Genomic DNA, 72089 nt, shown 5'->3' on the forward strand with positions numbered 1-72089 from the left:
ATTTTTAAAACTGAGCAAAAGATTTGAATGAACACTTCACCATAGAAGCTATACAGATGGAAAACAAGTGCGTTGAAATGTGCTCAACATGATTAGCTATTAAGGAAAAGCAAATTAAAACCACACTGAGATGCCATTACCCACCTATTGAGATAGCTAAACTTAAGAAGACGTGTTGGTGAGGAGGTGGAGGAACTTGACCTCTCCTACTCTACTGGTGGAAATGAAAATGGTGCGACCACTACAGAAAACAGTTTGCCAGTTTCTTAAAAAGTTAAACAGATACTTACCATGTGTCCCAGCCATTCCATTCCTAGGTATCTAGGAGAAAAAAGCAAGCGTATGCTCTTACCAACAATGTGCACCAGTCATCATAGCAGCTTTGCTTGTGATAGATTTAAACAGGAAACAGCCCAAACGTCCGTCGGTAGGTGAACGGATAAAGAAATGCTGGAATGCTCACTTCATGGAATATTCTTTAGCAATAAAAAGCAATGAGCCCAGTTGGTGTGGCCCAGGGGTTGAGCATCGACCTATGAACCAGGAGGTCATGGTTTGAGTCCCAGTCAGGGCACATGCCGGGTTGCGGGCTCCACCCCCAGTAGGGGGCGTGCTGATCAATGACTCTCTCATCATTGATGCTTCTATCTCTCTCTCTCCCTTCCTCTCTCAGAAATCAATAAAAAAAAGAAGCAATGAATTATTGATATAAGTGGAAGTAACCTCAAAATAATTATACCAAGTGAAAAAAGCCAGACAAAAAAGAATACACCTTGTATGATTCCATTTAAGTAAATTCTAGGAAATGCAAACTCATATTTAGTGGTGAAGGCGTGTCAGGGTTTGCTGAGGAGAGGTGGAGTGGGTGTGGGGCAAGAGGGGGGCTCGAGAGCGCGCAGGGAAACGGCAGGGAGGGTGGCTGTGCCCTTATCGTGACCGTGGTCATGGATTTACGGGTGTATAAAAAGGTCAAAATGTATATAATCATGGATTTTAAATATGTACTGGTTATAACAGGTCAATCAGTCCTCAATAAAGTTGCTAAAAATCTATTATGTAGATTATTGGAGTGTGTGTGTGTGTGCATGCGTGAACGTGTTTCAAAAAACCGAACTGAAAGAACTCACGTCAAACTGCGTGTCCTCTGGGGACACAGTGCGTCAGAGGGGAGGCATCTGAAGGAAGTCTCACCTTATATACAGACCAGGATCATTTAAATCCTTTACAAGAAGAATGTACTCATGAATTACTTGCAAAGTTTTTATCATTAATTTAAAAACGTGGCAAAAGGCGGCAGCACACTGCCCGGAGGCTGCTGCGCAAAGCTCAGGCCAGAGGCGGCGAGCGCGGCCGTCCTCGTGCAGAGCCGGGGCCGCGAGCAGGGCCGTCCTCGTGCAGAGCCGGGGCGGAGAGCAGGGCCGTCCTCGTGCAGAGCCGGGGCGGAGAGCAGGGCCGTCCATGCAGAGCCGGGGCGGAGAGCACGGCCGTCCTCGTGCAGAGCCGGGGCGGAGAGCAGGGCCGTCCTCGTGCAGAGCCGGGGCGGAGAGCAGGGCCGTCCTCGTGCAGAGCCGGGGCGGAGAGCAGGGCCGTCCTCGTGCAGAGCCGGGGCGGAGAGCACGGCCGTCCTCGTGCAGAGCCGGGGCGGAGAGCAGGGCCGTCCTCGTGCAGAGCCGGGGCGGAGAGCAGGGCCGTCCTCGTGCAGAGCCGGGGCGGAGAGCACGGCCGTCCTCGTGCAGAGCCGGGGCGGCGAGCAGGGCCGTCCTCGTGCAGAGCCGGGGCGGCGAGCACGGCCGTCCTCGTGCAGAGCCGGGGCGGAGAGCAGGGCCGTCCATGCAGAGCCGGGGCGGAGAGCACGGCCGTCCTCGTGCAGAGCCGGGGCGGAGAGCAGGGCCGTCCATGCAGAGCCGGGGCGGAGAGCACGGCCGTCCTCGTGCAGAGCCGGGGCGGAGAGCAGGGCCGTCCTCGTGCAGAGCCGGGGCCGCGAGCAGGGCCGTCCTCATGCAGAGCCGGGGCGGCGAGCACGGCCGTCCTCGTGCAGAGCCGGGGCGGAGAGCAGGGCCGTCCATGCAGAGCCGGGGCGGAGAGCAGGGCCGTCCTCGTGCAGAGCCGGGGCGGAGAGCAGGGCCGTCCTCGTGCAGAGCCGGGGCGGAGAGCAGGGCCGTCCTCGTGCAGAGCCGGGGCGGAGAGCAGGGCCGTCCTCGTGCAGAGCCGGGGCGGAGAGCAGGGCCGTCCATGCAGAGCCGGGGCGGAGAGCAGGGCCGTCCTCGTGCAGAGCCGGGGCGGAGAGCAGGGCCGTCCATGCAGAGCCGGGGCGGAGAGCAGGGCCGTCCTCGTGCAGAGCCGGGGCGGAGAGCAGGGCCGTCCTCGTGCAGAGCCGGGGCGGAGAGCAGGGCCGTCCTCGTGCAGAGCCGGGGCGGAGAGCAGGGCCGTCCTCGTGCAGAGCCGGGGCGGCGAGCAGGGCCGTCCTCGTGCAGAGCCGGGGCGGCGAGCGCGGCCGTCCTCATGCCGAGCTGGGGCGCAGGCCCCCTCCAGGGGGACCTGGGCAGCGAGAGCGGCTTCACTGAGGGTCTCAGGGCCCCCGCGCCCTAAGGATACCGCGCTGCCTGTAACGTGTCAGAGGCGTGCGTCCCCGTGTCCAGCACGGGGGGGGGGGGGACCCCGGGGGGAAAGTGGGCTGCGAGAGGGGAAGGGGGCAGGAGGAAGGGGGTGCTGGTGGAAAACGGCCACCGGGAGGGAGGATGAGGCGGAGAGCAGGCCCTGCAGATTCGTGCTGGCGCCGGTTTGTGGCGGCAGCAGTTTCCCGTCTTTCGCTGCCTGTCGTGGGCCAGCGTCTAAAGTGACAGAGCATCGTGTGAACAAGGAGCTTCCGTGGGAGAGTCACACTCAGCTGCCTCCCAGAGCGGTTCTTCACTCTCGGTGCCCCACCCCGAGCCACGCAGCCCCGGGGGAGCGGGGGAGCCCGGGCCGCCCGAGCCGCTGTAACCCCCAGAAGTGCCCGTGACCCTGACTCGCAACAACGCGCTGTTTCCCAAAACTCGTCTTCATCATGTGTTACTTACACCTGTTCACTCACAGTGGCAGTTAGGAGTATGCTAACGTTTTATCCAGTCTCCTAAGGGCAATAACAGTGATGATCATACTTAGCTCACATAATACACGTAACTACTAATAATGATTAAAAATAAAACACAAATAACGAGCGTCGCTAACACACAGTGAAGGCTGCCGGGCACGGTCTCCCTTAACCCACGGGACCCGCACCATCAGCACCCTCATTTTACAGTAAGGGGATGAAGCTTTGAGAAGGTAAGTAATCAGCCCAGTGCTGCACAGCTAGAAGAGGCAGAGCCAGGATTTGAACCCAGTTTGCTTCTAGATGAATCCAAGAGAAAAGTTGGGTTGTGGGGACAGCGCCAAGGTGGAAAGGGAGACTCTATACGCCAGGCCTGCGAGCCAGGGCAAGTCCAGAGGGTCAGTTGAGGCTTTGTGCCCCAAACTGTTGTAGGCATGGGTCTGAATAGCAAGTATGCAGCCCAGGAGCAAGAATGAGCTGCCCTTGAACCAACGGCCTTGTGGGAGAAATTTTTATTCAACATTTCATGGGCAAAGCTGACCTCCAAGTGAGAGTGGAAATAAGCCAGTGAGAAGCACCTGGAATTACTGATTGGATTCGAAGGTAGAAAGACATGGACAGAAAGAGGCCAGGATGGTAGCTGTGAGAGAGTGTGGTGAGGCGGGATGGCATTTTGATAAAAGCCCAGGATCCTGGCAACTAGCATCCTAGTTAATGTGAGCAGGCCCAGGGAGGCCACCTGGCTGATCTATCTGTGTAACTGTGAATCATTGTGTGAAATGAACACGAGCCATAGAGCTAAACAAGGTCACCAAGAAAGATCACAAGAGAAAAGTAACACTAAAGGTGTAATTTTCCCCATTCCTGTGTATATCTGCATTCTGTCCACAGGTTTCTTGAGGGCCACAGACCCAGGTTACAAATCCCCACCTTGGATGCACAGACCCCTCCCTCCAAGTCAGTAGTACCAAGACCATGGCTTTAAAAGAGACCTATTGACTGAGCTCCTTGAGGGCCAAGGGGCATATTCATCTCCACATCGCTGGTACCCAGCCACTCCCTCCATGTGGTTTAGGGCAAATACACAAGCACTCTTCATGATGCTACAGGACGGGCCCAGGCGACCAGAACTTGGCTTTTCTGCAGGTCCAGTTAGGACCATCAGCACCTGGAAATGACAAAATCCGAATGCTGGGAGGAAGAAAAGGGAGTGGGAGGTCTAAAGTCTAGATGAGCACAGAAAACAAAGGATGTGCCCTGCCAGGTGTGGCTCAGCGGTTGAGCATCGGCCTAGGATCCAGGAGACCATGGTTCGTTTCCCAGTCAGGGCACATGCCCGGGTGGGAGGCTCGATCCCCAGTCAGGAGCCTGCAGGAGGCAGCCGATCAACGACTCTCTCATCATTGATGTTTCTCTCTTTCCCCCTCTCCCTTCCTCTCTTCCTCTGTCTGAAATCAATAAAGGCATATTTTAGAAAAATAAAAGAAAACAAAGGACAGATGGAGAACCGTCACTCAGGATACCCATCCTTTGCTCCCATCTCCTGAGAAACTCAGTACCATCCTCAGAACAAGCCTTCAGAGCCTTCATGGGGCTTAAACGCAAGTTTCTCACCACATCTGCTGCCTGGGGGAGCAGACCCTTATCCATTCACCCGCTGATGGGCAACGCTCTGGTCTGATCCTCAGCAGGAGCAGGAGTAACTCGCATTTCCAGTCCTGCTGGCAGGAGTTCAGGCGTCTCTCCCAGGACACACCACCTCAACAATCTCGAAAGTACCTTGTTTGTCTCAGATGAGCTCCCACCATGGGCAGGAAGCCACCGCTCCGTAACCTTCATGCAAATGACGCGTGTAGGTAAACAGGCTTCATACAGGGTGTGCTGCTTCCCTTCCCAGGGAGAGAGCACATTCTTCCTGCACTTCGGTGGCCCTGGGCCCAGGGCCACACTTCCTCAGTGTCCTCAAACCTTGTGGGAGGCACTGAAGAGGTAATTACCTTAGAAAGTGGCTTTTCCATATTTTGGCTGCAGAAAAACACCATACTGCCTCTCTTTCCAACACATCTCATGGAATTATGTAAATAGACCCAAAACAAAGCAGTTAGATGACTATGAAATGCATTTCTAAGTGGTATTTGTTAGCAGACAAGAATACTGAACAGTGCTGCTCTCCAGCCCCAGAGAGGATGGCGCACTTAGCCAGGGACCCTCCCAGTGGGCACAGCCTTGAGAGTGGGGGGCTTCTGGGCTTCGCTAACCTGACAGGTACAAAGGTCTCGCCCAGGTGTGTGGGATTGATCTCCTCCCAGGCCTCTGACCACATTTCACAAAACAGTCGAGGGAGAAAGTAGGTGTAGAGACTAAGAGGGACCCGCCATGTGGAAGTAACGGCTCTAAACTTGAGCACACATAACACCAGGCTGAAGGCTGTGAAAACAGGATTTCTGGTTCAGTGAGTCCGGCTAGAGCCAGAGTTTTTCAGGTTCTGAGAGGATGCTGAGGCTGAGGTCTGCAGATTACACTGTGGGCAACACTGGCTCAGAGGAAACAAAACGATTCCAGCCCGAGACTGGCAGGCCTCTGCTACATGGCTCTTGAGGATCATGTCTCCTTGACTATGGGGTCTGTGTCACCCGGCCCTGCCTCTCTGGACCCAGGCTCTCCAAACAGCAAAGCTTATTTCACCAAGCACAGTGACTGTTCCAAAGGTGGGTGTGTGGCCAAACAGAACCCATATGGAGGCTGGAAAAGGGATAGTCTTTCCTTCCTCTCAAGATCTTAAGAACAAAGGACCGTGAAGTTCTGAAGCTCACGTGTCTATCTTGGAAAGACACTGCCTAAAATGCAGACAATACAGAGGAAAAGGCAGGAGAAGCAGGGAGGGAGGCAGGAAGGGCGAGAGAAAGATCCGACAATGTTGTCTGAACCCCTGGATCCAGCTGTGCCTAAAAGCTGGTGGGCTCAAGGGCTTCACTAGTAAGTCAAGACAGCCCTTCTTTGACTGAAACCACTTGAGCCGGTGCTTCGTGGCTCACAAAAGGAAGATCCCTCGCCAAGATGCATTCCTCCCAGTGGATACAGAAGCATCACTGACGTGAGGACCGCAGCACTGAGTGGAAGGAGGCCCTGTGTCCTGACTCAGAGGCCTGTAAGCACAAAACACAGCCCTCCCAGTCCAGCTCTCAGCGCACACAGTTTGCCATGCCTTGCAGCCTCTGAGCTTCAAAAGGGCTCCCCTTCAAATGGCTCTCCCATTTGTCTAGTCCGCGATCCCATTTCCCTCGGGCCAGGCCTACTACACAATGCCCTAATTCTCCAGATGGCCAGAGGTGACATCCTGTGATGCCACAGTCCTGTTCTTGATGAACACAGCAGCTCACCTGTTCAGAGAGAGCTCATCTGCTCCCATGGATGTGATTCACCATCTTCTGCAAAACCCAGTGTCTACTGCAGGACTCCGCTTAGGAGGAAAACACCGAATTACTTTTGAATGTCAGGACATCCTCCCAGGTAAAACACTTCTAATTACCTGAACTGCCAACCCTATATCCAACTTCCAACATGAAAATGGGAGTGCCACCATGCTCGGATGCCCAGGCCGATGTGTCCTAAGTCCCATGCGCTGCCTGGCGCTTCTTACACTGCACACGCTCCTGCCCGCTGTTACTCTCGGATGCGGCGCCTGCTTCTCTGCACCTCCCGCTCGCACCCCCGGGGAACTTCCCTGTACCCTTCCCCTGACATACTGTCCTGTCACTGCTGCTTCCCCTGCGCCAAGTCCGACCCTGCCCTCCCCTCTCTGCCACAGTCAACTTCTTAACCCATCGTCCCAACCAGATCAACCACCGCGCCTCCCGAGCCCCGTTCCGGCGTCAGAGCCGCAATCCCGCCCCGGGCGGCCTGCCCAGCCCAGCACCCAGAGGTTGGACGCGGGCTCTCAAAACACTCCCACGCCAGCGCCTGCTCCACGCCTTCTTTGTGGCGCCAGCTCTCGGGGTTTCAGGCTCCTGGTCTGCAGAGCGGGTATCGTGAAGATGAGTGAATACTTGCAGGTTAGTTGGGAGCGCTATGCGATGATGATGAAAGCAAAGCATTCCACACAGGTCCAGGCACCTACGCGTCCACTGATACTATCACCGCTGTTGGGAGAGGTGCGTGAGGGAGGCCTCACTTCCCTAATCACCGAGGCGGAAAACAGCTCAGGACCGTCCTCCACACAGAGCCGTGGTCTTTAATCTAACACTGCAGTGATCACACTTCATCCTGTCCCTCTCTCGCCTCAGGCATGTGACCTGGCCTGACTCCTTGCAGGTGCTCAACAAATATGAATAATAATAATAGCTGCCATTTAGCCAGAACCCGCTCTGACCAGAACTTCACATATTTTATGTAATCATCCAAACCACCCTGCCAAGTAGGTGTCAGCTCTTTAACGATGAGGAAAAGTGGGGATCAGGAAGGCAAGGACCTGCCCAGATACAAAGAGGAGCGGGGGGAGCCCCCGCCACACCGGCCATTCCCAGCTTGCGGGCTGTGAGCACCGCTCCTAAGTACATACACAACTGCAAGCTGCTAGGGGTTTGTAATCATTTCAGCATTGACAGAAAGCGACTCCTTTTAAGAAAATGTTCTAATATCGCACCGTGTTATTAAGTGGCATGCTATGAACGGCACGCTACAATCTTCACGACATTAGAACAAGTGGGACTGTCCCGTTGGACACGCGATGAGAGCTGGTGGAGCTACCGGAACGTAAGTCGGCTTCAGGAGAGAGCTTAACGCGCTGCAAGGATCAAGAAAAGAACAAAAGCTCCTCTTCTGAACTGATGCTTGGAATTCTCAACATTGTGCTGATTTTTTAAAAACACAATTGTTATTCTCAATGATACGATGCAAGAGCAGGTTTCAGGCAGATATTTGCAAGCACTTCACAAATAACACCCTGCAGGTGTGAGAGTCTATTCTCAACAAATGAAAAGCCAACGGTGTCTAATTGTCGCCACGCTTTCTATTTTTAACGTGGCTGTGGAAGGGCATCTGGGCGTAGTCAGGCTCCGTGGGGTGTGCAGCCCTCCAGCTGCTGCGGCCGCTCCGGAGGGAACGTGCTGATTCATTGTCCCCTTGCTGTCCCTCGGGAACTGGCCACATGTCAGTATCACTGTTCTGTGTACCTTCCATTGTCACATAAGGGTCGATTGCAGGTGCACATTAAACACGTTAACTGGGTACAAGTCAAAACATGCCTTAATATTATGAAGATTGTAGCATGAATTTTATAACATTTAATAACATGGTACTATGATAGAGCCTCTTTAAAGAGAAGCCACTCATCTATCGATGCTGAAATGATTTAAAAACCCCTAAGGGCGTGCAGTAGTATATTTACTTAGGAGAGGGGCGCACAGGCCCAAAGAGGCTGGGCAAAGCTGGTGTGGAGGGAAAGCTCCCGTTTACTAGCTCATTTTACCCCCAAAAACGCTCCTTATAAAACTCTATTTCTAGTTACGTGTAAACAAGCCTTATTAAATGTAGCTACAGAGCATAACTCTGGATAAGAAAATTAGCAATATAAATTTACAATAAATTAATATGTAGGGACAATGTAATGACTTTTCTGACAGACCTTACAACAGGCACCTTCACTATTCTTATTTTTCAGGGAAAAACTTACGCTTAGAGATGATAAGTTGACTAAGGCCCAGCAGCCAACGGGTGGCGGTCTGGAGCGAGCCTGACGCTGAAGCCTGAGTGTGTGGCAAGAGCTCGCCTGTGTGGGCTCCAGCGCAGTAACCTCCCCGTAAGTCCCCTTTCTTGGTAAAGTTTATAAAAATGTAGAAGTTAATCTTGGAGAATATTAAAAAGAAAATCTAACATGAGATCAATAACTAATTCTACCAGGTGATGAAAATCTACTTGCGACACCACAGTAATTAAAGCAGCAGCGCACTGGAGCAGGCACGGAGGAGGGGCCCAGACTGCCGTGGCCGGCTGAGGGTGAGGGCGGGTGGCACATGCCCGCAGGGCCATTAGACTGTGTGAGGGCCAAGGCCACAGAGAATTCACTGTGCCGATGGCCTGGCGAGGGCAGCCCAGTGAGGGTCATGCAGAAGACAGTGGGCACCAAGTGGTTCGTCAGGGAAACTGAGGTCCTTGTCCTGAATGGTATCAGAAGGTGAAGCCAGTTGTCTGAAATAGCCCGAGGCATAGACAGCCTGGAGTGGCGGGGCCGAGGCCAGCGGGAGGCCGGGGAGTGGCGGGGCCGAGGCCAGCGGGAGGCCGGGGAGTGGCGGGGCCGAGGCCAGCGGGAGGCCGGGGAGTGGCGGGGCCGAGGCCAGCGGGAGGCCGGGGAGTGGCTGGCTGGGAAGTTGAGGGTGAATGTGCTCTGAGAGCCGCGTGAGGCTGGAGGGCCCCAAAGCCAGAGGAGATGGGTGTTGTGTGTGGGCTCCCTTTTCTCTCTAGTTGCCTGTGTCCCTGAAGGGAAATAGCTGAGTTTCCAATAACCACAAGGGACCGAGGTCCATCAGCTGCTCGCAGGGTGAAGACATGGTGCCATGAAGGTCTCCCATTCAGACATTGACCTTTTTTCCAGAGGAGGTTAACATGCATAGTCCCCAAATAGGCAAATATGATGGGACAGGAGTGTTTGTCTTAGAACCTGGAACTTGTTTTCTGCCTTGGGCTCCCTCCCAGGGCTCCTCAACATCTCCCTCCCCTCCTTTCTCCTCTCGCCTGCAGCGGGTTCATTCGCACAGGCGCAGGCACCCAGCAAGGCGAGCGAGAGGCCGGGGCGCAGCATCCCAAGGCCTCGCCCTCAGGCTGCACATGCTCCACTCCCGAGGCTCCTTCACACGACCCGACAGAAAGAACGTCCTGAAGTGTTGCCCCCTGATGCCTGGCCCGCCTCACCCTAGCCCCAGCCCTGCCCGGGCCTCAGCTTTCTGAGTGGATTCTGCCCATGTGGAGCCCTGGTAGGAGGCAGAGAGAAGGTGGACAGTGAGATCCTGTCCTTTGTCCCCGGGGTCCTGCCCTCTGAAGTCCCCTCAGAACAGCTGTTGCCCCATACGTCAGCTCACAGTGACTTGCTCTACGGAGCTGTTTCCGATTGTCCCATCAGGGCACAGGCGGTCATGGGCGGCTGACACCAGCCTGGGTTCCTGCACTGTCTTCTTGGTTCCCCTACATCTGCCCATCCGTAAATAAACCTCCTTCCAATAGTCTCATTCTGAGTGTGTCCTGCTCCTCTCGGGACCCTGCCTAATACACTTCCCTTATCCAGGCTCTGTCACTTGCTACATACCATGAATTCATGTTTTATGGATTCTGTAATTTATTGAGAATAACCCAACTGCATTGCATTATACCTTTTTACATGAAAGGCATTAGTTATGCAGGTAGAAACATTTCTTATTAAACGCTTCATTTTCGCACGGTTGTTTTGGTCTGGAAAAAATCAAAGTTGTCCTGGACTTTCCTAATTCCCATGAGACCATGATGTCCACAAACTTCATCCATCATCAGGGATGTCTCAGGAGTAAGGGCACGGGCTTTGGAGTTAGACAGGCTTAAATGTCAAGCCCGGCTCAGATCCTTCCTGGCTGTGGGGCTTTAGACTCACTCTAGCAGCCACAGGGGCTCCAGCAGCCTTTCCAAGGTGGGCTTTTCCCCTAAAAATAGTTCCCTTCTCATTGTCTGAGCCCAATCCCTACACTGACATGGCTGGAGTGGGGCAGCACCCCACTCCGCCACAACATGCCCCGGGTTTTGTCTCTTTAAACTGAAGCGCTCAGCTCCTGGGAAACCCGCGCGCATCGGCTTCCACATTTAGGAGTTCGCACCTCCCCTCGCCGGCTGACAGAGTCCTGCACACCTGAGGGAAGCGAGGGAGACCGACTCCTGGCGGGGTGGCTGCAACAAGCAGACGTGCGGTATTTTTGGAGTGTTTCCCCTTTGGGCTCCCTCTCACTGTACTCGGCTGAGGTGTGAATGGCTGGCCCCAGCAGGTAGCAGCAGCAGATGGGACCAGCTAATTATGTCTCTGCGAGTGAGCGGAGATAAAGCTCTGAACTGCCGACTGTACACTCTCCTGCTTCCCAGGGCAAGGGGCAGAGGCCACTTCCCAAACCAAACACAAAGGCCCTGGGCCTGCGGCTGACGTCAGCGAGGGAGCCTTACAGAACAGATCCCAGAGGCCGGCCCTTCCACGGTGTGGCAGTGAAGGGCCCACTAGGGAGAGAGGGTGCTGTTGGCCGGCCAGGCCTGCTCCCGTGCCCTGAGTCAGAGGCCCCAGCCAGCGAAGGCTCCGCGCGCAAGGAGCAGGGGCTCACTGTGCCAGTGTGCTTCGGGGTGAGCTTAGCTCCCAAGAATCCATGTAATGCCGAGGTTTCTAGGCACCAGCTTGCACGTGCCTCCTGACTGGGTGCCGAAAAGTGCTGCCATCTAGAATCTTCCTCCATCTTCAGCCTGAAAACCCTATCTGGCGGTGGCCACAGGACCTGCATCTGCTCAGAGTATCTTTCGGGACGTCCATGCTCCGTTCTCAGTGGGTGAGTGGGAGCGGTGGCTGGACCATACAGCCCAGCGCGAGAGGACAATCCTTGTCCACAGTCCCCGTGATTGGCTCAGGGGTGTCATGTGAAACAAGTTCAGCCAAGCAGAGGCACTCCCAAGACTTCAGCTGAAATTCTTGAGAGAGAAGCGTTCCCTGGAGTTGCTCTCCTCAGGGTCACTGTAAGCCCCTGGTGCCCTCCGCCTTCCCTGTCACCACAGGTAGCAGAGGCTGCTGGCGCCCTGGCCGTGTTCCCCTGCCCCGCACACATACAGTGTGCCTACCTCCAGCCAGGATGGGCTGTCCCACCTCAGCATCTGCATCTCTCTTCTCTGCTGAAGGCAATCGCTGAAACGCCAAGACCTTTCTCTGTAACCCTGTAGTGAGAGCTGATACACTCGGAGCCCTTCCACCAACAGCAGATAAGCCCCCTACTGTCCCTGCCTCTAATGGATGCTCCTGGGCATGCCCCCCATGGTCTATGAGAAATCCCAGGACCAGCTGCCCAGGGAGGTCACCTGCTCATTAGTGCACCTTCCATCATCTTTTCTCAGGTCTCTGTCTCACTTCCCCATTTCCCCCTGTGCTCCCTGAGATCACCTCCTGTGTTAGCTGGGTGCCTCTGAGAAGCAGGTGCCGAAATGAGATCAGATGTGCAGAGCTTTATTGGGAGAAACATCTGTGAAGGCAAAGGGGAGGAGTTGGGGAAGGCAGGTCTCATTCTGGGAAGGAGGAGGGAGAGAGGGGTATTGGCCAGGAAGAGTCGTGGACTTCAGCACAATTCCAAGGCATGTTTGGCCAGGCCAACCAGGGGTTCTCGAGTCAGAGCCACCGGTCAGAGGTGTCCCACCTCTACCTGGATGGGCCTGCTGTAGCTCTCCCTCACTTAGAGCAGCCCAGGGGGAGCTGCTTCCACACAAACGTGACGATGGATAGAAGGTCAATGGCAGGCCTGTCAGTCAGTTAGGCTTCCCACAGTGGGACATTTTCATGGTTGCCACATCTCCCAAGTAAACTACCTGCACCAGAGTCTGCTGTTGGTAATGGTGCTGGCAACAGGGAACCCAAATGATGATGATAAGAGCACCTGAGAATGAGCCATGTACAGAAAACAGAGCTGAGGCCACCATCTGCTCATCTGGACCCAGCCGTTCCCGGTGCCCAATAACAACTGATCGCTGCAGTTAAATAACTCCTTACAGGTCCTCCTTTTGCTTGTTGTTTTTGTCTTTGTGGCTGATGTTTAAGCTAGTTAGCGCTGGCTTTCTGTGAAATGCAACCGAAAGGATGCTAACACAGACATCTAAACATCAACTTCATCTGGTGTTGGTCTGAAGCTCATTTTGCTTCCCCTGGAATTGATAAGGCAGCCACAGTGATGGTTGCTTCCTGAAACCTTTTCTGTGATAATCCTCAACCCGGTCCCCTCTCTCCGCCCAGAGCGCTGTGGCAGAGGTAGGCCTAAAACCCTGCATTTGATGTTCAGGTCGCTGTCTTACTGCACTGGGCTGCCCAGGGCTCTGTGCTTAGCGGGTGCAGTGGGTACTGGTGGAACTGAATGGAATCACTCAAACACGACGCGCCGTGAATCACTATTGACCCTGCCACATGCCTACTGGAAAAGCTGCTGATTAATTCAACAGTGATGCTGAGGCCACCGGGCTTCATTCACCTGGGTTCTGGCCTCATTTTCAGAAGTTCTTTTGGACTGACAACTGCGGCCGGGCAGCTGAAGCAGATACTTCTGACCAATGAATCGTGGTGCCTCACGTAACCTCCACTCCCGGAGAATCTAGAAGGATCCCTTGAACCCCTTTTCCAACCTGCCTTCTCTTCTCCCAAGAAAAAAGTCTGTGCAAGGGTTCTGGCTCCCTCAGCAGCTTCCGCGCCTGAGCTCTGCCAGCCTCCTCCTGCAGCATCACGGTCAAGGGAGCCAAAGGCCCGTGGGTTTCAGCCCTTCACCAACTGCAGAATCTGGACACAAGGAGTTCTGTGCAAAAGATAAATGCCCTTTGGACACAAATATTAATCATTTACAGTTCAAAATATGTGATCTTTATGTTTCAATAGAGGAAAATCTGAGTAAAGAATACACAGGCATTTTTGTATTATCCTTGCAATTTTTCTATATGATTAAAATAAGTAAAATGTAAACTACTCTACAGAGTGAGTTGCTTTAAATTTGTAAAATGAGTGTGGCACAAACTTGGGAATCATTGCTCATCTTGTGGACAGTCCTTATTTTGGCACGTGAACAGCATGTTTCCTCAATTCCTCTCACTGACGGAGATTCTCTCCTCAATTTTTAAAATATCTCTTTGTCTATTTCAATGATGTGAGCGATCTTAAACTGTAGTTCTCACAATGAGCACTTTGGAAAGTGGAGCCCACCAGTCAGGGAATGTGGCCTCTTGTCTTGACTGCGATCTGGGGCCTTCTTACTTGCAGGCCCAGGATCACTGCAGACTCCCTCAGAGAACTTCAGGACCTGCTCTGGCCCCAGGCGGCAGCTGAACGGGGACTTCCTCTCCCCGCTGTACGGTTGTGCCCCTAGTAGGCCGCTCACTGAGGAGCATGCATTTTGCCCAGCAGGACTTAGTCTGAGCCCACAAATGAGCAAGCACTCGGTGGTTCCAGCATGGGGCTGTGCTAACCTCCCAGTTCTCTGTGATAACTCCCCTTTCCTGTTCTTCCCTGAACTGATATTACAGAATTTACAGTCGTTTTAGACTGTCAGATGCATGATTTGGACAGAAAATAGCAAAGACATAGCTAGTCAACGTTTTCCCACAGGAAGAGCATATTCCTTAGGTGGGCAACGAGAGGTAGGGTCTCCTGCCTTCCACTCATTGACCCATGTGTTGAAACAAACATGTATGAAGAAGTCCCTGCCCTGAGACACAGACTGTGCGGGGCACATGGGGCACAGGGAGCACATCTCCATCCTGCTTAGCACAGGCTTCCAGGTCAGGACATCCCACAGGTGGGTGCCAGGGGTGCTGGAGGCTTGATCCCCGGCCACCAGGACAGCCAGCAAAGCCGTGAGGGGGGAAAGCTGCTCCGCGGGCGTCTCAGGCACAGGCCCCCTCGCCGTGTTCCCCAGGGAGCCAGGGCCTGGCAAGGCTGGGACACGCTGGGGGTCAGATGACTAGGGCATAATGACACCTTTCCTGGGTGCTTGCTAGAAGGCCTTTTCTGTTCGAATCACTTTCTACAGACTACCTTACATTTTCCTTAGAGCCCTTTAAGATACATAACATTTTTCAGAGAAAAATGAGACAAGGAGGCTGAGACAAAGCAGAAGTTAATTAACTTATGTTCACACAGCTAATAAACGACAGCGGGGGGGGGAGGGGAGAGGGAGAGAGAGAGACTGAGGGAGAGGGGGAGAGAGAGGGAGGGAGAGAGAGAGGGAGAGGGGCGTTGGTGTGGGGGAGAAGCATCAATTGTCTGCCTCCCACACACGTCCCCACCAGGCTTGGGTTCAACCCTGCAACCCAGCTACACGCCCTTGACCAGGAATTGAACCCGTGGTGCTCTAACCACTGAGCACACTGGCCAGGGCTAGTCTATTCTTTACAATCACAATAATTTTGTCATTTGAACAAAATCTCCAGGAGTCCCATGCCATCCACAGGGAAAAGTCCAAGCTCAGTTCTTCAGCCCAATGTGAAAAGACCTGACAGGAACCCTGGCTGTCTCCCCAGCCCCATTTCCCGTCACGTCCTCTGACCAATCCCAGTCTCCATCTGCAGCAGGCTCTCACCCTTCCCCCACATTACGGGCACAGTCGTACAAGTCTCTGCAAATGTCTACGTGCTCTATGCTGCTTAGAGTGTCTTCCCCTGCATGTGCTGCTGAATAGCCGCCATGCCCATCATCAATACAAAGCTCTGTCTTCCACGACCCCTTCACTCAAAGTCCGACTAAGTTCTCATTAGATTTTTCTCTGTTCTTCCTTGCACAGTATATCTAGCTAGCTAGCGACACCTGTCAATCTGTATCTATATCTGTATTTTTATTTCTAGATAGATAAAGAGGCAGAGAGAGATCTAGAGAGATGCATAGATAGATGATAGATAGTAGATTAGATAGATGATAGATAGATAGATGATGATAGATGATAGGTAGGTAGATAGATAGATAGATAGATAGATGATAGATGATAGATAGATAGATAGATAGATAGATAGATAGATAGATGATAGATAGATAGATAGATAGAGATGATAGATAGATATAGATAGATAGATAGATAGATAGATAGATAGATAGATAGATGATAGATAGATAGATAGATAGATAGATGATAGAGATGATAGATAGATATAGATAGATGATAGATGATAGATAGATGATAGATAGATAGATAGATAGATAGATAGATAGATAGATAGATAGATAGATAGAGATAGAAGATAGATAGATAGATAGATGATAGATAGATAGATAGATAGATAGATAGATAGATAGATAGATAGATAGATAGATAGATGATAGATAGATGATAGATAGACAGATGATAGATAGATAGACAGATGATAGAAGAGAGGTAGATAATCCTTAGGACGCGGTATGTGCCCGGTTGTGAGTTCTTCCTGGGAAAGCCTCCGCATGCTCCCATCCCCTAGCGGGGCCAATGCAGCGAGAGCGTCAGTCAGTGTTTGTTAACATTTCTGAGAAACTGCAAACACAGCAGGAGGGAAAGGAAACATTCCTCTCAAATAAAAAGGGGGCTTGAGACCTGAGCATGGGGGAGGGGGAGGTGTGTAAACACATAAACTAAAACTGAACAATTTCCTGAAAGCACAAAAGTGAGCCTCGCGGCTGAGAGGGGCTGTGAAAGGGGAGCAGAGACTTGTTTCACTTACCTCAATGCGGCCTCGGGCACCCTGAGGAAACTGCTTATTCTGGTAACAAAGTGAGAGAAATCTGGCCTCTAAACAAGGGGTCCAGAGAGGAAGAAGAGTGAGAATATTTAAGAAGATAACAGCCCGGGCCCTGCGGCAGCGAGGCCCCTGGGTTCTCCCGGGGGAGGCGGAGGCTGCAGGGCCCGGGGGAGGCGCAGTCTCCCCCACAAAAGCGAAACTCCTCCCTCATGGTTCCTATTATCCTTGCAAAGCCTTTTCCTCTCGAGCTAAAAAAAAGAACAAAAAGGAGGGGAAAAAGGAATAGGAAAGAGAAATCCCATTTAAGCAACGCGCAGAGGCGGCCTCCTGATAACTGCGCCGGGACAGGGCGGGCTGCCTCCTCCCGGCCAAGGTCACGGGCTGGAGGTCGGGCGGGCGGGAGCGCAGTGCGGGTAAGTGGCTTTCCTCAGTCCCGCCGCTTCCCCGCGTTGTAGGGAGGACGCTTTCCTCGTGGAATGCTTAATAGTCTTCGGAGCCGAGGGGATGACAGCTAAGATTACAGACTCAAAAAAGAATCCGAGAGAAAGCGGCCTGCCCGGGCCCCAGCGCTTCTATAGTCATTAATCGCGGAGGCACCGCTGGGGAAGGCCGGGGCTCGAAACAACTTAAGAGAAAAGCAGGCCCCAGAGTGTTTCTGGGCGGGATGGATGCATGTAAATGAGGCAGATGGGGAAGAACTGCGGGGAGCCAGCCCAGTGATCTGCTGCCTTCCCTGCAGCCGGGCCCTCAGCCCCCATTCACATGGGTTAACTCGAAGGAAGGGAAAATAGTGCTTACAAAAGTCCCAGGGATTTTGCAGACATTTTATTTCATTTTTTTCTCACAATAGGCCTGTCAGATAGGCATGATTATCTCCATTTTCTAGTTGAGAAAATGAATTCTCAGAAAGGTTACCTTCTCAATGCAGCTGGAAAGGAGAGGGCCCGACTGAACACAGGCTTCATTCAGGAAATATTTCCTACCTATCTGTGTTATGCTGGGTTAGATAATAGGGACACAAAAGCAAAAAGATACTTGATAGTCTGGAAGGGAAACAAGGCACGCCGACCATCCTCTGTAATGCGGTGCGTTGAGTTAAAATTAGGGCCAGTACTCAGCACAGGGAAGGAGTCTGTCTTCTGGGGTCGGCATCCTGAAGGGCTGCGGAAATGAGATGCCTCCCAAGATGCCTCCACCTCACCACTGAGCTCTAATCTAAATCTTGGATCTTTCGATCTGTGTACAAATACAGAGGCAAAGGAGTGCATCCAGCATTTACTGAGCTCGTACTATGAGCAGACCCAGACACCAGGTAGAATAAAGAAGAGAGGAAAGTGGTTGGACGCCATCCGTCCCATGTACGCGTCGGCCCAGGGTCTTCACTGCGGAGGAGAGAGGAGAGGCCACCACGGGCACAGCGCCTCAGAAGCACTGGTGCCAGTGCTCCCCGGTACCAGCCACTGATCAAGCGCGTGGAGGCTAATGACTGGGATACAGCCACTCTTCTTTGAAGATGGCAGAGCCTGGGCAGTGATAGGTTTGGGGGTAAATTTCTCATCTCCTAAAGTACCCCCAAAATGCAAGTGAAAGAAGTTCTGTTCTTTGGGAAATGAGAAGTTCGGGATAGGTGACATGTTGGGAAATGTGAAAATTAGGAAATGGTGGCAGGAGACAAAACTCCCACAGCAAAGTGCTACCCAGGAGCCCCCTGGAGAGCCCCAGGCTACTTGCTGGGTCCAGTCCAGCCCCTGTGCCTCCTTGTTCCTGCCCCGACCGCAGACTCGCTCTTCTGGATGGCAGATGGCGTCAGGCATCCCGTGCGGCCGATGGCAAACCCACAGGCTCTCAGCCAAGGGTCTTCCCAGCGGCTAAGGGGAACGAGGGAGAATGAACTGGCCGGAACGAGCCCTCCCTGCCCAGGGCTCTCCCCGTCGCCCTGAGCCTCGCCCCAGCGACAATGACCTGGCCTGGCACGATTTCTGTCCTTCCTCCCACCAAATGTACCTCCCCAGCGTAGGCTGGACCAGTGGACTGGAGGAGAGCAACGTGCTTTCCCAGTGCTACCACTTCCGGCTGTGGCCAGGAACCGATTCAGCCTCCCTAAGCCTGCATGTCCCCATTTATAAAATGAAATTATTTCAGTGAGCTCTTTCTGTATCCTCAATAGAACAACCCCAAACATCTGGCAGGAAGCAACACCATTCATTAACTCATGGTCATAGGTTGTCAACGGGGTTAAGCTCGCCTGGGCACTTCTCCTGGTCTTAGAGGAGCTCACGCACGCACCTGCTGCCGGCTGTCAGCGATCGGCTGGCTGTCAGGTGGCACAACCAGGGCCAAATGGACTATGGATGCCCCGCAGGCAGCAGGGCGGCCCAGCTGGTTCCCAGGCAGCCCCCCTGCCAGGAGGAGCAGAGACGGGCCCGAGGCATAAGCACTTTCACGTCCCTGCTTGTGTCGAGCCTGTGGTGCTCCACTGGTGGGAGCCGCCCGTGACAGAGCCCAGCGTCAGGGTTCGAGGGCAGCACCGGAGAGCAGGAACCCAGGACGCACGCACGAGGCCATGAGACAGACACACTGGCCACTGCTGAAATCAGCCCCGCCCAGGGTTTATTAAGGGGCGAGCAGCACAGCGCATAGAGGCGATGAAGCCGAGTTTCCGGCACACAGTAAAGGCTCAGTGGGTGCTGTGTATCGTGGCTGCTACCCCGGGGCGGAGAGGGAGAGCACGGCTCGATTTTCACGGAGAGAGGAGTTCCATTCGCTTTACAGGAGGAAACGGGTCTAGAGAAATCCTGCCCCTCTTCACACCTCCCTGCTTCCTCCAGGAAGGGACTGATGTATCTAGGGGTGAGCCTTGTTTCTCCTTGGTGGCTCTCAGTGTCATGGTCTGAAGAGGGGACCCTGCTTGTCCCATATTAGCTGAAATGATGCTTGTAAGCACGGTATGTAACATGTATCACGATGCAAGGGAAAGTCATCACACTAAAGACATGGGATAGTCATGATGAGGGGTTCAGCACACTGAAGAGACATGGGATAGTCATGATGGGGGGGTCAGCACACTGAAGAGACATGGGATAGTCATGATGAGGGGTTCAGCACACTGAAGAGACATGGGATAGTCATGATGAGGGGTTCAGCACACTGAAGAGACATGGGATAGTCATGATGGGGGGGTCAGCACACTGAAGAGACATGGGATAGTCATGATGGGGGGGTCAGCACACTGAAGAGACATGGGATAGTCATGATGGGGGGTCAGCACACTGAAGAGACATGGGATAGTCATGATGGGGGGGTCAGCACACTGAAGAGACATGGGATAGTCATGATGGGGGGGTCAGCACACTGAAGAGACATGGGATAGTCATGATGGGGGGGTCAGCACACTGAAGAGGCATGGGATAGTCACGATCAGAGGGGTCAGCACACTGAAGAGACATGGGGTAAAAACTCTAGCTACCATTTATTGAGTGCTTACTATGTTCAGCAACTTGAATGCATCATTTTATTTTATCTTCCTGAACATCTTGACTGAAATATGTCTTCCTCTAAAGTGAAGTAATTGAGCCTCAGAAAGGTTAAGTAACTTGGCCAAGGTCACGCGGCTACCTAATGGCAAAGTCAAACTTAAAATTAATTTTGCCACCCCACCCACACCAGGGAATGTTTGGCAATGCCACAACTGGCAGAGGGTAGTGCTACTGCCACCTGATGGACAGAAGCAGGGAGGCTGCTGGACATCCTGCAGTGCCCAGGAGGCCCCACAACAAAGGCTTACCTGGCCCAAGGTGTAGTAGTGCCGAGGCTGAGACTCTGCTTTAGTGACTATTGCAGGTGCAGCTAGTATGGCGATGGCGATAATGGCTGTACTCAGTAGGTTCCTAAACGATGCTGCTTGACCCCGCTTACCGTGTGGCACAGAACAAGTCAGGTGCCACCCCCATGCTTCAAGTTCCTCCCCTCTAAACCTGGGTGAACGACAGTTCCCAGCTCAGAGAACTGCTGTGAAGATGAATTAGTGACTGCTTATGAAGTATTTAGGGGGTGCTTGGCATTTAGCACAAGTGCAATAAAGGCTTGCCATTGATGTAGTAAGAGCCGTGTGCATTGAGACCCCTGCTCCGGCCTGTCTGTAAATCTTCCCAACCCCGCGCAGACCGCTGGCCTGGTCGTGAAGGATTCTGAAGCCAGACGCCCGGCTTCTGCTCGGTCCCCTGGCTCTAATTTGATGGCTCAGCTAATGGAGCGCTAAGTGATCAGGTTCACGTGAGCTGCATCTTCTCATTTAATATTTCAAATGACCTCATGAAGCTGGAGCTGCTATTCCTTGGATGAAGCTTTGGAGAGTTAATTCCCTGGCCCAAAGTCCCAGCCAACAAGTGGAGAGTCAGGATTCGAACCAGACTCCAAAGCCAGTGCCTGCCACTTAAAGTGCTGGGCCCTAACCTTCCGGTGCCATCGCGGAGGGCCTGAGGGGCAAGCCCGCCCCTTGGTCTGCTGCGGGCAGAAGTTAAATGCAGTGCCGCCACTTCCAGGTGTGGTCATGTGTAAAACAGCCTCAATTTTGCAATTGTTGATATCAAAAATATTTAGAGCCATGACATTGAGGAGAGCCAGGACCTATTTTAGGGAGTGGGATCCCCTTAGAATGCCTAGAAAATCCATATGAGGCAGGACCTAGTGGCTCTGACGGGCGTACAAACGGTCATGAGTAATGCTTGAGATCCCTCGTTTCCAGTCTGACCTTGCCACTTACAGGGGTTTATGGAGCAGGGTTGATGGCCAGCTGTGTATCTGCAAAATGCCATGTGGGCGCCCGCAGACCACCCGACTGTGCCTGGGTCATAGCACACAAACGTGAGCGGAGGGAAAAGGTCATTTAACAGGGCTACTGTACTCTCAGCTCCGTGACTCAGTAGCTTTACCCGCATTACCTAGAAACTAATACTCCCTGTTCCGCTCTCTGCGCTGAGCTTTTCAGAAGCTCTGACCTCTTAGCTGCTTCTGGGACCCTCAGGTGACCCTCACTTATTCCTATCACCTTCCCTAGGAGCCCCAAGTTGTGAATTCTCTGGCACCGGGCTGACGCGGACGAAGCACTGTTCTCAGCGTAGGAATTGCTGGGTGTGGATGCGGCCTGGCAGGGCTCTGGGGAGCAGCAGAATACTCCCCATTCACAAAACAAACACCGGCAGTGCCGATGGAGAGCCAGCTGCAGAATGAGACTGGTTCAGTCCATATTAAAGTGCTTGTGATGAGTATAAGTGGGGTGTGCTGCTGTTACCCCTCACCCAGGCATTCCTTTGGTGGCATCTGTGAAGCCTCCTGATGGACCATAAACGAATAAAGAATGTACATGCATTGCCTCTCTAGTCCTCGCAAGCAACCCTAGGGCATGGAACCCATTGCTGGCCTCGTTTTAGGGCTAGGGAAACTGAGTCTTGAAGGGATTGAGTAATTTCCCCAAGCCAGTAAATGGCAGAACCAGTGCTTCAGCCTGGGTCTATCGTAGTTCAAGTCCATGCTCTCCTATCAGGACGTAGTCTCTGGTTCTCTCCAACGCAGAACAGAGGGTGAAAAACAGGGAAGGAGCCAGGTTATTAGTATTGAGATGACTGTTCTTTCCACTGGGCTTTAGAAAAATGATGCAGGGTGAGGTGGGCAGCTAATGTGCACAGTCCATTAAACTGCAAAACTATTTATGGGCCTCACAACAGTTCTGTGAGGCAAACATTCTATCCCCTTTTGGCAGCTGGGAAAGCGAGGCTCAGGGGTTTAAGAGATGTGCCTTCCAACCAGTACCTAGTAAGTAAAGGAACCAAGCCTTGGACCCAAGTCTTCTGGAGCAATCCTATCTTCCGCTATTCCAGTATGAATTTTAAGCTGGGCTCAGGCATTTGCAAGCTGTGTGACCTCAGACAACTCACTTAACCTCTCTGAGGCTCAATTACCTCATTTGAAAGGAAGACATATTTTAACCAGGATGATCAGGAAGATAAAATAAAATGATGCAGGTAAAATCCCCAAACGTAGCAAGCATTTGAAAATTGATAACTGGAATTACTATACCATGACACCTCAATGTATTAATACCTAATTTTTGTACCATTAGCCTTTTATACATTCTGTTTAATTTTTTTCTTGAATTCTAATTTATTTTTCTTTTAATAGGTGTTTTATTCATATGGTTCAAATTTCAAATGGGTAAAATGTACTTTTTCCAGCTTTATTGAGAAATAATTGACATATAACATTGTGTAAGTTTAAGGTGTGAGATGTAAGGATTTAATATATGTATATACTGTGAAATGATTACCATATAAGGCTAGTTAACACATCTATCGCCTAAAAAGTTACAATTTCTTGTGGTGAGAACTTTTTAAGATCTACTCCCTTAGCTACTTTCAAATACTATACAAAACAGTATTAACTATAGTCACTATCCTGTACGTTACACCACCAGAATGTATTCATCTTATAAGTGGAAGTCTGTACCCCCTGACCACCTGCATCTACTTCTCCCCTGCCCCCTGCCCCCCGGCCCCTGGCAACCACCAATATGCTCTCTGCTTCTGTGAGTTTGGATTTTCAGTTGCTATATGTAAGTGAGATCGAGCAGTTTGTCTTTCCCTATCTAACTTGTTTTGTTTAGCACAAGGCCCTCAAAGTTCATCCATGTTGTCATAATGGCAGCATTTCCTTTTTTATGGCTGAATAATATTCCATCATACATATTTGCCACATTTTTTCATCCATTCATGTGTTGATGAACACTTAGGTTAAGCCTAAACACTTAGGCTTCCATGTCTTGACTATTGTAAATAATGCTGCAGTGAACATGGGGGTGTGGATACCTCTTTGAGACAGTGATTTTATTTGTTCTGGATAATTACCCAGAACTGGAATTGCTGGATCATAAGGCAGCTCCGTTTTTAATTTTTTGAGGAACCTCCATACTGTTTTCCATAGCGGCTGCACCACTTTAAAATCCCACCAACAGGGTTCCCTTTTCTCCGCAAGCAGCACTGTTATCTCTAGTCTTTTTGATAGTAGTCATTCCACCAGGTGGGAGGTGATATCTCACTGTGGGTTTGATTTGCATTTCCCAGATAATTATTGGTGTTGAACACCTTTCCATGTATCTGTTGGCCATTTGAATATATTCCTTTGAGGAAATGTCTATTCAAGTCCTTTGCCCAATTTAAAATGGATTTTTTTAATTTTATTTATTTTTTCTTTTTGCTATTGAAGAGTATGAGTTCCTTATATATTTTGGGGTATTAACCTCTCATCAGATGGAGGGTTTGCAAATATTTCCCCCCAGTTTTTAGGCTGTCTTTTCATTTTTTTTGTTGATTGTCTCTGTTGCTGTGCTGAAACTTTTCAGTTTGATGTAGTCCCCTTGCTGATTTTTGCCTTTTTACTTGTGTTTTCAGTGTCATATTCATAAAATTATTGCCATGACCAATATCAAGAATGTTTTCCTCTCTGTTTTCTTCTAAAAGTTTTGTGGTTTCAGGTCTTACATTTAAGATTTAGTCCATTTTGAGCTAATTTTATGAGAGGTGTAAGATAGGGGTCCAGTTTCATTCTTTTGCATGTGAATATCCAGTTTTTCCAACACTATTCATTGAAGAGACTGCTTTCCTCCCTTGAGCGTTCTTGGCTCCCTTGTCAAAGGTTAGTGGGTTTATTCCTGGGCCCTCAGCTCTGTCCATCGGTCTCTGCGTCTGCTCACGGGCCCGACCATACTGTTTCGCTTACTGCAGCTGTGATGAGGTTTGACATCGGAAGTACGTTCTCTCCCGCCCTGTTCGCCTCCCTGGTATTGCTCTGGCTATTCAGGGGTTTTGTGGTTCCATACAAATTTTAAGGGGTCTTCTATTTCTGTGAAGTATGCTATTGAAATCTTGACAGGGGTTGCATTGGCTCTACAGGTGGCTTTGGGTGGTATAAATATTTCCGCAGTGTTAGTTCTTCCAGCCCAAAAACATAGGCGTCTGTCCATTTACTTGTGTCTACCTCAGTTTCTTTTATCAGTGTCTCATAGTCATCGGTGTACAGATCTTTCACTTCCTTGGCTAAATTTACTCCGAAGTATTTCATTGTTTTTGATGCTATTATAAACAGAATTGTTTTCTTTATTTCTTTTAAAGATAATTCATTGTTGGTGCATAAAAATGCAACTGAACACTGTATATTGATTTTGTATCCTGAAACTTTACTGAATTCATTATGAGATTTTTGGTGGAGTCTATGATTTCCTGTCTACAAGATCATGTCATCTGCAAACAGGTAATTTACTGTTCTGATGTGGATGACTTTCCTATCCTTTTCTTGCCTAATTGCTCTAGCTAGGAGGTCCAGGGTTGTGCTGAACAGGAGTGGTGAGAGCAGGCGCTCTTATATCGTTCCTGATCTTGGAGGAAGAATGTTCAGCCTTTACCGTTCACTGTAGCGTTGGCTGCGGGCTGTTGTATACGGCCTTTATTACACTGAGGTGCGTTTCTTCTATACCCAGTTAGTTCAGTGTATTTATCATGAATGGCTGTTGAAATCTGTTAATTTTTTTTAGCATCTGTTGAAATGATCGTATGATTTTAATCCTATATTCTATTAATGTGACCTAGCACATCGATTTGCATATGTTAAACTATCCTTTCACCCTAGTAATAAATACCACTTGTCACGGCTTGTGATTCTTTTAATTTGCTGTTGAATTCGGTTTGATTGTATTTTGTTGAGAAATTCGCATCTGTGTTTATCAGGAATACTGGCATATAGTTTTCTTTTCTTGTAGTGTCCTTCTCTGGCTTGGTAGCAGGGTAATGCTGGCCTCATAAAATGGGTTTAGGAGTGTTCCTTCCTACTCAGTTTTTGGAGTTTAAAAAGGATTTGTGTTAATCCTTTAAATGTTTAGTATAATTCACCAGTGAGTTTGTTGGGGTGTTTTTATTACCAATTCCGTCTCCATGCATGCTATTGATCTGTCCAGATTTTCTATTTCCTCCTGATTAAATCTTGGTGTATTGTATGCCTCCAGGAGCCTACCCTCTTTCTTCTTCCAGGCTTTCCCATTTAGTGGCACAAATTGTTCATAGTAGTCTTGTGAGTCCTTGCATTTCTGTGGTACCAGTTGGACCCTCTGCTCTTTCTCTGACAATTTTATTTGTTGGGTCCTGTCTCACCAACTCTTAGTTTGTTCATCTTTTCCATTGCCCCCCTATTCTTTCATTCATTCCTGCCTAGTCTTCATTAGTTCCTTCCTTCTGCTGACATTGGGCGGAGTGTGTTCCGTTTCTAGTTCCTTGAGGTTGAGGTTGCAGGGCTGCAGGCTGGGATCTGCAATCGCTTCTGGTTAGGTGGGGTCTCAGGCTGCTCTCCCCAGCCAGCTGGTTCCCTGCGTGAACTCTGTTCTGCCAGGGCTTCCGGCAAAGCTTTGCGCTCTGCTCCGCCATCAGGCAGGGCCAGGGTCTACGCCTGGAAATTGGGCAGGGCCACAGGCTGAGCATCTGTGACCAGGTAGGCTGCTGGCTGTGTTCCCCTGCTGTGCTGGGTCACTGGCCATCAGGAGGGCCCTCCAGCTGTGCCCTACAGCTGGGTGGGCGCCTGGGTGGGCCTAGAGGCTCTTCTCTGTGGCCAGGCAGTGAAGCTACTTAGGCTTCCTCATGGGGATTGGGCAGGGCCACTGCGGGGGCTCCCTGATTACACAAGGCTGCAGGCTGTGTTCAGCAGTCAGGCAGAGTTGTAGGCTGGGTTCCTCTGTGGGGCTGGGCTGTGGCTGGGCTCTGGGTTCCAGGATAGTGGCTGTGCGGACTACCCTGGCTACACTTAGCAGCTGAACAGGGCTTCTGGCTTAGCGCCCCACCTAAGCTGTAAAACGGGCTCTGTGGCTGCCTGGGTTCTCCCGTGATGCTTCCTCGTCGGCAGGCAGTAGAGCCTGGACTCAGCAGTTGAGGGAGGCTGTAAATTTTCTACCCTGTCTGCGTGGGGCCATACAGTGGGCCATACAATGGGCCACATGGCCAGTACGGCCCATTGGCTGCAACCCAAATCAGGCAGAACTGCCAGCTGAGCTCCCTGGCCAGAAGGGGTCACCAACTGAGCTCTGCAGAGGGCAGAGCCCTGGCTGGGGCCTCTGCTGGGCTCCACTGCATGCAGGAACACAGTGCCCCCAGTGCTGAGTCCCAGCAGCTATCAGCCCTGTCCCCCTCTGTCTCTATCTGATCCCCATGGTCAAGCTCTGCAGATTCTCCCAGAGATCTCCAAGAGGTGAAACCCAAGTGGTCCTCCTGGGATCATCCTACATGCTGGAGGAGCTGGGTGTCCACCTCGGACTCTCTCTTCCCCCTGGAAAAACCACAGGCTTAGAGGGGTTTTCTGTGGGCAAAACTGGTTGAGCAGGGCTTCTGGGGGAGGGGCAGTGTGGTCAGGCTGTAGCCACTTCTCTGAACCTTCTCTGTGATCTAGGGGTGCTGCACCCTCACCCCAAGTTCTAGGATATTCACAATGGTGCCTTGCATGTGGACAGCTGCCAGTGAGTCTTCTCGTGACAGAACTGAAGCTGGTAACAAGCTATGTGGCCATCTTCCTGGTGTCCCACGTGGTGTGTAAGTACATTATTTCAGTAAGCCCTGAGACTAGCGGGGCTTGCAGTCCTGTCTCAGCTGATGTGCTGGGGTGGCAAAGAATAATAATGCTGGCCCAAATCCCATACGTGGCAAGTGGAGGACTGAGGGAAGCAACCCGTCCTTTGTTTTATCACCCTTCACGTGTAACCTTTATTCTTGATCCTGTTTTTGTTGTTGTTGTTGTTTAATTTATCTTTATTGTTGAGAGTATTACAGGTGTCCCATTTCCCCCTCCCCAACTGACCCCCTCCACCTCGCTCCCACCCCCTCCCCAGGCCTTCACCCCATCATTGTCTGTGTCCATGGGTTATGCATATATGCATACAACTTCTTTGGTTAATCTCTCCCTACCCTCCAAACCCCTTCCCTCTTCCTTCTGAAATATGATTGTCTGTTGCATGCGTCAATCTCTCTGGATCTGTTTAGTTCATCGGATTCTTTTGTTCATTAGCTTCTTCTTAAAGAAGACCCTTCAACATTTCCTACAGTGCTGGTCTGGTGGTGATGAACTCCTTTAGCTTTTCCTTGTCTGAGAAGCTTTTTATCTCACCTTCAATTCTAAATGATAGCTTTGCTGGGTAAAGTAATCTTGGTTGTAGTTCCATGTTTTTCATCACTTTGAATATTTCTTGCCACTGCCTTCTGGGCTGCAAAGTTTCTGTTGAGAAATCAGCTGACAGTCGTATGGGTGCTCCCTTGTATGTAATTAATTGCTTTTCTCTTGCTGCTTTTAAGATTCTCTCTTTGTCTTTAACCTTTGGCATTTTAATTATGATGTGTCTTCCTGTGAGCTTCTATGGGTTCCTCTTGTTTGGGACCCTCTGTACTTCCTTGACTTGTAAGCTTATTTCTTTCTCCAGGTAGGGGAAGTTTTCTGTAATTATTTTTTCAAACAGGTTTTTTATTTCTTGCTCTCTTTCTTCCCCTTCCGGCACCCCAATAATACGAATGTTGGGTCTCTTGAAGTTGTCCCAGAGGCTCCCTATGCTATCTTCATATTTCTGGATTCTTTTTTCTTTTTGCTCTTCTGGTTGGATGTTTTTGGTTTCTTCATGTTCCAAATTGTTGATTTTATTCTCAGTGTCCTCTACTCTACTGTTGATTCCCTATAAATTATTCTTCATTTCAGTTCATGTCAGCTTCATTTCTAATTGGTAATTTTATGTCATCGATTGTCTCAATTATTAACGTCATACTCTTACTAATATCCTTGAGCATCCTTATAACCATTATTCTGAACTCTGTATCTGTTAGCTTGCTTGGATCTAATTCATTTAGTTCCTTTCCTAGAGATTTGTTCTGTTCTTTCCTTTGTGACATGTTTCTTTGCCTCTGCATTTTGGCTGCTTCCTGGTGTTTGTTTCTATGTATTAGGTAGAGCTTCTATGTCTCCTGGAATTTGTAGAGTGGCTTTGTGTAGTAGGTGTCCTGTGTGGTCCAGTGGCTCAGCCTCCCCAGTCACCTGAGCTGGGCCTTCTAGGTGTTCCCTGTGTGGGCTGTGTGCACTGTCCTATTGTAGTTGAGCCTTGGTTGCTGTTGGTGTCACTGGGAGGAACTGACCCCCAGGCCAATTGGCTGTGAGGACCAGCTGCAGTTACAGCCAAAGAGCTGCTGTACTGGAGACACCCTTATGGAGCATGATTTACTTCAGTGGAGCTTTGGTGTTCACCAAGTGTGCCCCTTGAGTGTGTCACTCGTGGATGTGGTAGGGTTGTAATCCAGCATGGTCGAGTCTGACCACCAGGTGCACTGTCTCTGGGGCCTCCTGGGAGGTGCCAAGTCAGCCTCTGCCAGTGCCTTGCCCAGGGCCACCCAGCATGAGCCACACAGCAAACCATAGATGGCTGCTACTTGTGCTGGGCTTGGAGGTGTCCAGGAGAGGCCAAGCTATGAGCCAATGCAGGCTGCCACTAGTGTCAGGCCTGGGACCACTTACCAAGCCGTATGGGGCATGCTGCTGCTTGTTTGAGAGATTTTTAGGAAAGTCCTAAGCATAAGGTTGGAGAGTCCCCTTGCACAGAAAAGCCCCTGGAAATGGCCTGGATGAGCTGCAGGTGGGGAGGGGCGGGGCCTCCGGGAATCATGGGGCGGGGCCAAAGGTGTGAGTCAGGTGCTGGCGATTCAAATATGGCACCTGCCTGCTGGCTGTGTGTGGAGAGGACTTGCCAAAGGAGCCATGGCCTCTGTCAGCTCTTCTGCCTGGGAGAAAGCTGCCGCTCCAGCTCTCACCCCGATTTCAGGCAGGTTAGTTCCTTCCCGAGTGTCCCAGGTCCTTTCAGGCTGCTGCCCGACACTGGGCTCAGAGGGAGCACGTCTGGGTGAGTCCAAATGTGGGCCCTTTAAGGGGGCTGCCTGTGACTCCTGCAGCCTCCGCGACCATCAGCCATAGTCCCCGCTGGTTTCACAGCCTGGAGTTGTGGGGACATCTCTTCCCAGCTCTGGAGCTCTGGGCTGAGGGCCTGCTGTGGGGCTGAGACCCCTCCCTCCTCCGGGAAACCTCTGCTGCTGAGATTCCCTCCCGGGTTTAAACCGCGGCACTGGGTGTGGGCCTGCAGCAAGTCTCTGATTCAGCCCCATCCACCCGCATCTCCACCCCTCCTACCGGTCTCGGTGCTTCTTCAGTTCCCTGGTTGTGGGGCTTCTTTTCAGCCAGATTTCAGGAGGCTCTAAGTGACGGTGGTTCTGTTTTTTCATTGTAATTTTGATGTGGTTGCGGGAAGCGGCAGGTGCAGCTGTTACCTACGCAGCCATCTTGTTTCTCCTGTTCTTGATTTTGTAATATGCTTGTCCTACAGTGATTAAGCAAACTCTCAATCGACTATGAGAAGTCATTCAAATTTGCTAAAGGAGCTCTGATGATAAAAAATTATATAGCCAGTTGGAAAGAGTAACCGTGAACTAATGCAACTTTTTACAAAACTCTCAGGTTTCACTTCCAACACCCTAGAAGTTGGGGCTAATGCCTCACCCTAGTCACATCCCTCCCTCCGGAATTGCAGTTACTGCCAGAAACCGTAGATGAGGGGAGGGGAGGAGCCAGTGGGAGCTGGGCAGTGCTGGTAACAGGTGTAACCACACTGTGCGCTGCGCATGGGTGGCTGCACATCCTTCAGCTATAACCCAGCAAGATGCAACTACGTGCCACTGACCAGCTAGCCGGTCTCCGATAACCCGGCTTCTCAGCGCTACCCTGTAGACACTGCAGCCCTGCTTCTGCCCAAAATCTCACATGGAAACAGAACCAGAAACCCAGCCTTGTGGCCAGAAGTGAAAACCAAGGGAAAAAGAGGAATTGGTGGTTAGCTGGTGGAAGCAGGGAGCCTGGCGCCCTTCACGGTGCTGCTTTGCCCCTCTGACTCTCACTCTCGTTCCCTCCATCCCTCGTCTTCAGCCCACCCATGCTCGCTCTCAGCAGGGTTGCATAAGCCCTCGAAACCCACTCAGTTCTTGGGAGCTCACCACCATGCTGATCTCCTTTCTCCCATCAGTAGCTCTTAACAGACACTTGTCTGGCGGCCCAAAGCGCTCCACAGAAGCTTTCCTTGCAATGGCCTTAGTTCAACCATCATGCTTCTCCAGGGCGATGAGCACACTGCCCGACAGCTGGCACTTGGGGAAGAGCCTGGTCAGCTAGGTGAGGGACAACTCCCTCCCCAGCAGCACTCTCCCAACTCCACTCGCAATCCAGCCTTTTGATTTCAAACCAAGAATAATTTCCACTGCACTGTGCCAGGCATTGAATACAAAATACGCTGCCTCCTCACTCACTGATTTATTCAACATCTATTGAGTGATCCCTCTGGTTTGAGAGTGAAAGTTTAGCTAAATTTTCTTCTCACTTAGGGGTCACCTTCCCAGTCAAAAAATTGACTTTCTTGTGGGTGATTGAAGAGGCCTCCCCAAGAGGCAAGACTACCATTTATTAATTCAACAGACATTTATTGAGCACCTACTGTATGCTGAGAAATGTACTAAGTGTGGGAGAAATAGCAGAGGTGGCCCTGTCTGCTCTGTCTGCAAAGTGTTAGGGGAGCCCCCATGGGCAATGCAACCTTACACACTCCACGATGCAGGTGCTGAGAGAAAAGTCATCCAATTCACCCCAGAGGGGTCACACAGGCACCCCTGAAAATGATGTCCAAGTGAAACGTGAATGATAAGTGATGTTAACCAAGTAGTAAGTAGATTTTCAAGTGAGGGAGAAGTGTGGTGCACAGGAGTGGAATGAGCCATTGGAGAGCCATATTACAAAAGGGGAGTGCAGAAAGTTTGGCTGGAGGGGAAAGTAAGGGGAATAGTGTATATTTGTTGTATAAGCTGTGCCAGATTCTAATTTTACCTGAAACCCCTTGGGGAGTCATTCAGAGATTTTAAGAAAGAGATAAAATTGCCCTGGCCGGTGTGCTCAATGGTTAGAGCATCAGCCTGTGCACCAAAGGGTTACAGGTTTTATTTCTGGTCAAGGGCACGTACCTGGGTCGCAGGTTCAATCCCCAGCCCCAGTCGGGCAGGTGAGAGAGGCAACAAATCAATGTTTCTCTCTTACATTGATGTTTCTCTCTCACACACACACCTCTTTCACTCTCTCTAAAAACCAATGAAAAAATATCCTCAAGTGAGGATTAACAAAAAAAAAAAAAAAAAACAGAAAAAAAAAAGAAAGAGGGAACCAAATCGGATTACTGACATTTTAGAAATATCACTATGGCTGGCCTGAGGACTGGGGTAGTAAACAGGCAAATTAGTAAGACCAAGTAATGCTACTTGCCCCAGTCTGGTGAGAGCCAATGGTGGCTTGCAGGTGGCAGTGATGATGGGAAAAAATAGACTGATTCCTGGCATATTTAGGAGAGCATTAACAGTACTGAACAAATTAATGCGTCAAACTGGTCCCATTCTCATCTCCGCTACTGTTCCAATATTAGCACTGGGAAAATGAGTAGAGCTCGGCCCCACCAGGTCTGACCTGAAATTGGGAGAGCCACCAGAAGATGGGTGTTGGGATCAACTCAAAGGATCCTACAAAAGGTGAGTTTTCAATGCTGAGGATGCTTCCCACAAACATACCAACCAGGCTCCCAGAAGAGGGGCCAGAGCAGAGAGCGCAGAATGAGAAGCAAGGTCTTTATACCGGGATGACAGATGGCACGTCAGCGCTGCTGTAGCAACAGGCCAGTGATGGCCCACAGCACAGTCCTCGAGTCTGGAATTGGCTAAATTGGACTCCTGACAGCTTCAAACTCTGCGGCAGACCCTGCATCTCAAACAGAAGAGGGAGAATTGTCTAAATGCTTCAATTCTTATAATTGAAGCAATTGCACATCATTTTACATTCCAGCTTCCTGACAGGATAACCAGGCTGAGCTGAGTGTGGGAATTCAATTATGTATCTTCTGTCTGCATCTTTGAAAGAAAACCACCCGACTGGCCTGTCAAATACCCAGCACACTGGCCTGTTAGAAATTGCTATCTCCTCCTGACACAGAAAATGTCTCTGCAGAAGAGAATCCTATTATATTTTACCAAACTAGCATAACCCTATCATAAACTTGACAAAGAAAGCATAGAAAAAGGAAAAGAAAACTACAGACCAATTTCATCTGTGAATATAAATGCAAAATTTCTAAATAAAATACAAGCATATGAAATATGGCAATGTAACACTAAAGCCTTTTCCATTAAAATTGAAATAAAACTTTATGCCTACTGTGACTCTAATTATTTAACATTACTCTAAATGTCTGGCCAATGCAATAAGACAAGAAAAATAAATAAATAAAGGGTATAATTATTGAAAAGGAAGTGGCAACATTTTTCATTATTTTGCATGTACCTACCTAGAGAATCTAAGTAAATGAGCTGATAAAAGCTTAGCATCCACAAGCTTCATTAATTTGTCTTCTATGAATTTAATCTAAAGAAATATTCAGTGAGTCAGATTTATGATAGAGTCTCATCCTAGCATCATTTTTGTTAGTGAAAAAATAGGAAATAACCCAAATAGCTAACAATGATCAAGTGTATTACTTTTATCAGATGATGAAGTGTACAACTGTTAAAACTTATATTTAAAAAATATTTAATAATGGAGAAATGCTCACACATCATGAGAATAAAACCAAAATACAAACAGAAATGCAGTGTGATTTCTTTTGTAAAATAAACAAATAAATATGTATTTGCATAGAAAACATACTGAAAGGAAGAAATATAAAATGACATTACAGTTACCATTGGGTAAGGGGTTTTTCAACTCTAATAGAACTTACATGAATTAGTCTTATAAATTAGACTATGACTATACTATAAAATACACTGTAAAATGTAAGGGCTTAGACCAGATGATGACAAAGATCCTTGCCATTCTGTTTCTGGCATAAATATCACAATTTTCTGCGAAAATCTGACACTTTAAAACAGAAAAGGACCTCTGATATTATTACTTCCTGTAGACCTGTGTTGGGCTGCCACATGATGATAGCAAATAGGTTCATTTAGAGATTTTGAGGAGCTGGTCTACCTAGACACAGACCTTAACCCTCAGGCTTATCATCTAACAAAGCCTTTTTTTGGTCCCAAATGAAACCCAGTTTGTTACCCAACTCCTTGTTTATGACACTTGCTATCTCCCCTTGGTGCTCTGGCCAACTCTTATCAAAACCACATAGCATGAGGAGAGGAAACAAGAGGGTGGTGTAGGTAACAGTGGTACCCACCACCTCCAACAGCCACATCAAAATTACAACTAAAATACAGAACAACCATCATCAGAACCTCCTGAAGTCTAGATGAACATAAGCCCTAAAACCAGGGATCTGAAGAAGCACCAAGACCAGTAGGAGGGGTGGAGATGGGGGCGGATAGGGGCTGAATCGTGGAGACGGGCTGTGGGCCCACACCTGGTGCTGCAGTTTAAACCCAGGAGGGACATCATGGCGGTGGAGGTTTCCCCCTCAGCCCATGGTTCCAGGGCAGGGAAGAGAAGTCCCCACAGCTTCAGGCTGTAAAAACCAGCGGGGACTGTCGCTGAGTGATGCTGAGGCTGAGGGAGTCCCAGGCAGCTCCTCTTAAAGGGCCTGCGCACAGACTCACTCAGAAGCACTCCCTCTGAGTCCCAGCACTGGGCAGCAGCTTGATAGGAACCTGGGACATTCAGGGAGGAACTAACTTGCCTGGAGTCAGGGGAGAGCTGGAAGGGCAGCTTCCTCCCAGACAGAAGAGCTGGCAGAGGCCATTGCTCCTTTGGCAAGCCCTTTCCCTGCAGAGCCAGCAGGCAGGTGCCTTTTCTGAGTCTCAATCAACCTGACACATCTTTTGCCCTTCCCTGGTGATTCCCAGAGACGCCACCCTTCCCTACTTGCAAGCTCATCCAAGCCATTTCCAGTGGCTTTTCTATGCAAGTGGCCTCTCTAGCCTCATGTTTAGGACTTTCCTAAAATCTCTCAAGTAAGCAGAAGCTGACCTCAGCGTGCCCCATACATCTTGATAAGTGGCCCCAGGTTTGGCACTAGTGGCAGCCTGCATTGGTTCATAGTTTGGTCTCTCCTGGGCACCTCCAAGCCCAGCACAAGTAGCAGCCACCCATGAATTGATGTGTAGCTCATGCTGGGTGGCCCTTGGCAGGGCACAGGCAGAAACTGACTTTGCAGCTCCTGGGATGCCCCAGAGACAGTGCACCTGATAGTCAGCTTCAACCATGCTGGATTACAACCCTATCACATCCACAAATGACACACTCAAGGGGCACACTTGGTGAACACCAAAGCTCCACTGGAACAAATCCTGCTCCACAGGGGTGTCTGTGGCACACCAGCTCTTCAGCTTTTGCTGCAGCTGGTCCTCAAAGCCAATTGGCCTGGGGGTCAAATCCTCCCAGTGATGCCAATAGCAACCAGGGCTCAACTGCAACAGATCAGAGCACACTGCCCACACAGGGGAGCACCTAGAAGGCCCAGCTCAGGTGACTGGGAGGCTGAGCTACTGAGCCCAACAGGACACCTGCTACACAAAGCCACTCTACAAATTCCAGGAGACATAGTAGCTCTACCTAATACATAGAAACAAACACCAGGGAACAGCCAAAATGCAGAGGCAAAGAAACATGTCACAAAGGAAAGAACAGAACAAATCTCCAGAAGAAGAACTAAATGAAATAGAGCCAAGCAAGCTACTAGATACAAAGTTCAGAATAATGGTTATAAGGATGCTCAAGGATCTTAGTAAGACTACCAAGGAAACTAGTGAGATCATCAATAACATAATAAAGTACCAATTTGAAATGAAGGCTACACGAACTGAAATGAAGAATAATTTACAGGGAATCAACAGTAGAGTAGAGGACACTGAGAATCAAATTAGCAATTTGGAATATGAAGAAACAAACGCCCAACCAGAAGAGCAAAAGAAAAAAGAATCCAGAAATATGAAGATAGTATAAGGAGCCTCTTGGACAACTTCAAGGGTCCCAACATTCATATTATTGGGGTGACAGAAGGGGAAGAAAGAGAACAAGACATTGAAAACCTATTTGAAAAAATAATTACAGAAAACTTCCCCTACCTGAGGAAAGAAAAATTTACAAATCCAGGAAGCACAGAGAGTCCCAAACAAGAGGAACCTAAAGAGGCCCACAGCAAGAAACATCATAATTAAAATGCCAAAGGTTAAAAACAGAGTGCAGATCTTAAAAGCAGCAAGAGAAAAGCAGTTAGCTACCTACAAGAGAGCACCCATATGACTGTCAGCTGATTTCTCAACAGGAAAGTTTGCAGGCCAGAAGGGAGTGGCAAGAAATATTCAAAGTGATGAAAAGCAAGGACCTACAACTAAGATGACTCTACCCCGCAAAGCTGTCATTTAGAACTGAAGGTCAGATAAACAGCTTCACAGATAAGAAAAAGCTAAAGGAGTTTGTCACCACCAACCCAGAATTATATGAAATGTTGAAGAGTTTTCTTTAAGAAGAAACTAATGAACAAAATAATCTGACAAACAAAATAGACCCAAAGACACTGACACATGCAACAGTCATATATCAGAGGGAAGAAGGAAGGGGGGTGGGGAGAAGAGATTAACCAAAGAAGTTATATGCATATATGCATAACCCATGGACCCAGACAATAATGGGGTGAAGGCCTAGAGAGGGGGTGGGAGCAAGATGGAGGGGGTCAATGGAGGGGAGGATTGGGACACCTGTATTACTTTCAACAATGAAGATAAATTAAAAGTAATAAAAATAATAATAGCAGTGGGAGTGGGTTCTTAGTGAGGGGAAAAGGGGACATCTGTAATACTTTCAATAATAAAGATAAATTTGAAATATAAATAAATAAATAAATAATAAATAAATAAATAAAAACATAGCATGACCTGTCTGAAATGAGCTTTCCAGGTGGGCTTATCTTTTGGCATCACTATATCAAAAGCTTAGATTCCTGGTTCAGACTCACCCCTGGGACATCCACCAAACTCCAGTCTTAGATTTACATGGGCCCTCCCTTAATAAATTCCTTGTCTGAGTTTTTCCTTGCAATGGACCACAGCAGACCCAACCTGGACACCAGCCTAGCAGACCAATACCAGGGATTAAGTCCAAAGGAGCTAAATTCAAGCAGAATGTTTTACCTACTGAAGGTGGCCTGGAGTTGGAAGATCCTGGGGACTTACTGAACTGAGAGTCAAACCCAGAGATTGCAGCTGTGAATGTCCCATCTACAGAATGAGAGCAAAACCATAAGTCAGAGATGAAGTCAAAGATATGGAAGTCAGAACTTATGCAGAAAAGCCTGGACACAGCTGCAAAATCTTTGATGTAGCCAGGACTCAGCTTCAATGATCAGATGTGACCGTGTTGTGATGGATTAAAGCAAGGGGCACAGGAACACAGGCTCACAGCGTCCCAGCAATAATCTTAAAGACTGCAGCAGTCAGCTGAATAGTGTGCACCTAATGCAAAATGGGGCAGTCGCTACTCAGGAATCTTGGCCCACTGCTACCAGAGCTGTGCATTTTTTAAAAATGAAAAGCTAAGAAATCCAAATTTTTGTATGAAATTCCCCCAATTTTAAAATGTTACCAACTCATGTTATGAATGTTAACCAACCAAACAAAATACATTTGCAGGCTGGATTTAGTCAATCAACTTATAAACTAAAAGTTACAGAGTTGGAAAGGGGTAAGGAATTGGTTTTTATAAGGTTGGCCCATTTGCAACTTTCCCAACTAAGAGACTTTCCTTTATAGTGTTAGGGGCAGAGATATTAATCATGCTCTGCTGTGATTGTTAGCCATAGTTATAAGAAATATTAATCATGCTCTGTTAACTGTGATTGTTCTGTTCTGATTTGAGAAAGCACTTTCTAACCTGGCTGGGAGTTGTACACCCTGAAACATGGGAGTTAACCTTGGAATGTGGCCTAGCATCATGGGATGTTTAACAGTCTTGTTGCTGAAACAAAGGAGTCCCAGAGGCACCCCTGCCTCTTTGCAGCCCCCGAGCCTGCATCCCCTCCACCCAGAGATGGAGGCACCCCACCCCTTCACAAACCCTCCAGCCAGCATTTCCTGTAACCTGTAACCATTATACCCATTCTTATTCCTTTTGCCCACTTCCCCATGCCTGTAATTCCTACTTTCCCATGTAATCTTTGTCCTTCTACCCAATATAAGCAGCTGGCTTATGGGGAAGAGCAGATTTTGTAGAAGACCTGCTGCTCTCCAGCATTATTAGAATAAACACTCATATATAATTCAACCCCATCTCTGCTTAACTGGCTCAAGCAGTGAGAGGCATCTCTGACCCATTTGTTGTCTGGTTTCAATAGGATTCTTGGAATCCCTTATAAATCCAGAGATTCCAAGGATGTTAGAAGCTCGTGTGTCAGGAAGAGCAAATATTATAACAAAAGATGTTCCCTATCACTCCCTATCACTTGGGAAATTACAAGAGTTTTAGGAGCTCTGTGCCAAGAACTAGGGACAAGACCAAATATATATTTATTATATCACAATAGCTAATCTGTTAGACCAGCTCTAATTCACGCTTGTCTATTAATACAGAGCTCCAGGGGGTGTAAACAGGTTCAGGTCAGAGAGCTAGATGGTTGGATTTCCTCACGGAGAACTGTGGGTTTGTCAACTTTTAAAATTCCCTTCCTAGGACCTGCAAGATGGCAGTGGAGTAGGTAGATCTTGCACTCACTCACTCCCAGGTCCAAACTGGAAATACAACTAAATTGGGGAACAATCACCCTGAATAACCAACTGAGAACTAGCTGAAGAAGAGTCTTATAGCCAAGGATTTGCAAAAGAAGCCATGTCAAGACTGGTAGGAAGGGCAGAGATGCAAACAGGGCTGGCCCTGATCCTATGGGCAGCAGCTGAGGTGCCAGAGGGATATCTCAGCTGAGCGAGGTTCCCCTGAGAGGCATAAGGCATAAACCCCAAGCCAGGCTCCCCAGCCCAGAGCATCAGAGCCAGGAAGAAGCACCCACATAGCATCTGGCTGTGAAAAATGGTGGGGTTTCTGCAGTTCAAGGAGAGGCAGAGTCCCACTGGAGACACAAGCAACCTCTTAAAGGGCCAACACACAAAATCTTATTCACAGCCACTCACCCTGGGGTCCAGCAGAGGGAGGATGGTGCAGACTGGAGTTGCCTGAGGAGAGTCTGGGGTTTGTGGCTCTGGGGAGACATGAGGGGACAGCTGCCAGGATCCTTGTACTGGGTCATTCTTGGCTACCACAGTAACCATTTATCTTTAGTGAATTATCCCCTCTGAGCAGTATCAGCCTGGTGGAAAGCAATTACCCCACCCTCAGGAATCCCACTTGACCCACCATGCATATCTTAAGCCCTGCTGAGGAGTCAGTGGCATAGCCTGCGGTGTAGAAGTCTGGGAAGATTCAGGGGATGTCAGTGACTGGCTTTGGGGTAGGGCTATTCCCTCCACTTTGCCATGAACCTGATTGGTGCTTCCCTATCACAGGAGATCAAATAGAAACACCCTCCCCACTTCCAGCAGACCTAACTTCTGGACTCTGGAGGCCCCACCCACCTGACTACTCAGGCCTCCACCTTGCCAAGGTCAGGGAAAAATCTGGGACAGACACAGTCTTGTGGCTCTAGGACAGGGATCACACCCGAAGTCTGAACAGCACCTCCCCCTCACAGGAGATCCACTAGCTCCATCTTCCTGACTCCACCAGAGGCTTTTTCAGTGACTGAGCCTACCAGGAAGCCAGCAGGCAGAGGCAGGTGGAGGCTGAACCCAGGGTGCCTTGGGACATTTGCTGACCCACCCCAGGTCTCAGTGCTAGTAAAAGTCGGCTTTGAAGTGCAGCTTGGTCCTTCCCATGCACAGCCAAGCCCAGCAGAGGCATCCACAAACTGTGGCTCACTTGTAGCTTCAAACATGCTGCCTAAGGCTAGGCACAGATAGCATCTAACACTGGCCTGCACCAGAGTCCATCCCAAGAAGTCCCAAACCAACACACCAAGTGGCCAGCTTCCGACAACATGGGAGCAGGACACAACAAACTCCACAAACGGTATATTCAAAGGGAGATCGCAGCAGGCACTAAACTCTGCTGAGCACCTGCATAATAGGCCACACACTGTGATCAGGACTGAGCCTCGCAGTCAGCCAGTCTGAGGGTGAATCCCATGTACAAATGGAGCAACAGCAATCAAGACTAAATTACAAAAGGAGGACCCTCATAACCCACACAGAGGACATTCCTAAAGCACCCAGCTCAGGAAATCAAGGAGACCACACCACTGGGTCCCATAGGACATCTACTACATAAGACCACCTCACAAAGACTGGGAGTCATAGCAGATCTATCTAATAGAGACAGCCAAAATGGTGAGACAAAGAAACAGGCCCCAAATGAAAGGACAGGAGGAATCTCCAGAAAAAAAGCAAAATGAAATGGAGGCAAGCAATCTATCAGATATACAGGGTATCCCCAAAACATGTATACATACTTTAACAGCTGATAGCTCAATTGATTTTTTTTTCTTTTCAATCAGACTAAGTTTTGAACAAAGAAAATTCATCCTAAAATGCTACTGGAAGTTAGAAAACACAGCTGAAGTACAAGCATTGCCTTTATAATTATTCAAAGTATAATTTGGGTGTCCCCCAAAAATATATACACACTTTAACAGCTGATAACTCACTTAATTTTCACTCCTTTTCAGGTTTAACTGATTTTAAATAATGGGTGAAGCCAGACTAAACTTTGAACAAAGAAAATTTATCCACTAAACTTTTTTATGGGGATATATAAAAGATAAAGTTTATGGTACAAAACTGGCAACAGTTGATGAATTGAGAGCACACTAATACAGAGCAAAATGATTCTTGATGTTTGTGATTCCATTGCTTTGCACCATCAGCAGTGTCTGAACCAGAATGGTCATCAGTTTGAAAATAGGCATTGACAAAAAAAAGTATTCATTCTTGTGGATTCTTTTAACTTTTGAAAATGAACTGTATATTAATAAACACTGACTTTATAATCATTCAAAGTGGCCCTATCCAGTTTGGCTCAGTGGTTAGAGCATTGGCCCACAAACTTAAGGGTCCTGGGTTTGATTCCAGCCAAGGGCATGTACCTTGTTTGTAGGATCTGCCTCAGTCGGGCTGAGAGCAGGAGGCAACCAATTAATGTGTCTCTCTCACATCAATGTCTCTCTCTCGCTCGCTCTTCCACTTTTTCTGAAAAGCAATGGAAAAAATATCCTCAAGTTAGTATTAAATATATATAGATAGATTAGATGATGATAGATGATAGATAGATGATAGGTAGATGATAGATGATAGATAGATGATAGATAGATAGATAGATAGATAGATAGATAGATAGATAGATAGATAATAGATAGATGATATAGATAGATAGATAGATAGATAGATAGATAGATAGATAGATAGATAGATAGATGATAGATAGATAGATAGATAGATAGATAGATAGATATAGATGATAGATAGATAGATAGATAATAGATAGATGATAGATAGATAGATAGATAGATAGATAGATAGATAGATAGATAGATAGATATAGATGATAGATGATAGATAGATAGATAGATAGATAGATAGATAGATAGATAGATAATAGATAGATGATAGATAGATAGATAGATAGATGATAGATAGATGATAGATAGATAGATGATAGATATAGATAGATAGATAGATAGATAGATAGATAGATAGATAGATAGATAGATAGATAGATATAGATAGATGATAGATAGATAGATAGATAGATAGATGATAGATAGATAGATAGATGATAGATAGATAGATAGATAGATAGATAGATAGATGATAGATAGATAGATAGATAGATAGATAGATAGATAGATAGATAGATAGATAGATAGATAGATGATAGATAGATGATAGATAGATGATGATAAATAGATAGATGATAGATAGATAGATAGATAGATAGATAGATAGATAGATAGATAGATGATAGATGATAGATAGATAGATAGATAGATAGATAGATAGATAGATAGATAGATAGATAGATAGATGATAAATGATGATAGCTAGATAGATAGATGATAGATAGATAGATATAGATGAACATAGCCATTCAAAGTGCATATAGATTTTTTGGGATATCCTATAGTGTTCAAAGTAATGGTTATAAGAATGTTCAAGAAAGATATGAGAATTACAACAACTTGAAAAATGACATAGAAACCATGAAAAAAAACCAGTAGGAAATGAAGAATGCCATATCTGACATCAAAAATACACTGAAAGGAATAAAAAGTAGGTTGGATGAAGCAAGAATTGAGTCAGTGATTTGGAAGACAAGGTAAAAAACAAAACCAAAAAAACCCCCACCCAATTGGAGCAAGAAAAAGAAAAATGAATTTAAAAGAATGAGGATAGGTTAAGGGAACGTTGGGACAAATGAGTGTAACAACATCCACACCGTAGGGGTAACCAGAAGGAGAAGAGAGACAGCAAGGGATCAAGAACCTATTTAAAGAAATAATGACTGAACACTTCCCTAACCTGGTGAAGGGAAAAGACACACAAGTCCAGGAAGCACAGAGACTCCGAAACAAGAGGAAACCAAAAAGGCCCACATCCAAACACATCATAATTAAAATGGCAAAGGTAAAAACAAAAAAAGAATCTTAAAAGCAGCAAGAGAAAAGAAATAAATTACCTATAAGGGAGCTCCCATAAGACTGTCAGCTGATTTCTCAACAGAAATATATCAGGCCAGAAGGGATGGGCATAAATACTCAAAGTGATGAAAAGCAAGGACCTGCAACCAAGACTGCTTGACCCAGCAGGGCTGTCATTTAAAATTAGAGGAGAAATAAAGAGCTTCCCGGACAAGAAAAAGCTAACGGGCCTTGTTACGGCCACACCAGTGCTATGAGGAATGTTAAAGGGCCTGCATCAGGAAGAAGAGGGAGGAGGAGATCAAACAGGAACAGTTAAAAATAAAACGTACTTATCAATGACCACTTTAAACGTAAACTGCTTAATGCTCCAGTCAAAAGTCATAGGCTAGCTGAAAGGATAAGAAAGCAAACTGTCTACAAGAGACCCACCTCAGAACAATAGATTCACACAGACTAAAAGTAAAGGGATGGAAAAAGATATTTCATGCAAATGGAGATGAAAAAAAAAGCAGAGGTAGTAATACTTAGATTAGATCTGACAAAATAAGCTTTAAAACAAAGGCCACAGTAAGAGACAAAGAACACTGCATAATGATAAAAGGAACAATCCAACAAGAAGATATAACTCTGGTAAACATTTATGCACCCAACATAGGAGCACCTAAATATGTAGAGCATACCTTGATGGACATAAGGAAGACACTGACAGTAGTACAGTCATAATCGGGGTTTTAACACCCCATTGACATCATGGATAGATCTTCCAGACAGAAAATCAACAAGGAAATGGTGGCCTTAAATGACACACTAGATCAGATGGATTTAATTGACATCTTCAGAGCATTTCACTCCAAAGCAGCAGGATATACATTCTTTTCAAGTGAACGTGGAACATTATCTAGGGTGGATCACATGTTAGGGCACAAAACAAGTCTGAATACATATAGGAAGATTCAAATTATATCAAGTATCTTCTCTGATCATAATGATATGAAACTAGAAACCAATCACAAGAAGAAAACTGAAAAACACACAAAGACGTGGAGGCTACATAACATGTTACTAAAGAATTAATGGGTTAACAATGAGATCAGGAAGAAATCAAAAATTACCTTGAAACAGATAAAAATGAACACACAACAACCCCAAATCTGTGGGATACAGCAAAAGCAGTCGTAAGAGGGAAATTCATAGCATTTACAAGCCTGCCTCAGGAAACGAGAAAAAACTCAAATAAACAATCTACTAAATTTTTTACTTTATTTAGTAGATGGGGAAGACTGATACTTCTCCATCGCTCCTACTTGTGCATATGACCTGTTTCAGTCTCTTCTTTAAATATTGGTGTTCTGTTCTCTTTTTCTCCTTAGGCAATCAGTAAAAGTTCCCTTTAAATCCTCTCCCAAAGCCACTCTTTCAAGGTCCTACCACTGGTAACAGTTTGAAGAATGGCCTTCCAGACTTTTTTCCATGCTTTTCCAAAATGTACATACATATAAATGTGGACATATATATCTACATACACACACACACACACATAGTTGTAACATAAATGTGATTATATTATAAAAGTTGTTCAGGGTTTTCTGTTATGCCAAACAATACAATGGACTTCTCATCTAATCGATGAAACCCAATAGCACCTAATTATCATCAACAATAATACCAGCAATAAAGCATACTATGAGCAGACGCTGTTTCAAGTGCTTTCCATGTAGTAACACAGTTGGCCTCATTCTCAGTTTACAGATAAGAAACTGAGGCCCCTAACAATGTTACTGAACTTGCCCGAGGGCACATAGTGCGTGGCAGAGCTGGGATCTGAAAGCTGGCAGTTTGGCTCCAGAACCCTGTTCTTATCATAGAGTGGGAAGTATCTCCCTAATGAGTCCTGGCAGGGAATTGTGAGAAGATGATCTGGAAGCTTTAAGTGTATGTGGGGGGGGGGGGGCAGCTTGCTGCAAGGGCTGTCGCCAAATTCTGAGGTTCCCAGATGCCCCTCTCAGAGACTGAATGCCAGAATAGATGCAGGTTTCCCCAAGGAAGAGTGGTGAGGGCCACACACTGCAGAAGGAGTGGTCCATGAAGCCTCCATTTACTGTAATCTTAAAAGACAAGCTCACAAAAATTTGTATGTTGCTTTGAATTTTATTATGATTTGGAGAGAGACAGTATAAGAAATTAAAAACACAGTAGGCATTTAACAATTGGTGGGTGGATGATGGACGGATGAATGCATAAACGGTGGATGGATGGGGGCGTGGATGAACAGACAGACAGATGAAACAAACAAAGGAGAGTCAAAGAGGCTGGCTTGGCCTTAGAAATGAGCCCAAGTCTTAACCCTTGAAAGACTGCTTGTCCCGGTCCCAGATCCGGAGCCTCGTGATTAGCTAAGGATGGGAAGAGAGTGAGTTGGGGAAATGGGCTAGCTGGAGAATGAACCGAGGATGAGCACTGTGTCTTCAAGTCTTCAGTAACTCGAGCAAAGATGATCCCCTGGCCTGACTTCCTCCTGACAGTCTGAAGTGTGCCACCTTCATTTCAAGACATGCGAACGGCACGTCACCCGACAGCCTCCTGTGGAGTAGACCCAGCATCTGTCGGGCCATTTTGTATGCAAGCCACAGAGATCGGCTCTAGCTAATTCAAGAAAGGGGAATTTACTGGAAGGATTTATGGAGAATCTCAGAGAATTGAAGGAAAGACTGGACAACAGAGAGAATGAACTGAAACCACTCTGGGCAAATGGATGTCAACAACTGAGGCCAGTCTCTTCTGGATCCAGCACGGACATGGATAGAGTCATCATTTCCCATCCCCCATGTCACTCACCTCAAGAGTTCATCCAAAACAAGGGCATTGGATTGGGCCAGCCTGGCTGTGCCCACCTTGCAGCCGGCGGAGGGAGTGGTACTAGAACGCTGCTGTGGATGTGTCACCTCTTCCCGCTCACCTGAGTCTGCCTGTAACTTTGGTGGGTGGCTGCCGGCACACAAACAGCTTCTCACGTCAAGATCCTGACTCTTTCCGCTCAGACAACAGAGACAGGAGTCAGAGGCGCACAGCCAGGTGGCTTTTCAGAGTTCCTCAGGCAGGGCTGGTCCTCGTCGCCCACAGTGGCAACCCACACGTCAGCACACCGTGCATTGGTTCGTGTCCCTTTCCTCCTTCCCCTCACCCCCTTTCTCACTTGTGCTACCTAAAACCACCTCCCAAATAAACCACCGCACTCAAGTCCTTTACCCAGGACCTGTTTTGATGGAAACCCAAAGTAAGATGAGAACCATATTCGACAGCCCCACCAATACAGTACCCAGTAGGAGAAGGTAGTTTTCCCAAGAGAAAGGCTGAGAAAAGAGAGAAGACCTTGGACAGAAAAACAGAGGGCTGCTGCCTCGCGCAGGCGGCGCTCAGCTTTCTCCATACTGACGTGCCCCTCAGGATCATCACCCAGAGCTTTGTCTGCCCGACTACGTCAGTGCGAATCAATTCCTCCAGGCCAGACCAGACACTCAGACGAAAGAAAGTCTAACACAGACGCTTTAATGAAGGACGAAAGGCCCTGGGGACCTATAAATCCGGTGGCATTACTGCTGTCGCCCACGATAAGTGGGACTGTCTGTCCACCATCTCCCGTGAAGCACAGACACCCAGTTGTCCCTCATCCCCATGCAGCCCTGAGATTCTCCTGCAGCACGTCCTGGGTACCTAGTAGCACAGAGGCTGTCTAGCCTTGTAGCCCTCACTGGTGGCCCCTCAAAGCACAGGACACTTAAGAATTCATGCCAATAAGAACAGGGCCATAAAATCAGGACTCGGGATCAAAGTCTGAAATCCTTAGGAATCCGCCTTGACTCTCGGCTGAATATCCAACACCCAAAAGCTAAGGCTGCTAGAGAGAGTCCTGAGGGGGCCTCGGACATGGTCCGAAAAGCATTCCGAGTGCCCACCACTTCTCTGGCTCACAGATGACACTTCGTGTGCGGAAACGTTAATGCCCCTTGCCCCAAAGGGCTCAGGACAACTAAACAAATAATTATGGCATAGGCAAAATGCATTTATTCGACAAATAGTTATGTTATATTTATGCTGTATTTATATTAGGTTCTTGCTCACACATCTCAGCTGCTTTGGGCTGCTCTGGGCTGGGCTGGATTCGGGCGCTGAACTTGTCTCTTCTTGTTCTGGGAGGAACTAGACTCCTAGGGCATTGCTACCCTATAGTGATGCCAGGAATGCAAGAGGCCCGTCCCCGCTGCTCAGGAGCGTCCCAAGTCAGCCTGCGTCACATCCACTAGCACCCCAATGGCCTGAGTAACAAGGTCAAGAAGCAGGAGAAAGCTCCCACCCACCACGCGGCTATGACAAATGGGTGGATAATACTGTTACAAGGAAGATGAGAATTTAGGGAATAAGGAATATAATTCAATCTGTCACAGTCTGAATAATGAAAAATTAGGAGCCCTGTGAAGATCAAAGGAAAAGAGCGGTGTGTGGAATCATACTCAGGTAAGCGACAGAGGGACCGGCTCTGACGGGCTAGAGGCGCCCAGAAGACGGGGGACCCAGCCAGCTTTAAGGGCGCTCAGGGGCCTTCACATTCCTAAAGGTTCTGCACCCTAATAAGGACCTGCTCCCACACAGAATGAGTCTGAGCTACAAATGTCCAGCTGCTGAGCAAAGGGCCCTAAGGGCTAACATTCTCTGTTTCTTCCTCTGTGCCCTCAAGTCACTGTCACACCTAGGATGACACTGGTGGCCACTAAGAGGACATTTTCAAGCAAACAAGAAAACTGTTTCAAGCAAGTACTGGGAGCAGAAACCAGGTCACAGGGAATTAATACTGTGAGGACATAGTTCCTAAATAATAAGTGTCTAGACATTTATTCTGGAATTTACTAGAGATGAGAGAGGAGAGAAAAAGGAGAACGTGTCATTCCAACCTCGGGGCCTTTGCACGTGCTCTTCCTTCCACTTGGAAGGCTTTCCCAGCAGCTCTCACACAGCTCATGCCTCCTCCTCAACGCAACTGTCACCTCCTGGGGAAGACTTAGCCTGACACCCCTCCCCACCTCGGCACCCTGGCCTGCCCTCAGCACCCGCAGATCAGTATCTGGAGTTGCTGTCATTCTTCGCCTGGCTTATTGCCTGTCCTCCTCACTCGAGTGGCTCCAGTTCCTTTGTTCTGTCTTGTGCGATGTGTCCCCAGGGCCTTCAATAATGCCTGGGACAGGGTAGGTGCTTGAAACAGCTGTTGAATAGACGAATGGCCGGACGAATCAATGAGTAACTTTAGGAACAGTGACGAAGAGGAGACGGTGGCAGCGGTGGGAGGGGAGGGTGCAGCCGGAGGAAGCAACGCAGGAGGAAGGGAAGAGCATGTGGCAGAATCGGGAAGCGCAAAGGAAGCAGATGAAGACAGAGGAGAGCTTCAGGGAGCCAAAGAGTTCAGCTCTGCAGCTGCTGCCAGGCGGTGGGGTTCCAACCCGGCCAGGAGGGAAACTGGGCTTGACAAGAGTCTTACATCTCATTTGCATCCCTTTGTCCATCAAAATCTGACCAGGCCCGAGCTGGAAATCACTATGCATTCGCATTCTTCCTCCGTGCTGAACACCCTTAGAACAACAGTGGGACCAGCCCTGCAGGCGTAGGGAGGTCAGAAGGCAGCCTGTTTCTTGTAAATAAGTAATAACGAATCACCATGTTTGAATGTGCTCGGGAATCCCGCTGTGGCCGGGCCTGCCCCTCTGGATTAGAGCCCCCGGGTGACCGCCCAGGAACCTGGGGCCCTGGAGGTGCCCGCTGCTTGCCCGGCCACTGTCTACCATTTTAATTCTGGCAAATCACTGCCTCCTCTCCGTTTATTCTCTTTCTTCCCCTGAGACGCCCACTGGAATTCTAATTCTTAACTTTTCTCTCGTTTCTCCCAAAGATTTATCCCCCTGAAACCCTCTCTGGGAGGGTTCATCCACTGAATCCTTCAGTTCATTAATTTGTTCTTCAGCTGCGTTCAGCCTGCCGCCCACCTAATCCACTGACAGTACGTTCTCCATTTTTCATCCTATACTAGTCATGCCCCAAGTCGCCAAACGGTCCTTCACAACTTTTTATTCTTATTTTGCGTTCCTAAGATCTTTGCCTCTTGCTCTCAGAATATTTCCCTCCTTATTTCAATGTTTTTACATTCTGCCTAACCCATTGTTTCTGCTTCTCGTGGCATAGATGATCTAACGTGGTGTCCTGCTGTCTCTTCTTGCAAACTCATGTTCCTCCTTGGCTGTGATGAGTGAGGGGCACAGACGGGGCTGGGGCAACATCTGAACCCTAGTTTGTACTTCTCCGGGCAGGTTGGGCTGTGGGGAAGATCTCCAGGCTGACACCTTCGGGTGGCTTCCTGTGTGCCCCTCCCCCTCCTCTCCGGACCGGGCGGGATCCTAGGCTGCTGGCAGTGCTCTCTCCATGGGCTCCGTGGGGACTGTCGGGGCAGCCAGCTTCCCTGCAGTCCTGGTCATCAGCTCCCCGCCCGCACAGAGCTCCGGCCCGGCTTTACTATTATTCCGACTGGCCCAGCCACCTGCCCTGTGACAGCCACCTGTCTGTGCACCTGGGCCGCTCCTCACCCCGTCGGACCAGCACTCAGTGCCCTCTCCCTCGCCTAGTGGCTTCCACAGTTTCAGGTGGGGTCCAGGACCCACGTATCTCTTCCTCCTGCAGCATCTCCAGGATTAGATTCAGGAAGGAGTCTCTTAATTTACTGCTCCACCTTGGCCGGTCTCCTCTTCTTCGCACACAGTCTGGCATACATGCACACGCACATGCACACGCACATGCACACGCACACACACGCACCCCCCCACACATGCGCACACACATACTCAGTGAAGCATAATATTTGGTACCACATGTACACATATTTGGAAGACAAATTTTCTTGAAAGGCTGCAACCATGAATAGGCCCATATTAAATTCTGATAAAAATTGTTCAAGTGCCCTTCACAACATTGTACCAATTTGCACTGTCAATCTCAGTGCCAATTTCCCTGCAAACTGCACACATGAGGTGTTACCAAACCTTTTGATGTTTGTAAGAAAAATGTCTAGAAAAAGCAACATTGGCCTTTAAATTTCCTATATCTTAGTTATGAGGAAGACTGAAGTTTTTCATATACATATTGTAGCAATTTTTATAATAGTTAAAAAGAGGGCTTGACCTGAATATTTATCATCAACACGATCTGTTAAATAACTATGGAATATCCATCGTACAGGAAAAAATAGCAATGATTAATGAATACAAGGGAAAATGCTCTATTCCAATATAATCAAAGGAATGTGAATTTAAACAGTAAATATTATGTCATTATTTTCAACCACACACAACAGACAAGGACCTACAAGTGTAGTAATTCCTACGGGTGGCACGGCCGCTGCTGGGAGCGCCTGCGCCCGGACTCAGCCCGGTGACCCCTCGTATGCTTTGCCCGGATGTCGCCTGGCCTGCTCTTTAATTCCTCCAGCTCCTCGAGGGTAGCAGTAGGATCCCTTCCCACCACCTAGTCCTTGCTTCCTCTGAACGCGGCACTCACAGTCGCTTAATTCGGGATGAGGCACCAGATAAGGAGAGAACTCAGCCGGCCCTCCACCCGCGGACACTGAGCCCAGCACACACTCGGTACGCACGGGGTCATCCCGTGTCTCAGTCTGGGCTCCCCCAAAAGCAATGCCAAGGACGTGGGTGCAGGAGCTTATCTGGGGCGTAATCCTGGAATCAGCAGAAGGCGGTGACAGTGAGGCAGGGAGGGTGGCTGGCACTGAAGGGCAGTTCTGAGCTGGGTAATGCTGAGGGCACCTGGGGCTCAGCCTTGCCAGTGACCCTGAGGGACAGCACCTCAGAATTGTCCCTCTGAGGGACAGGAGGCCAGGGTCTTCACTCACTGCCCCCACCCCCAATGCCCTGGGGGTCATCTTGCAGCCTGTTAGCTCCCCTGCTCTTCCAGGCTATCCCGTGACATCAGAAAAACACCCTGAAGCGTGAAAGTGAGATAGACAGCAGGTGCTGGGGGCAGAATGTTGCTGGTGTCGTGGGAACTGTCCTCGGACACGGATGCTGAAAGTAGAGGGGGGCGAGGGCGTGGAGCAGGTGCACAAAGTCCAGCCGCGCAGTCCACGCAGCCCTGTCATCTATGGCTGTGACTGGGAAAAGCCGCCTTTCCTGAGCTCTAACAAGGCCTTTCCTCTCCAATATAGACTCACCTACGGTCACCAATAAACCCTTGGCTGACCCCAAGGAAAGTAAACCTACCTCCAACCAAGACAAGAATTTCCACCTGTTTTATTCCTGGGACAGTCTTCTTGCCCCCTAGAGTGAATCTCCTTTCCTAACCCCAGGCCCTGGGGCTGAGGGCACCCGCTGAAGTTCTGCTGAAAGTACAAATATATGACCCGCACCTGTTGAAAGCACCTGTGACTACAAAAGGAGGTTCTGGAACTCAGATTACAGGCCTCTGAGGCCCCTCCGTACTAGTCTTCCAAGTGCCAACACCTTCGGCCTCCAAGAACCAACCTTGGCCTTAGGGGCCCCACCACCAACATGTTTTCCCACGTTCTTTTTTTCAAGTGCTAGTCCTTTCCTGGAGATTTTAAGACCTCCCAGCCCACCCTCCACATGCTGCAAATCCAGGGATGTCAGTCGTGCCCATGTGGATGCCACCCAACGTGAGAAAAAGAGGCAAACACCCAAAAAGAGACTGTGAGCAGAATTGGTCTCACTTAGGAAGCCGAGATGGAGGACAGCCCGGGCTCCCTCGTGACCCAGATGTGCCCACCCTTCCAGACTGAGAAGCTGACGGAACGCAGAAGAGGAGGCCTGGTCTCCACACAGGCAGAAACACCGCCCCTGTTGTACCCAGGAGCAGAGAGGCCCAAGAGACGGAGGGAGGAGAGTCAGAGGGAAGCAGGGAGAGAGAGGAGAGACAGAGAGGGGGCGAGGGAGGAAGACAGGGGGGGAAGAGGTCCGAGCCCCACTGACCGGCCCGCGAGGTCAGCCAGGCCTGGGGGGCAGCCTGCTCCAGCTCCAGCTCCAGCTCCAGCTCCAGCTCCAGCTCCAGCTCCAGCTCCAGCACCAGCACTGCTCTGCTCTGCAAGCGGAGCCCACAGACCTGCCCGCCTCTGGGCGCCCAGGCGGGGGTGCAGGAAGCAGGGCCTGCTCCGCTCGCCGCCTGCCGCTCACTCCCCTTCCACCTTGGACCTGTGCTGAGTGGGGTCTCTCCTCCAGATGCTAAAGGACAGTACCAACATTATTAGAAGGCTTCATGCGCAGAGAACATATTTGCAGACTTTTGAAATGCCAATAATCCCAGGTGTGAGGTCCCCAGAAACCTCTCGCCCCACTGCACTCCCGAACTCATGGAAAAGGACACACGTTGCCCTCTTAAGAAAACCCGGGCCTACCTGCGCATCTCCAAGCGCCTATAGCGGTGGCCCAGCTCTGAGCCTGCGGGCTGCCTCTGGGAAGTCCTAACTTAGTGCACTGCCACCGCGAGGGGGGGGGGAATCTGTCACTTACGTCCCCAGCACAACTTCCTCCTCTGGAAGGCCCGTCCATAAAAATGAGTGGATTTTAACTGTGCTTTGCAAGCAATGCCCCTATTTTTAGCAATTATCTTTGGAGTCACTGACATAAAGGCTTCTGAAAATTAATGATTTTCACCAAGGTGTTGGCTTCTTTTTAAAAAAAAAAACAAACTAAAAAAAAAATGTATCTTTATTGATTTCAGAGAGAGGAGGGAGAGGGAGAGTGAGAAACATCAATGATGAGAGTCATCATTGATCTGCTGCCTCTTGCACACTCCCCACTGGGGATCGAGCCTGAAACCCAGGCATGTGCCCTGACCGGGGATTAAACCGCGATCTCCCGGATCCTAGGTTGATGCTCAACCACCAAGCCACGCCGGGTGGGCGGTGTTGGCTTCTTTCCACGCAGAGTTGGGTTGCACACAAATAAAGGAAAGCCGGGCAGAGCGCATTAAGGGAAGGGAATCCGGAGAGGGAGGTGGTGTATGAGGAAGAAAGAGCCGTGGGCCAGAGGGGAAATCAGTCAAATCCTGTGTGACCATGAGTAAGTCACTCACCCTCTCTAATTCTCAGTGTTGCCATTTTTTAAGTGGAGAAATTATATATCAAGAAAAAACTGAGCTTCTTTAAAAGTTGACCTCAGAATTCCTGTCAAGAAGATAACGGACCTATCTTTTCATAGGAGCATACTTTAGTAGATGGTTTGGCTTATGGAAGGAGACCTTCTAAATAAAGCCCAGTTAGTCTAGGGTAAGAAAAACAAAGAGGTAACAAATGTTTTGAACAAGAAATGAACAGAAATTTAGTGTTAAGTCAGCTATAAGGGGAGAAATTCAAAAGAGAGAAGTGATTTGAAATAGAGTAGGAAACTAACATTAGAAAATAGGAGATGGCCCTGGCTGGTGTGCTCAGTGGTTAGAGTGTTGCCCCAGACGCCAAAGAGTTGCTGGTTCAGTTCCTGACCAAGAGCACGCACCTGGGTTTCAGGTTTGCTCTCCGCCCCCGTTCTGCAGGAGTGCAGGAGGCAACCAATGTGTCTCTCTCACGTGGATGTTTCTCTCTCTCCTCTCCCTCCCTCCCTCTGAAAGAACAATGGGAAAAAAATATCCTCAGGTGAGGAGGGAGGGGGGGGAGGGAAAAGAAAGAAAAGATGAGATGAGATGAGCAGTAGAAGAGGAGTGGAGATGGCGTTCATCCTTCCAGGATGAAGCCGTGAGAGCACACTCCACACTGAGAAGGCTTCATGCCCCCTTAGAACCTGCCCAAAGGCAGAGCACCATCGGCTTGGGCCCGAGTGCCCGTGTGGAGCAGAGCCCTCGACCCATGGGCGGCAGTGTGACTGTGTCAGGTTAAGCGCTGTGAGCTGTAGAGGCTGTTTGTCACGGCACTACAACCTAATGTCTTCTGGACCTCCTTTCCTGCTTTGAGCATAAACCCCCTAAGAAGTTCTAGAAAAATTGGGGTTTCCACTGTAGATGACTGAGATGGTGCTGGTTCCACCCCATTCTCTTCACTGCTCTGCTCTGTGCCCAGTGGGGGCGAGAACCTCCACAGATGAGATCCTCAGGTATCCCTCACCCTCTGCCTCTGGGGGGAAGCAGCAGGTGGGAGGTGACGGCAAGATTTCAGGGCAAGGGAAGGGAGAGGAGGTGGGGCGCTTATCCCTGGCCCCCAGCTGGGCTCTGGGTTGAGCACCGCCACTCCAAGCTGGCTGGGGCTCTCAGGCTCTGCTGACCCTGTTTGTCCCCCCTCTTCCTCCTCAGACCTCAGGGTGGTAAGGACTCTCCACTGTTGCTCTTCCTGGGTACTCACCACCTCTTGTTGGCTCCTTAATCCCGCCCATTGGATTAAGAGAGGTGCCACCCCTTTCCTCCTGAAACTCTGATATTTACCAGGCTAACACCAGTTTTATTTAAATTTCAAAGGACAAGATTAACCCAGTACTGTATGCCAAAGGCATTAGCAACACCCAGGCAGTTAACATCTGGAATACAAATAATTAGTTTAAAAATGTGTTATGAAAGAGCATGAAATATGGGACGCCCTGAATCTGAGGGAAATAAACTTTGTTCCGATGAGGTCCGGGTACTCCACATCTGCCCTGTCACACTTGCTCTGAAGGAGCCGCTGTCCTGGGTTGAAGGGCCCTAAGTTGAAGATACTGTGCACAGGGAAACAAACCTGGTGGATTTCATTCTGGCTCTAACAGAGGCTCCCCAGGATGGGGGTTAGAGGGAACTTGAGGTGACACTAAATTTCTGGGATGCCCCTTTTACTCCCCCTTTACAGCCTCCTAACCTGAGAAGGCAGGTGCCCGTCAGCGCCGCCTCCACCTCCACCTGCAGCAGCCTCGCACCCCCGCACACAGAACCCCAGAGCCAGAGCTTGCTTTTCTCCCCCCCACACACACACACCTTGTTGGCGTCTACACCAGGAGCTGGCAGCATTGACGAGGAGTGGCAAAGCCACTGGGATTTGATGGCAGCATATGTGAGGTTCCAAGCCCTATTAGGTGAGGTAGAGCAGAATGGAAGACCTAATGGCTGTCAAGTTAACACAGACAACGGGAGAGAGTGAGCGACGTCGGTGCACGAAGCCACTCCGGAGGGCACCATCCACAGAGCACAGCGTGCGTGGTGCCCCCGGGGCTGCGCCATGCAAGGCACCCAGTCCAGAAGCCAGGTCAGCCGAGCTGAAGCCTGCAGGTCTCTGGAAAATCCTTTCACAGGCCCCTGTTTGCTTTCAGGGCGCAGCCCTGTGGGCAGGGCTGTGGGGGTTGGAGTCTTCTGTGAAGAGGAGAGTCTAAGGGGAACCTCAGATGGCTCGTCAGGCCAGGACACTTTAGTGCATTTGCTCATCCTGTGGCCCCAAAGTGACCAGAGAGAGGGAAAGAGGGAAAATTATTATCCTGAGATAAGTGACTTCTGATGGAGTTTACAGAGACACAACCTAACGTCTGGAACAACCCAGGCCTCTCTTTGGGCCCAGGACTCAGACTATTAACTGACCCTTGAGCATCAAGAGTTAGAATAACATGATGCCCAATGTCAGAGACACGGGCGCCCAAGGACTCGGGTCTCAGTCACGCATCCGTCACCAACTAGCTGGGTGCCCGCTCCCCTCGGACCGCTCACTCCCTTCCCATGCTCCACTCTCCCTGACCACAATGTGGGGTTAGTGCCAGCGCCTTCTTCATAGCATTGCTGTGTCCTGCCCACAGCGCGGGGATGGTAAGAGCGCCTTCTTCAGAAGACTGTGTGTATATTAAGTGAGTATGTCTGGTGCCTAAACTAATGAGAAGCGCGTAGGAAGAGCCATATAGTGCCTGTTACCCTCTCGCCGTCTGGATGACCCAGGCAACCTTCACTAGAGTTCAAGAGGAAACCCCTCGCTTCCTCTCTCTTTGGAACACCCAGTTTCTGGTAGGCACACTGACTGCTGACCTCGTAAACAACTTCACCCGTTCCCCAGGGACCCAAACCCAGCCTCTTAAGGCCCCCTCCTCCTCCTGCCCCTCACAACCAGCAACCAGATGCAGCCAGCTCTGTCTTTGAAGCGGGTACCTGCCCCTGCCCCCTGCGCCTCTCTACCACAGCCTCCGTCGCTCCTACACTGGCCGTGGGAGCAACTCCACAAGTCATTCCCCTGGTTGAGTCTCACCTGAGCCTCACCCCCCCAGTCCAGCCCTTCAGGCTGCTGCCAGACGGTGTCCCTGAAACAGGTCCACGGCCTGCGCTGGGCAGAGCTGCTCGGCTGTGCTGCGCGGCAAGCTCCGACCGCAGCGGCTTAGCAAGCGAGGGCTTGTTTTTCCCATGCGACCGTCCAGTGTCGCTTGCTCAGCTGCTCTCTGGGCCGCGTCCCTGCGTTCGGCTCTGCCGCTGGCAGCTCGGGGCCTGGTGGGTAGGTGGCGGAGTAGCCCAGACGGGAGTATGCAGACTTTGACCTCAGGCTCCCTATAGAATCTTAAAGAAATCCGTTTGTATGGATTATAACTGGCAAATTTTACCATATTAGAAATTAAGACCAATTTTTTTTTAATTTTTATCTCTTTGTTCATTTAAAAATAATAAAAATAAGCAACTCATTACATGGTAATATAAATAAAGTACTTTCATAAAGCATACATAATAGCCCGGCCGGGCGTGGCTCAGCGGTTGAGCGTCGACCTAGGATCCAGGTGATCAGGGTTCGATTCCTGGTCAGGGCACATGCCCGGGTGGTGGGCTCAGTCAATGACTCTCTCGTCATTGATGTTTCTCTCTCTCTCCCTCTCCTTTCCTCTCTCTGAAATCAATAAAGATATATTAAATAAATAAAAAAATCTTTAAAAAAGAAAAAAAAGAATACATAATAAAACAAATGAGTAGAATGTTTTGTTCAAAACCAAAAAATGTAGCGATAAGAGCGGTGCTGTGTTGCACATGTTTGCAAATCTTTTTGGCATGTGACTTGCCAGAGGGAGCGCCCCGGCCGCGCCACGTCCTGCAGGCGTGATAGCTGTGCCGGTGAGGCAGGCGGGGAGAGGCGGAGAGGGAGGGGTGCCGCGGCCTGCACTGCAATGTCTCCAGATAATTGCGGGTATTATTATTTGACACTACCCCCAAACTTGACAAGTGCTTATTTTCTTAAAGGTTGCTTGAGATGTCGAATATGAAAGCCTATCAATGGACCTTCATATTCGGCCGCATTAAAGCCGCCGGTCGATGGCCCACCGTGATGGATCGCCCACCTGCGTGGTTTTGCAGCAGCGAAATGGTTCGCTGAGTTACGCTGACCTTCCAAATGTTGACACGATTTCATTAGACAGCGATTTTAAAACTCACATCAATTAGCATCACCAATTTCATCAGAAATGTCTCTAAGAATTGGGAAGCTGTCAAGCTAGTGGCGGCAGATACAAGTTTTTCAAAACTCTCCTTTTCTCCTGGAAGATGAACATTGTCGTCTGCAGCAAATACCCTCAGTTGCTTTCCTCACAGTAATAAGCTCACTTCGTTCATTCCCAAGAAAGTTCCTGCCAAAACCTGAATCTGAACGACCAGAGCTGTCATTCTCTCAAGTAAAAATGGCCTCACATTTAAAGAGCAGCTAAATAAATAAAAATAACTGCATTTTCTGAAACAGAACTTTAGGAAGCAGAATGGCATTGTTTTACATGATGAAAACTCTCGGTGCGGGGCGTGTGCTTCCTCTCGGGACACCATCCCGCTCGGTCTGCAGCCGAGGGCTTCGTGCGCACTTTCCATCCCATCGCAGACCCACGGCCCAGGATTTAATACAATTAATAATCTTTACTGTTCCATGGAGGTCATTCATAAGGAAGCTGGAGTTCTTTTTCATGCACATGTGTTTCAGCGAAGAGCAGAGTGACCACTGATCTAGCTGAGTGCCAGATTTATTATGAAGTGGTTTTAGTTTCAGTAGGAAGTAGCTTTGACTTCAGTTTGATTATAAAAGTAGTTTGACCTTGTGGGTCCCTTCAAGAGACCAAGGGAGACCCTAGAATCAAGTTCCCATGCTCTGAGGACCTCTGGCCCACCCTCCTCTGATTAACACAGTCATGCACTGCTTAACAGCTGAGAAATGCGTCATCAGGCGATTCCATCCTTGTACCAACATCACGCAGCGCAGTGCGCACACCTAGCTGGGACAGCCCACTACACACCGAGGCTGTACGCTGTAGCCTATGACTCCGCGCTGCAGGCCCGTACCGCATGTGACACAGGATTAAATCAAGCACAAGAGAAAACGATGCCACCAAGAAGCAAGGTAAATGTGAGAAGTAAAAGGCTGCTGCTGGCGTAACACAGCCCACTGCTTACAGCAAACTTTTTTTATAGGTAGAAAGAGTACACTCTAAAGTCTTGATTAAAAGTATGGTATAGTAAATGCACAAACCAGTAACATTGTTTTTTATTATCAGTATCAAGTATTATGTACTGTACATAATTGTATGTACTATATTTTGGTGTGACTGGCAGCGCAGTACATTTGTTTACGTCAGCATCACACAACCACATGAGTGATGCGTTGTGCTATGACGTTGCCACGGATACAAGGTCTCTAGACAATAGACAATTTTCAGATCCATTACAATCTTATGGGACCCCTGCCGTACATGCAGTTCATTGTTGACAAAAATGTTATGCGGTCGCATGACCATGCAACATCTTACACCCCTGCTTAATAAGTTTACCGGTACCCAGAGCAGCGCTGCTCCAAGTTGCTCCCTGAACAGGTGCCATCCATAATCCACAACAAAGTGTAGAAATTGAGAGTGAGCATTTAGAAACTTTTATAGAAATTTTATGTCTGTGAAAACTTCAATTAAAAAAAAGAAATGTCTTGTATGTCTTTTTATTTTATTTTCTCAACATTTGCTTGTACTGGATTTCACAAAGTATTCATCAATGACACAGAATTTTTTTAAGCTCCTTTCCTAACTTAGCCAATACTGTATAGGCTTGGTTACTGTGGCTATGTAACGATCTCCAAATCCGAAAGTACAGTTCCTCTCACTTTATTCTTCTTCAAATTGTTACAGTTATTCTACTTTCTTTCCTTTTTCACATGAATTTTAGAATAATCTTGTCCATTATCTACAAAATGCCTTAATAGAAATTGCTCCCAGGCTATAAGCCTGTACAGCATTTTGATAAAAATTGTGATTAGTCTGTCAATTTGTGAAGAACTGGCATCTTTACTATGTTGTAAATCTTCACGATGTTCATGCTTTCAATCAATGAACATGGTATGTCTCTGATACGTTTGTTTACATCAGCATCACACAACCACGTGAGTGATGCACTGTGCTATGATATTTCCATGGATACAACATCGCTAGACAATCAATATTCTTTGATTTCTTTCACCAACATTGTGCTGTTTTCAGCATACAGACCCTGTGCATGTTTTATTAGATTTACATCTAGGTATTTTAATTTTGACAGGTTACAAATGGTATTGTAGTTTTAATTTCAGTGCCCACATGTTCATTGCTAGTATACAAGAACACAATTTATTTTTTAATGATTATTTTCTGTCTTGCAACTTGCCAATTCACTTATTAGTTTGAATAGTTTTTGTTTGTTTGTTTTTAAAATATGTCTTTATTGATTTCAAAGAGAGGAAGGGAGAGGGAGAGAGAGAAAGAGAAACATCAGTGATGAGAGAGTCATTGATCAGCTGCCTCTTGCACACCCCCTGCTGGGGACTGAGCCTGAAACCTGGGCATGTGCCCTGACCTGGAATTCGATCTCCTGGGTCCTAGGTCAATGCTGAACAGCTGAGCCATGCCAGCTGTGCTGTTTTTGTTTTTTTATAGATTCCTTGGAAATTTCTGTGTACACAATCAATGTCATCTTCAAATAGGGACCATTTTGTTTCTTCCTTTCCAAACTCTATGCCTTTGACTTCCTTTCATTGAAATTGCACTGGCTACAATTTTCAGCACTATGTTGGTTTCTAGTCTGATTCCATTGAGCCTGGAAGACACACTCTATATTATTTCAATTCTTTTAAATTTGTTGAGGTTTTTTTATGGCCCAGGATATGTTCTATCTTGGTGTCTGTTCCATGGGCACTTGAAAAGAATGTGTTGGAAAGAGTACTCTATAAATGTTGATTACATTCCCTTGATGGGTGGTGTGACTGAGTTTATCTATAACCTTGTTGGTTTTCTTTCTAGTTGCTCTATCAGTTGTTAGGAAAGAAATATTGAAGACTTTAACTATAATTGTAAATTTGTCTATTGCTCCTTTTAGTTCAACCAGTTTTTACTCAATATATTTTGCAGTTCTTTTGTTTGCTGCTTACTTGTGGGTTAATTCTTTTATCATTTTATAATGGCTTTCTCTGTCTGGTAACATTTTTGCTCGGAAATATTGATATCGATACATCGTTTTCCATCTTTTTACCCTGCCTATATTGTTATTTTGAAGTGGGATTCTTGTAGGCAGCATATAATTGAGTCACATTTTGTAGTGATAAGAGAAAGAGAAAGAGAGAGAGAAACATTGATGTGAGAGAAAAACATTGATTGGTTGCCTCCCACACTCATCCAGACTAGGGGTCGAACCTGCAACCTGGGTATGTGCCCTGAACAGGAATCGAACCTGCCGTCTTTTGGTGTATGGGCCAATGCTCCAATCAACTGAGCCACATCAGCCAGGGTAAGTCACATTTTTAAATCCATTCTGCCAATCTCCTTCTTTTAGTTAGTGTATTTAGATCATTTACATTTAATGTAATTATTAATATTATAGGACTTAAGTCTACTTTATTTGTTGTTTCTTGTTTGTTTCCTTGGTTTTTTGTTTTTGTTTTCTTTTTCCTGCCTTCCTTAGGGTTACTTGAGAATTTTAGAATCCCATTATTTTTATGTGTGCTGTTTTTGAGTGTTCAGTATATTTCTTTATATAGCTTTTCAGTAATTGCTCTTGGCATTACAGTACATATACAGAACTTACTGGTGCCATATTTTACCAGTTCTTGGAAGGTATAGAAACTGTACCTACATTTTATTTTCTTACCCACCTCAATTTATAATTGTTTTAAATATTTCCTTTACATGTCTTAGAACCACATCCAATAGTGTTATAATTTTTTTTCAATTGTCAAACATGTTTAGAAAACTTAAAAAGAGAAGAAAAGTGTTGATATTTTCCTCATTTTTGCTTAGTGGTTTTTTTCCCCTTCCTTCCTGGTGTTCCAAAAGTCTTTATTTTATCATGTCCTTTCTGTTTAGAGAACTCCCATTGCCTATTATATTAGAGAAGGTCTGTTGTTGAAAAATTCTCTTAATTTTCCTTCATCTTAGTTTCCCCTTCATTCATAAAAGATATTTTCACTGGCATATGATTCTGGATTGCCTATTATTTTATTTTAATACCTGAAAAATATTAAGCCACCTTGTTCTTATCTCCAAGGTTTCTGATTAAAAATCTACTGTCATTCAAATTCATCTTATAGGTAAGGTGGCACTTTTCTCTGACTGCTTTAAAGATTTCTTCTATGTTTTTAGTTGTCAGAAGTTTAGTTATATGTCTTGGCATGTATTTCTTTGGGTTTACTCTATTGGAAGTTCATCTGCCATCTTTTTTTAAAAAAAAAATTTTCAATTACACTTAGTATTTAATATTATTGTATATTAGTTTCAGATGTACAGCATAGAGAGGGTAGACACTCATATACTTTGCAAAGTGATCCCCCAATATTTCCAGTACCCACCTGGAACCATACATAGTTATTGCAATATGATTAACTATATTCTCTATGTTGTGTTTTACATCTTTATGACTCTTTTTAACTACCAATTTCACTTCTAAATCCCTTCAACATTTTCCATTAGCCCCCCAAACTCCCTCCCCTCTGGCAAACATCAGTTTGTTCTCTGTATCTATGAATCTGTTTCTGTTTGGTTTGGATTGTTTACTTTGTTGTTAAAGTTCACATGTAAATGAAATCATTTGGTATTTGTCTTTCTGACTGATTTATTTTACTTAGCATAATACCCTCTAGGTCCAACCATGCTCTCACAAAGGTTAAGATTTCACTCCTTTTAATGGCCAACTAGTATTCCATTGTGTAAATTTACCACAACTTTTTTATCTACTCATCTGTTGGTGAGCTCTTGGGTTGCTTCCATATCTTGGCTATGTAAATAATGCTGCAATGAACATAGGGGGTGCATATATCTTTTCAAACTAGTGTTTAGGATTTTTTTTGAATATATGCCCAGAAGTGGAATTGCTGGGTCATAAGGCAGCTCCATTTTTAATTTTATGAGGAATCTCCATGCTGTTTCCATAGTGGTTGCACCAGTCTGCGTTCCCACCAACAGTACATGAAGGTTCCCTTTTGTCCACACCCTCACCAACACCTGTTGTTTATTGATTTATTGATGATAGCCCCATCAATAAATATGGTGAGACCTCGTTGTGGTTTTAATTTGCATTTCTCTGATGATTAATGACATTGAGCATCTTTTCATATGCTATTGGTCATCCCTCTTTGGAAAAATGCCTATGCAGGTCCTCTGTCTATTTTAACTGGATTGTATGTTTTTTGGTGTAAAGTTGTATGAGTCCTTCATAAATTTTAGATATTAACCCTTTATCAGATGTATCAGTGGAAAATGTCTTCTGCCATTCAGTAGGTTGACTTTTCATCTTTTTTATGGATTCCTTTGCTGTGCAAAAACTTTGTAGTGTGATGTAGTTCCATTTGTTTAATTTTTCATGTGTTCCCCTTACCTAAGGAGCTATATCAGAAAAAAAATATTACTAAAAGTAATGTCTGACAGCTGAATGCCTAGTTTTCTTCTAGGATTTTCACGGTTTTGAGTGTTTCATTTAAGCCTTGATTCATTTTGAGTTTATTCTTGTGTATGGTGTAAGTTGGTGGTCTAGTTTCTTTTTCTTTTTTTCATGAACCTGTCCAATTTTCACAACACCATTTATCAAAGATACTGTCTTTACTCCGTTGTATGCTCTTGCCTCCTTTGTCCAATATTAATTAACCATAAAGGCTTGGATTTATTTCTGGTCTCTCTATTCGGTTCGATTGATTTAAGTGTCTGTTTTTACACCAGTACCATGCTGTTTTGATTACTATAGCCTTGTAGTACACTTTTATAACAGGTAGCATACTACTTCCAACTTTGTTCTTCTTTCTCAAGATTGCTGTCACTATTCAGGGTGTTTTATGGTTCCATATAAATTTCTGGATTATTTGTTTTAGGTCTGTGAAATACATCATTGGTATTTTGACAGTAATTGCATTGAACCTATAGATTGCTTTGGATAGTATGAACATGTTAATAACATTAATTCTCCCTATCCATGAGCACGATATATGCCTCCATTTATTTCTATCTTCTTCAATTTCTTTCTTCAATGTCTTATAATTTTCTGAATACACGTCATTTACCTTCTTGGTTAAATTTATTCTTAGGTGTGTTTTATGCAATTGTAAATAGAATTGTTTTCTTAGTTTCTCTTTCTGATTATTGGTGTATAAAAATGCATCCAATTTCTGAATATTTACTTGTATCTGGCTAATTTACCGAATTCACTGATTAGTTCTTGTAGATTTCTGGTGGAATCCTTAAGGTTCTCTCTCTATAGTTTCATGTCATCTGCAAAGAGTTTCACTTCTTCCATTCCAATTTGGATGCCTTTTATTTCTTTTTCTTATCTGATTGCTGTGGCTAGGATTTCCCATACTATGCTGAGTAAGAGTTGTAAAAGTGAACATCCTTGTCTTAGTCCTGACCTTAAAGAAATTGTTTTTAGCTTTTGTCCACTGAGTATGATGTAAGCTGTGGGCTTGTCAAATATGTTTTTTACTATGTTAAAGTCTGTTCCCTATACTCCCACTTTGCTAAGAGGTTTTTTTCATAAATGAATGCTAGATTTTGTCAAATACTTTTTCTGCATCCATTGATATGATCATATCATTTTTATTCTTCATTATGTTTATGTGGTATATTACATTATTTGATTCATGGATATTGAACCAAACTTGCATCCCATCACTTAATCGTGGTGGAAACTTTTTTAATGTTTTGATGAATTCTGTTTGCTAATATTTTGTTGAGAATTTTTGCATCTGTGTTCATTAAAAATATTGACCTATAATTTTCTTTACTTGTAATCTCTTTATCTGGTTTTGGAGTTAGGATAATGAAGGCATCATAAAATTAGCTCGGGAGGCTTCCCTCCACTAGAATTTTTTTGAACAGTTTGAGAAGGATAGCTATTAATTCTTGTATGAATATTTGGTAAAATTCACCTGTGAAGGCATCCAGTCTGGGACTTTTGTTTGTTGGGACTTTTTTGTTTAATGTTTCTGTTTCATTGGTGGCAATCAGTCTTTTCAAATGTTTCTGTTTCTTCTTGATTCATTCTTCGAAAATTGTATGTTTCTATGAATTTATTCATTTCTTCCAATTTGTCCAATTAGTTCTCATATAATTGTTCACAGTATTTTCTCATAATCCTTTTTATTTTTGTGGTATCAGCTGTCACTTCTTCTCTTTCATTTCTGATTTTATTTATTTAGGCCCTCTCTCTTTTTTTCTTGATTAGAGTGATTAAAAATTATTAATCTTGTTTATCTTTTCAAAGAATCAACTATTGGTTCTATTGAGGGGTTTTTTGTACTTTTTTGGTAACTATTTTATTTCTTTCTCCTCTGATCTTTATTATTTCCTTCCCTCTAGTCACTTTGGGCTATGTTTGTTTGACTTTTTTGAGTTCCCTTAGGTGTAAGGTTAGATTGTTTATTAGAATTTTTCTTGTCCTAGAGTAAGCCTGTATTGCTATAAATATCCCTTTTAGGACTGCTTTCACTTGTCCCATAGATTTGGAGTTGTGTTTTCATTTCCATTTGTCTCAGGGTATCTTTTGAATTTTTTCTTGATCTTATTTTTAACTTATTCATTGTTTAGTAGCATGCCATTTATCCTCTGTGTGTGTGTGTGTTCCTTTTTTCTTGTAATTGATTTCTAGTTTCATAACATTGTGATAAAAGATGTTTTATATGATTTCAATTTTCTAAAACTTATTGAGACTTGTTTTGTTGCCTAACACATGGTCTACCCTGGAAAATGTCCTATGTGCACTTGGAAAGAATGTATATTCTGCTGCTTTGAGGTGAAATGTTCTGAAAATATCAATAAAATCCATCTGGCCCAATGTATCATTTAAGGCCACTGTTTCCTTGTTGATTTTCTGTCTGGAAGATCTATCCATTGATATCAAAGGGGTGCTAAAGTCCCATACTTTTACTGTTGACCTCTTGCTTTATGACCATTAATATATGCTTTATATATTTAGGTGCTCCTATGATGGTTGCATAAATGTTTACAAAGGTTATATCCTGTTGTTTGGTTGATCCTTTTATCATTATGAAATGTCTTTCTTTGTCTCTTGTGTTAATCTTTTCTGAAAATCTATTTTCCCACCCTAGCTTTTTTTTTTCTTTCAATCTGTGTGTGTCTTTTCATCTGAATGGGTCTCTTATAGACAGTATATATATATATATATGGGTCTTGTTTTTTCATCCATTCAGCTACCCTGTCTTTTGATTGAAGCATTGAATCCATTTATTTTTAAAGTGATTATTGATAGCTGCATAGTTATTGCCAGTTTATTAATTATATTCACATATTTATGTTCCTTTTTTTCCTTTCTTCTTCTTAAAGAAGACCCTTTAACATTTTTTGTAATACTAGTTTGGAGGTAATAAACTCCTTTAGCTTTTTTTTTTGTTTCTGGAAAGGTCTTTATGTCTCCTTCAATTTTTTTTTTGTATTTTTTTTTAATATATCTTTATTGATTTCAGAAAGAGGAAGCGAGAGGGAGAGAGATAAATAGAAACATCATTGGCAAGAGAGTTGTCATTGATCAGCTGACCCGTGCACTCCCCCGACTGGGGATTGAGCTCGCAACCCAGGCATGTGCCCTGACCAGGAATCAAACCACAATCTTCTGAATCCTAGGTCAATGCTCAACCTCTGAGCCATGCCTGGCCAGGCTCTCCTTCAATTTTAAATGATAGCATTTCTGGATAGAAAAGTTTTGGTTGTAGGTCCTTGCTTTTCATCACTTAGACTATTTTATGCCAATCTCTTCTGGCTTGCAAATTTTCCATTGAGAAATCAGCTGACACTCTAATGGGAGCTTTCTTGTAGGTAACTAACTGTCTTTCTCCTGTTTTTAAGATTCTCTCTTTATCTCTAATCTTTGGCATTTTAATTATGATGCATCTTGCTGTGAGGCTTTTGGGTTCATATTGTTTGGGACTCTCTGCACTTCCTGGACTTGTATGTATTTTTGTTTCGCCAGATTAAGGAATTTTTTAGACATTATTTCTTCAAAAAGATTCTCAATCCCTTTCTCTCTCTCTTCTCCTTCTGGCATACTTATGATGCAAATGTTGTTACACTTGATATTTTCCCAAAGGTACTTTAAACTCTCCTTGTTTTTTTCTTCTTTTTCCTGCTCCAATTGGGTGTTTTCTGCTACCTTTTCTTTCAAATCATTGATTTGATCCTCTGCTTCATCTACTCTGCTGTTGATTCCTTCTAGTGTAGTTTTTGTTTTAGATACTGCATTCTTCTTTTCTCACTAGTTCTTATTTATGGTTTTTATATCCTTTTTAATGCTTACTATCTCTTTGTTGAAGGTCTCATTGCGTTCTTCCCTAAGTTCCTTGAGCATCTTTATAACCATTGTCTTCAACACTGGTATCTGTTAGGTTGCTTGCCTCCACTCAGCAAATGTCTCAGGATACTCTAAGGCCAGTTTCCACCTGTTTGGGGCCTGTGGACCGTTGCTGTGTGGTGGGGCTGAGGAATCATCAGGGTAGAGCCTGTAGAACTCATAAGGCTAAAAGAGATTAAAATTTGTCTGTGTGAAGAGAGGGCTCAGCACAGGAACTGGTGCCCATCCAGCAAGCAGGAAGATGACTCTTGTCCTAAAGCTGCACGCTGAGCCTCTCACCATGTGTCTCTGACATCCTGCCACACAACCCCCAAGCTTGCCTAGAATTCCTCAAGAGTTTTTCAAGGAAGACCTCACCGTGGGTCCAGTCTGGCCACTATGAGCAGATCTCACACTGTGTGTGAGCTGAGTAAGACAGGGTCTCAGAGAGTCACCAGAGTGGAGCTAATGCAGCTCCCAGGATAACGCTGTGAAGGGGAGGGCAAGCCTAATACAGGAATGTTGGCGTTGGTTGGGGGTTCTAGGAAAATGGCCTTCTCCCTAAAGCCACAAAATGCAGTTTCTCCCTGTGTGCTTCTAGCACCCCAGAACTTTCCCAGAATTCCTCAAGAGTATTTTAAGAAAGACTGCAACACGTGCCCAGACTAGCAGCCACTGGCAGAGCCCAGAGCTGTGTGCAATCTGACTGAGAGGGGCTTCTGAGAATAATCAGTGTGTGGCCATTGCATCTCCCTAGACTGCTGCCCTGTGAGGTGAGTGCTCAACCAAGGAAAAATGGCTTCTATGAGTGGTGACAGAGAGGGGCTCAGCACAGGAACATTGTTAGCTGTACCTCCAGCCCTCTTTCCAAAGCCACACAACTCCAGTCTCTCCCTGTTTGCCTTCAGTACCCTCTGAGTCACTATCCTCCACTGGAGCCCAAGGTGAGTACTTGAAAGTGAGAGTTTGAATGCTGTCACTTTAAGGGGACACCTGAGTTTCCAGCAGCCTTCTGTCTCCCTGGGCCAACTGAATCCCTGTTGATTTTTATGGCCAGATGTTATGTGGGTTTCTCTTCATGGCACTGGTGCTCTGGGCTCAGGAGCCTGACATGGCATTGAGACCCCTCACTACTCAGGGGGAACCCCTGAAGTTGAGATATCCCTCCAGATTCTCAACCTTCACATGTGAGTGTGGGGCCAGCCCTTTCCCACTCTCCACCCTTCCTACCAGTCTCCCCGTGGCTTCTTCTGTAAATCCTTAGTTATAAGGTTTCTGTTCATCAAGTCTTCAGATGGTTATCCAGGTTGATTGTTCTATAATTTAGTTGTAATTTTGATATGGTCATGGGAGGAGGTTAGTGCAACTCACTCCTACTCCACCAACGTATATCCATACTTATTTAAACATTTATAAACACACGCACAGAGTTTTTGTCATAGGTTTTGCCAAAATGAAATCATATTATATATGTTCCTATGCAACTTGCTATTCTCATTAATAATATATAGTAAACATCCTTTCAGGACCATAGTCATAGATCTAACTCAGATTTAATTGTTTTCAATTTTAGTTCCTCAACAGTAATTTTATTTATATAGGATAGATTAATAAAAATGGAACAGATAAAAACAAACAGTGGGTGTATGTTTAAGTTGAATGAATATGGCATGATTATGGTCCCAACACGACTCTGATGGATTACATTTCCCCCAATGATACATGAGATTACACATTCCTCCCGGCATCCTCACCAGATCTAGGCATTTTTCCTCATTTTTAATTCTTTCCAGTCTTTCGGGGGTAAAATAGTATCTCATTTTGATTAATTTATATTTATTGGCCACATCAATGATCTCAAATCGATCACGTGAATGGTCACATCTTTTTGCATGTTTCTGTTAGGTGCTGGTATATGTTTTCTCTGTCTAATCCCAACCTATCGCCAGAGCAATGTGTGAGCTCTCTTTATCACACTAACCATGTTGCCTTGTCCTTCGCTGACAATTGCTGTCTCTGCCAAGGTTGTGTCCCATAACTAAGGATCATTTGCTCAACTCTGTAACCCCAGTTCTGAGCAGTAATTTGTGCATAGTAGGTATTCAAAGGATGCTTAAATTGATTATTGAATTTACATCTCAATAAAAATGTCCCTCCATGTTCCCTTCCCTTTCTGCCACCTGAGCGATGAGTGATGAGTTAATTACAGATGTTCTATCAATCACACTAACCTCAACAATTACAACTTGAAGCAAAGAGCCCAGACAAAATGACAGCACCCTCATACCCAGAGCTGAGCTGTGTACATGAAGAAAGACAAGAAAATTGCACCATCTGCTTGAATTTAGATGGAACCACTCAGCTCACACAGGACACTGCCTGGGGGAAGAGGGAGTGCACTTATCTGTCATTCCAGGACATGAGGCCTATTTTCATGTTATGTGTCATTTATGGAACAATCTGATGTTACAATGGATCAAAGCTTTTATGCTAGTGATTTGCTATAAGAAGGGAGTGAGATAAAGGAGGTAGAGGTCATTTCCCCTCAGTCTATGGACCACCTCAGGAAAAGGAGGAGCCTCAGGGTCAGCCAAAGTCCCCAGAGTGAAGTGTGACAGAGAATGGAAGGTGGGGTGAGGATGAATGGAAGAAGTAGAGGTGTGTGGAGGAAGGTGTGAAAGAAACAGAAGCTGGTGTGTGAGGGACTGATGGGCAGCAGTGCCTGAGGAGTATCCAGAGATGGAAGAAAGAACCTGCTCTCTGACATTAGACAAATGGCCGTTCTAATCTTACCTGCGTTACTTACTTACCCTGTGTTGTCCAAACTGACTGGTCTCTTTAATGGCACATGAACTCACAGCTGCAGGTGCCAACCCTCCCTCCGCCCCGCCCCTTCATAGTGTTCCCACAGAAAACCTCTCTGTTCCATGCCACTCCTGGTGCTTGACTGTTGTTGCTGAGTTGGAGTTTTCTGTTAGTCTGACCTCTTAGGTGCAATAAAATTCACCCCTTGCGTCTGGAGGTCACCCTAATTTACCTGGGATAAAAAGACTAGTTTTTCCCTGATTCCATTTCCATAGCTGATCCTTGCTTCTGAGACCCGGATGTTAGAGGAGTCCAGATGTCTACACGATGCTGCCAGTCTTGGGGAAGCCATGCCTGCCATGCAAGGACACTGTTCATTGGCCTCGTTAAATGCTCCTGGGGAGCAGGATCACATGGTCAGAAACTCCCCTGGGGTCATGCGATCTGAGTGTGGTAGACGAAGAGGACACGGTGCAGGTGGATCACCATTCAGCATGAGCACGGTCAGTTTCTCACCGGGAAGCAGCTTGAAGAAGACCCACTCACAATGCATGTTCCCAGGACAGCGTTTCATCAGAAAAGCTAAAGTACTATGGGAGAAAATAACAAAAGACACACAAGAAATCCCGAGGAAATTGAAGTACATGCTATTCTTCTAATCAGGAAAAGTCACTATTTTAAGGAGATGCCATTTCTCCTTGTTATGGACTGAATGTTTGTGCCCCCCCACCCCGTTTATACGTTGAAGCCCTAATCCCCGATGTGATGGCATCTGGAGGTGGGGTCTTTGGGAGGTGATTAGGATTAGGTGATGATGTCACGAGGGTGGGGCCCTCATGATGGAATTAATGCCTTTTAAACAAAAAAAAAAGGAAAGCTCTGTGTTTCTCCACCATGTGAGGACACACCGAGAAAGTGGCCCCTGAAAGCCAGGAAAAGGGCCACGCCAGAACCAACCAGACCCGGCTCCAATCTTAGACTTCCAGCTCCCACAACTATAAGAAATAAATTTCTGTTGTGTGAGCTACCCAGTCTAAGGTTTTTTGTTATAGCAGCCTGAGCTGACTAAGCCATTCCCAGAATTCCTATAGAATTGTACATAGTTAGAATTGAGTCCCAATATTTTTGGACCTTAATACTTAGTAAGAACTTTCATCTGAGGGGAAAATATGCCTAAGAACAGCCAAGAAATTCTTAAAATAAAATAATAATAATAAGGTACCACATTCACAACTTATTATGAAACTGCAGTAGAAAACTGTGTGGCACGAGCCCAGGCATAGGCCAGTGGATTAACAGAACACAATCCAAGTGTCCAGAAATGGACAGATGGGAATTTAGTGTATGATGAGATGGAATTTCTTATTGATGGAGGCAATGGGGGTTATTCAATAAGTGGTGTTGTGGTATAATTGTCTATTCATTCAGGAAAAAATAAGTTAAATTCCAACCTTACACCAGACACAAAAATCAATTGAAACAAAATTAAAATCTAAATGGAAAAAAATAAACACTAAAAGTACCATAACACATTTACTTATTACAACAGCCTAAAGGTTAGCTGATCCCCACTGTGAAGATGCAGAAACTCAGGCCGAGGGGATCCAGCAGCTTACCTGAAGTCACACAAGGTCACAGAGCAGAGGGATCAGAGACACGTTGTCTCCAGATGCCCCCCACTGGGTAACTTCACCTTACATTTCTCTTTTAGCCTAGCTCATAACACTTAGCAAATGGTCTCCACCTCCAGCCCAGGACAGGGAGCCCAGGCAAAGAACCCCATGAGACCTCCATGCAGAAGACAGTCCAAGTACAGACCTTGTCTCAGAGCCTGGGTGTTCCCAGGGAAGCCATAGATTCCCTTAACAGCATGGCTTAGTGACGTGGCAGAGACTGTCCTGAGGACAGATGAGCGGTGTCTCCTACAAAGACCAGCTCATTTCTTCTTCCCAAAGAGTTTCTCCCAAAGGGACGGAGGCTCTGTCATTGAGCACATCTCCCAGCCCCACTCCAGGACTGAGAGAGGAGCTCACAGACTACGGGGCAGAGACACGGCACTCAGCACCAAGCGTGTTCAGTGCTGTGCTAGGTCTCCTGGGGGCTGCAGGAAACAGGAGGGCACCACTGACCCTCCAGCCCCAACCCCTGCTGCCTTCCTCTGACCTCTTCCTCTGACCTGCACCCGACTCTTCACCCCCATCCCTTCTCATCCTCGGTAGCACCTGCCCCTCCCCAGTCTCTTCCGGACCATCCAGTCCCAGTCCCTTCCAGCTCCTGTTTCTCCTAGTTCCCCTCCTCATCTTGATTATCTCCAAGGCTCAGTCTGCGTGTCCCCCCACACAGTGTGCCCTAGTTGCCCCGCTGGGTTTCACATTTGAAACAGTAAAACAGTCTCCCCAAGTGCTTTCCATGCCCTACACAGTTCACAGAGAGAAGTCCCTTCTGGAAAGGGTTTAGACGGGCGTGTGTGAGGTTTCCAGGGAGAAGAGCTGGAAGTGGGCTCCAGGCAAAGCGGCCCCCAGGCTGGTCTGTGGAAGTGTGTGCCCGCCCGGCGTGCTGGGAGTGCCAGCCCGGGAGGCAGACACTGGCCAACGGGAAGGAGTGGTGCTCTGTGCTCAAAGAAGCTGGGCTTGACCAGCAGGGAACGAGGCCCATTGAAGAGGAGGTTTGCAGGGCCCACGCCTGCACCCCCACTGGAGGTAGAAGGCTCAGTGGAAATCCAACCGACGGCCTCCTGTCTTGAAAACCCTGAAGATGTCGAGTCCAAGATCCCCTTAAGTGCAGACTATTTCACATGACCTGGGCATAAGAGCAGAAATGCATGCGGTCGGCGTTGCCTAGTAACCCGTGTTTGTGGTGAATCTGAAGAGCCATCACCGGGCATCACGTCCCCAGTGCCTGCCAGCTGCCGGCTGGATCCTCATGCCGGCCTCAGACCCTCCTCCAGGCTCCCTACTCAGGCCATGAGGACCAGCCCTGCCTCTGCGCAGGACACCCTCACCCTAAACACTGACCGGTAGCAAACACTGTCCTCACATCCTGACATTTTGACCCCATGGACATTTAAACTTTGACACGTATTTGAGAGCTTGGCAAACAATGTTCCTCTCTCTGTCAATTATCTTTCCCTCAAAAAATCTCAAAATCTCTCTCCCTCTCCCTCCCTCCCTCTCTCCCCCTCTC

Source organism: Miniopterus schreibersii (assembly GCF_964146895.1).
Source record: "Miniopterus schreibersii genome assembly, chromosome: 3".
NCBI classification, from domain to species: Eukaryota; Metazoa; Chordata; class Mammalia; order Chiroptera; family Miniopteridae; genus Miniopterus; species Miniopterus schreibersii.